General features: G+C 41.3%; 1 protein-coding gene across 1 annotated transcript; it reads right to left on the reverse strand.

Annotated features, from left to right (window-relative positions):
* Positions 1-34173: 34173 nt before the first annotated feature.
* On the reverse strand, positions 34174-59200 carry kiz (kizuna centrosomal protein). Its single transcript, XM_008284192.1, has 15 exons — positions 59066-59200; positions 58462-58524; positions 57769-57931; positions 56466-56540; positions 54487-55102; positions 54082-54340; positions 50886-51005; positions 50032-50196; positions 48697-48847; positions 46500-46656; positions 45985-46047; positions 44495-44593; positions 43965-44034; positions 36678-36724; positions 34174-35919 (listed from the first exon to the last, which is right to left on the reverse strand). The coding sequence occupies exons 1-15, from the start codon at positions 59137-59139 to the stop codon at positions 35816-35818; spliced, it is 2226 nt and encodes a 741-aa protein (XP_008282414.1). The 5' UTR covers positions 59140-59200; the 3' UTR covers positions 34174-35815.
* Between the last annotated feature and the right edge of the window lie 12889 nt (positions 59201-72089).

A 72089-nucleotide genomic window follows, 5' to 3' on the forward strand; every position in this document is an offset into this window, starting at 1 on the left:
TACATACGATCCAGACATGCAGCTGAATAGTAGTTAAATAGCAGCAANGCAATACAAATACCCCTCTTAATTTTACTTTGTTTTAAATTTTTTTTATTATGATTTTAAACTTTTAATTTAAATTCTTTTTAATTTAATTTAAATTGTCCTGAAACTGAATGTGAGTGTAAATGAAGCTCCACTGCACTCAGTTTAGTATTTAGGTGGGTTAACATGTGGGATTGGCACAAACAATGTTGATATTAAAATGAGAAAAAATGTTTTTTATATTTTAATTAATTGCCATAATAATGATAATTGAAAATAAATAAAAATTTAGGGTTAAATGTTTTTTGTTTTTAATATATTTACTGTCATGAGATGTGTTTAAATTTTCTGTTTAGCAAAAATATATACAAATAAGGCTTGAAGGTAATATGAATCTAAAGATAATGAAGGAGCACTTCTGAGTTTAATACAAATATTGCATGTTTTTACTGTGTTTTAATTTAAATGATATTGATATGCACATTTTTTTTCTGATGCACTGAAAGACATTGTTAGCAAATGTTCCAAAGTACCCAGCAGCACATTGTCCCACTTTCTTTTTTTATTCTCACACACACACACACACACACACGCACACACGCACACACGCTCACACACAGAGAGACACTCACACACTCACAGAGACGAGCCTCATTCTGTTCAATCTCTGTAAAAGATGAATGATTTGTGCAAACAAACTCCAAAGTGTTTAAGGTCATCACTTAGCATCAGTGTCGGTTCCCCTTTGCTTCTGTCCTCCAAAACCTTTTTTACACCAGCAGCGGCTGATAATAGAATCTAACATTTCATTTCCTGTGGTCATTTAAACACGTTCGGAAATTACTTCTCAATCCCCTTGCTGATGACACCCTGTGATGATGATGATGGCTATCAGTGTATCTCAATGGAGACCTTGGAGAGCCTCCATTTCCAACCCCTTCACATACCTGGCAGCTGTATGTATATGTGCTATCATCCCTACACTCGAAGGAAGCGCCAGAGCCAATATGCTCCTGACATTTGGAATTGAGCGCGACAACTCCATCAGAAGGGAGTTTGATAAGAGCATTAAAAAAGAGAAATGCATTCCACAATATACACTTTGATGCTGCAAGATGCTTCTGATAGATTTTGTCTCTAAATTGAGGGCATGAATGAGCTGTCAACAAAGCTTTTGATGGTGGACCACATGAAATGAAAGTGGAGGTGAAGCCATTCTTTTCTCTTTTCAATAGCCATAGTTATGGCGCACTAATAGGCTATGCTTGGTAATCACTGGCTATTGTGCCTGTTGCTTCTCTCAGTTTATTGGGGGGGTGGGGGGTACCTCTCTTTGTAAGGATATATGAGACAGACTGGGCACTGTAATTGGTGCTGGCATCATCATTTGTGTCTGGAAAGTTTTTGGGGGCTGCAGTGGCTACAGTGTGGTGCTACTTCCATGTTTGCAGAACCTGCACAAAGGTTGTGTGTGTTAACAACATCCACACCCACACACGTGTGCACTTGCTCATGTGCATGCAAACAAAGCTCACATCTACATACACAAACAAAATGAATAGTATATATAAAATTGGCTCTATTAGGAAAAAGCAGACGTTTCCATCGGGTGCTAGAAGGGGGTCTGGCCCCTACCTCGATGCCATATTTACTGTTAGCATACAGCGCCGAGCTCTGGATGTTCTGTCTTACTGATGTAAAGAATTTTTTAGACTATTCTTCTCAGGTAATTGCAGGTTGCACTGCATAATGTGAATGCAGAAGGAAGCCTTGCTGCAGTCTCTACAAACCCCCCCCAACCCCCTTGCTCCCCATTATTCTACTTAATATGTCAGAAGGTCTGATCGCAGAGAAACCTTTTCAAGTCCTATTGATGTGTTCCTCAATTGACCATGGCGACCTAGCAACCTAGAGAGCGCTAATTGGCAAGGGCTTAACATTATTGGCTGCATAGTTTACACAGAAACATATAACCATCATCATACACAATTTTGTGTGCGTGTGTGTGTGTGTTTTTTTTTAGTTTGCTGGTACAATAGGAGGAGAAATTGTTTCATGTTGTTAGTCTTAATGGAAAGGCATTTCAGAGGAGGAAACACTAAGCTAAAATTGTAGTCTGGCCTAGTTTTTGGATGCACTGCTGGATGAGTAAGATTTTCCTGAAATACTCACAAATAATGACAGAATAATGCGATTCACCTCATCTGATATTCCGTTTGGCAGCGTGAATGCATGCATACGATGGCACACGGACCACGTTAATCACGGCGATGATCAGGATATTGATTCAGGGGTATTTTTTCAAAGTTTTACTCCCGCAGGTTCAACCACCTCCTCCGTCCCTCTTTCCTAGAAATAGTCCCCCCCAAATCTTGCCCCATGTGAAATGATTAGGAGAGGCGAGGGCCGCTTTTTCATTTCGCTGAGAGAATGAATGCATTGAATTGGCAAGTTCTGAGAGACACAGGGCAAGATTTTAATTAGTGTATTGCCCTCGTATGCTGCCAAGCAGAGACAATCTTTTCCTCTTTTCTGTGACAAACCTGTGCCTGCTGGATTTGTTTGCTTTCCACAGAATGACTCACAGCAAGTCTGCAAGTCTTTGCCCCAGGAAGCGAAAAGTTCTCCAGTCATTTTTCAATGAGGGGGGGAGAGGAAAAAAAAAAAAAAAAAAAAAGCATGCAAATAATCATCTTCCTACAGAGTGGGAAAAAAAAAAAAACACATTTCAAGGAGGTCATAGGACTCTGAAAGCTTTTCTCACGCTAATAGATTTTCATGAAATTAAATACATGAAGCCACACTTTTATTAGTGCCTTCGGTTTGATGATGAACTCACACAGATGTACACATGATGCTTATTTCTATTTCTGGACTGGATACATCCAGGGCTGACTAGGAATACAGTTTTGGCAAGATTATGCATTGCAGGGCCAAAGCAACCTTCTGATCACTATTCACAACTGTCTATAGGAGAGGAGGGGGGGGGCAGAGGTTGAAGGACCAGGTTAGGAGTGTGTGTGTGTGTGTTAGTGGTGGGTGGTGGGGGGGCATCCCTTATTAGAAAACCATGTCACATTCTATCCTGCGCCGTCCGGACTCTCTGCGCTGCCAGTAATCCCCCCTCCAAGTCCCCCTATGCATGTTATTCAATTCTCTCATAAGTAGTTAGAGAAACTGTTTTCAGTTGCCACTAATAACTACTGACCTCCAGTGACACAGGCCAACAATGGGTTTGTCAGGCCTGAAACGCACAACTAAAGAAGCTGATTAGGAACTCAAGAGGTTTGAAGCAAGAATCAATGGCTGCTCTGTCCTGCCACAGTGCTTCCAGCATGGCACTGATGATTGTGGGACCTCCATTAGTTATGCCTCATTAAGTCCCACAAACTCTTCTTTAAGAAAATTAGTTTAGCCCGTTCTGAAATCTATTACGGCTGTGAATCCCCTACTGAGGAGCCACTGTGTTGAGGCGGCACGACTGGAGAAAGACCTGCTTTACTGTGTAATGACATTTTGAGACGTGTGTGAGAGCCGATGACGTGAAGTCCATTCGCTCTGTTTCCATTAATAACACAACATTTAAAGCCCTAAATGACACTTTTTCCCACATATTTCAGCCTTTTTTGTTTTGTTTAAAAACTTCATTGAATTCTGTCTTTCAAGTTTTATTCACATCCTGTTGAAAATGCATCAGCAGGCCTCTGTGTGGCTTCAGTGTGTTTTATATTATGCTGGTGTGATTTAGATGCTACACAACTCCAGTGTGCCACAACTACACCACTAGCTGTGAGGTCAGGCTAATCTGTAACAATCATATCAACATAAACATTACTGCAAGGAATTTAATGCATCTTTATTACAGTCATGGTTTTCAAAAGGCTGTGCACAATTTATCCGGCATATTTTTATCAACGCAAAAATGAACGGAGTTTTGCCAAAATGTTTGAAATTCCACAAAATATTAAATCTGTCCTTAGTTATCTAGGTAAATGGGGCAGAGACTTAACTCACACACTGAAATGGCTGCAGACTAAATCATCAGTAACCAATAATTTTTCATGACATGAAGGACGAGCTACTCTACAGAAGATTTGTAAGCCATTCAAAATGCACCTGTCTGTCTGCACGTCTGTTAGAACTGCAGGGGTATACATGATATAATTATACTCCATCCTTGGAATTGATTTCAATCTGCCTGAAACAACAAAACAGAAATTAAACGAGCATGGAAAAAAAAAAAAAAAGCATTTAATCATCACCTCCGAATGTGTAAAGAGGGGAGGTGAAAATTAGTAAGAAATTGAGTTTTTTGTATTCAGAAATATGAAAAAGACGCATTTACAGGACAAAAGAGTTCATCTCTGTCCTTCACAACACTCCTCTTTACTTTTGAACCAGCAAGCAGTTTTCTCCCAGCTCACCGTTGCCACGGTAATGGCCAGCTGCCAGTCTGCGGATTACTGGTTAATGGGGCCAGGGCTGGAGAGCAGTTCAATGAAGGTAAGCAATGGATAACATCAGTGTGTGTTGGCTACGGCAAAGTTATTTGTGCATGTGTGGCCGTAGGAGTGTGTTACTTTTCCTTTTATTCCTTTTTATTGTTTCATTTCTTTTTATAGACACAACTGGATGTGACGATGTGATCAGTATATTCTAATTTAAAGCCCATCCTTCTAGTTGAAGGTAAACTGGTCTACATGCTGGGAATTAACAACACACAAATACACAAGAGAATTAGAAGTTGTCAGGTAAAAAAAAAACCCAACAAAACAAAATCTACAAAATTCAAGGACAGCGCCTTAAAAATGCTCGTTAAAAAAAAAAAAAAAAAACGTTCTTGGAACTAGTTAATCAGGGGCAATGATCCAATAGCAAACAGACAAACACACACACACAAACACACAATTTGACATGAATAGCAAAAGACAACAGCAGCAGCCATCACTCAATAGCTGTGTCTGTCAAATTAAGCCCAGAAGGACATAATCGTTTCTTCAAATATAACATTCGGTAATCTGCCCCCTTCAAAACACGCAGGAGTCTCAATATAACTGTCCCAGAGGGCCACGGGGGCCAAACAGGACCACCCACTTTCTTTTCAATTATCATCTTGCAGCAACCTGTCTCCTCTCCAGCATTCAGCAGGAGACACTGACTGCTCTCCAGAGGGAATTACAATTAGACTGCTGTTTGTCCCTCGAATAAACTTCCAGACTGTAGCCGACAATCTCGACTGTGTAGAGCATGTGACCCCAAGTACAAACAGGATTACGTCCCAAATCCCATGTTCCTTCACTCTCTCCCTCACTCTCTCTCCCCTCGGCCTCTTCAGTTGCTGTGGTCAGGGGGTCTCCGGGTGGAGGAGAATGTGGGGACACAGCTGAATTCCCTTTGAATCCTGCAAAAAGACTAATTACCTTAGGTATAAGGGACATCAGCGCAGGTTTTGTAGCCACTAGCAGGAGGCTCTGTATGATACAACATTTTATGCAATAGGCTAAAAGAGGAATGGATTTTTTTTTCTGGATTTCAAGTTTAGAATATGTTCTCCCTTTAAATCTAAAGCAACGTCTGGCAGGAGGCCAACCAAACGGATTGTAGGATAAGAGGTCATGAGGGGTCATGATGGAGAACATAATGACAAACATAAATAGTATAAAAGATGTCAACCCACAAAGCTCAGTTTCTTTTACGTTGCAAGCCAAAATGTGGTGTTTCTTGTCACAGAAATAATTCAATCTATGGTGAAGCTGTACACTAGAATATCTAACTAGTTTGCGTACAAGTACAGGCTCAATAATTTTGGACAAAATATAATTTAAACAAAAAAAAGTGCCACATTTCAGCAGAATAAATGTTCTATATTTTCGTTTTGAATGATAAACTGAGCATTTTTGTGATTCTAAACTATCTGCTTTGGTTTTAATGTTAAAAAACACAAGGTGGCCTCCTCCTTTTCTCCCAGCAGGCTAACATTAGTGCACTATTTACTTGTTACTTGTATCTTCTGTGTATTATCTGTCCGTTAAAACCTCATCAGTGCAAATAACAATCACACTGAGAATTTGTCTCGGGGAACACCAATTAGGGCACAATCCGCACGGGACAAAGGCTCTGTTTGGGATGGGAGTCATACTGGCCGGTGGCTCTGGAGTGTTTATTTGCCCCGCTGCAGCCAGCTGGTCATACGAAGGCGCAGAAAGGCTACATTGACTCCACCCTGCAGGGGGTAGTGGCACAGCAAAAGGGGAAATGGGACTCTTTTTCAACTCCCCTCTCCACAATGCAGCACACCCAATCAAAGAGCCCCCCCCCCAGACCCCCTTTTGTGGGGGTGGTGAGTGGACAAGCGGAGGAGGGAGGGACAGTGGAGAGGGAGGGAAGGGGGGAGAGAAAATGGGCTGCCAACCCCTCCTCCTCCCACTGCTGTCCTGTCTGTGCGGCCAGCCACACTTCACATCTAATTAGCGGTCAGATCCACTGGCCCCTAATCAGCAGGACATGTTAAAACTGCCCTAATCAGGCCTAATCCTGGCTTTGTGTCACACACACACACACACACCCTTCCTCTGTCTACTTACTCCGTCTGCTGTATTGATTAAGGCATGATTTGGGGATTTGGTGGTCAATACGCTGCAATCTGCGGCGGACTCTGGGTTTGGACCACGTATGATGTCATCTACGGGAACTTATAAAACTCTGACATGTGAAGCCGTGATGTTAGTTTGCAGCGAGTGATTGAAGGTAGCCATCGCAAATCGACACTGTTTATGTAGCTCGTCCTCATCATTAGTTTTTATCAGACTAGCTTGAGAAAAACAAGTTGGTATTTAATTACCACATATTGATAAAATGCTAAAATAACCAAGCACAGGTCATGTAAAATATGCACAAAATGGCTATAGCTTCTGAATAACTGCTGCAAAGTAAGACGAACTGAACCTAAACAGCAACTTCCCCTGCTGCTGCTGCTGCTGCTTTACATGTATTAGCAATAACAGAAATGTCTACATTTATTTATTTCTAACGTCTGGATGTTTCTGTTATTAAATCCGTCGCCTGTCTGAGCTCCTCTCTTTTTTTTATCCTTGACCGGGTCCTGGATATCTACTATTTTCCGAAGCTATATTGGTCGAGTTCAGATCACATTGTGTTGCATTAATGCATTCTATATTCTAATGAAATGGATGTTAATTTTTTTTTTCTTTACAGGTGAAGTCGCTTTAGCATAAAGTGTTCATTTTTCCTTTTACGTAGATTAAAGTTCTGAGGAAGAGCGCAGACTTTAACCTTCGTGCTGTCCTCTATAAATAGGAAATTTGTTGTAAGAAGAGGTTCTCTCTTCACCTCTCGTGCCTTTTTAAGCTTTTAAGTGCGCTGCAGCGTGCTCTACTACCTTTCTTACTATATAAAAACTATAAGGAATCACATCTGGTTTACTATTACATCACTAAAAATTGATTCAAAATGCTATTATTTAAATTACAGACCTGGTAATTCAGCTGCACGACAATGTTGTAATTTAACACTTATTGCAATCTTTTCCGAATTAACCAGCCTATAGTGTTAATTAGGGTCTAATGCATAGACACAGAATGATGTGTGTGAATGCTGATGCTCTGAAGTGAAGAGGTTTCGTCTTGTGCATATTATTCTGAGTATTATACATTTGCTAACAGGAAGCAGATAACCATAGCTCGGAGAAATAAACATGTTAGAAATGACGCTATGCTGGTAAATTTCTATTTTTATAGCCGCTTTGTTCGGTCTTTTCTCTTCATCACCACCAGCATCCACCTGCATCTAAACAGCGGCTCCCCTATTTGCTTGATTCAGTCGATTCACGGACTACTTAAGAAACTTTAGGAGGGAAAAATGAGGTCGTCAACATTAACAGTATGGATGAATTTTAATCCAAGTGCTGAACTGTGGAGAATGGATTAGGTAATTACCATACTTTCCAGTGATATAAGGCCATAAATTAAAATCTCCAACAACTTCTCAAGTGACAACTCATCTAATCAGGGGGACAATCATAAAGAGGCCTTGCTGTTTACTGATTGCTCTAATCAAAAATGGCTTCTTCAAACACAGCTAATTGGTCAGTTTACTCACGGAACGGGGAGGCAAATGTGGAGGGGCTACTGTCGTGATTTAAAGGACCCAAATATCTCCCATTTGCATTGAGTGCCACCAGAACACACTTGACTCCCACAAGTTATCAGCAAACCAGACAATTATTCATCAAGGCACAAATTGGTACATCAAAGTCAAATCAGAGAATTACCGTCAGGAAGACCCCAAAGCAAGAGCTGAGAGAGGGAAGGTGGTCTTTGATTGACCGCGTTGCCCTTCACTCCATCTGCCAGCCCTGCACTGTCAGTCCCTCCCAGGAAGCTTCACAAGTTAAACAACAAAACATTTAATGTCAAAAACAGGAGGAGGAGGAAACAGAGGTACACTTGCTGCAATAAGACATCAGTGTGTTTGTGTCTTCTTTCTAGTATAAAAATGGAAAAAACTGCATGTATGAAAAAACAATAAGGAAAAAAGATTGAACTGGTTGATATCCAGTGATGCTGAGAGATGCTGTATGTGCATCCCTGAATTATGACTGTTAATTATAAAAAATAAAATACAAATGTGGATGCTAGAATGTAGAGAAGCAGTCTTTTAAATGCTTTGAAGACAAATTAAATGAAAGTAAAATGTAATCTGAAGGTCGTTCTCTACTTTTTAAGAGCTCGCTCTGGAATTCTAATCTCTGGATCTGGATAAACTTCTTCTTTGGTTCCATTTCTAAACACATATATAACATATCTGATATATCTAATGATTCCTGTGTAACAGTCGGACAATCAAGGCTTATTTTTTCTACTTTGAGCGACAGAGTGTTTCAGCTGTAGGGTTAGGCAATAAGGGCATTGGAGAGCATCACTCTTACTAGCCTGCAGTTTCCCAGGCAGGGCTTTCAACCAGCAGGCTCACACTTCCTCATCTTTAGGCTATCACCGGCCCACAAACAAGTGCCCGACATCTCTCAGCAGCACAGGACGATTGAACAAGTAGCTCATCTCAGATCTGAGCAGCTCTTACCTCAAAAATCAATTATACTTTGTTACCTGATTTTAAAAGGTCCTGGAGCCTACATTACCCACAATGCAAGTCAGCAGCCAACAATTCAATCCGAGATATGTGCATATGCAATAAGCCAGGCGCAGCTAATGTATCCTGCAGCCTTTAGCCTCAAACAGAGATGAAGAGCAGCCATAAAGGTCTGGTGAGCTCACTTCTAGTCTCCAAATGCTTAAGATTTTGTCATTTTGACTTCTTGCATTCATCACCAATGAAGGCTGAATCAAGACTTCGATCTGTCACATGCATAATGCAACACAGTAGAGGTGCAGTGGAATAGTAATATTAATATTTATCGACATATACACAAAAAAACAATAGTTACAAAAAACCTGCAAACAAACTGCAACCAAAAATGTGCAAATAAATAACTAAAAACCCGCAACAAGTACGTAAACATGCAAACAAGGGGCAAGCAATACACACTCCATCCTTCAGCAGTGTGTGTTTGACAGTCTGAGTGCAGGTGGAACCTCCAACATCAGTCCGAGCTCTCCTGCTGCAGAGACGTCTGTCAGGTTTCAGCGGCTTAAACGGTTTATTACTGAGGTGAGTGGCGTCCCTGGAGATCCTGAGAGCTCTGGCCAGACGCCGGCTGGAGTAGATGTCTTGTAGGGTGGGAAGTGTGGTTCCAATACTGCAGTCAGGTAATCGCAAAAAAAAAAAAAACCTTTCCGATCTGCACAGCTCCCTCTGGCTTTTTCTCATCAAGACTTGTGAAGTGAGTTTTGCAAAACTGGTGCATGTATATTTAAATATTCACACATCAGCATCATGTTTAGTGTCTTATCCCAGACGTGCATTCTGCAAAACTTACTAATTAAATGATCCTGAAGAAACGCTCTCTCATCTTGCCTGTACTACTGTGTATGTACAGCAACATGACAATAAACTTGATTGGATATCTAAAAAATATTAACATTTAAGATAATTGCACTAGAATAGCATGTAAGCAGAAGCAGACTACTACACTGTGCAAGTAACCAGCTGAAGGTGACAAGGGAACAGTGCTGCGCTGCTGTACGGCTGTGCACTATGAAAGAGCAGCAACAATGACTACCAGCATCTGGTCCACAGTATATCAGTGACGTTAGTAACAAAACAAGCTGTGATGATGCATTTAGTACATATGATATGTATCGTGCCGAGGAGGGGTTGCCTGGGAGACAGTTCCAGAAGGGGGGACCGGGCAGTGGGTGGCAGAGAAACGAAGGTGACAGCTCTGGAGGGGAGGGGGAGATGTTTCTCCATCTCAACACTGGATTGTAGTCTGGCCTGAAGCCTGGCTGGCAGCTAAATAGGAGAGCGAAGGAGGATGGAAATGCTATTACAGTATAGGGGAGGTTTTTTTTAACCTGTGTGTGAAGAGATTGTTCTGACTTAAAGGTCATGATGTGCAGTACTATTTAGAGTGAATGTCGCAAGTAAAATGAATGCTAATGTGGAGGTAATTTACAAAAAAAAGACTATTTAAAAATGTTATTTAACAGGTAAGTTAATTGAGAACTGGTTCTCATTTTCAATAACGAGCTGGTCAAGAGGCAGCATGCAGACAAGATGAACAGGGAAAAAAAGAGAAATTTGTCCCTTATAAGCAGTTTTCAATCTATGATCAGTAAAACATTCTGGAAGTTGTAATTTTTTTTCTTTCCACCTGCCTGCGATGGCTGTTCCCACTCGCCTTTACATTAAATTTTACACTCATTTAGGATTACATTCAGCTACAGGCAATTTTTGCAATTACAGAACCGGTTCCGTCAAGTTCAGGTTCATTTTTTTGCAGCTCTGTCAAACAAACATCACATACAGCGAATTCTAAATTTTGAAGAGCACTTATTTTCTCAAGGAATACGTCTGATACATATAACAAACGCAAACGTCATTAACATCTTATTACATCACTACTTTTCAGCCAACTAATTGTACATTATATATGGTGGGACTTGTCATCCTGGTAACCCAGAAAATGGAGGAGAGGCTTCAAACATGTTGTAAAGGGGTCGTATTTTCACTCATATTATCCTAAACCGAACCAGGCTTCTGACATGTAGCTGTGAAAGGACGACAGTTTCTCTAAAGCATGTTTACTTGAACCTAGTAAGTTATGGGACTCGCCATGTATGTGAATGAGAGATGGTGTAATGCTGGCACATTAGCGTAAACAGCAGCGCTGCACAAAGGATGTTGAACTCCTGATGGTTGGTTTGCAGACTTTTACCTGCCAAGGGAGTTTTTACACGTCCTGTCGATTGCAGTTTACATCCCACCCCGTCGGCTGATGCTGCTGTGAACCCATCCATAGTTCAGTGTCCCAGCTGCAAACATCACACCCTCAGTCTCTGATCGTCATCTCAGGAGACTTTAATCATACATCGCTCTCTACCACTCCCACCAGGATGCATACTACTTAATTATTGTTATTTTCTTGTACTTTCTTTCTATATTTTTGGATGCGGCTGTGGCGTGTAAATTTCCCAGGTCTGGGATAAATAAAGTCGATTCTATTCTAATAAAACTATTTCCTCCCCCCCTTAAAAACATAATTAAAAATGCAGTTAAGTTATATGGGACCATCACTTTTGCCAGACATGGTTGGTTTTTGGCATCTATAATTTTGTAGTTCGAGTAAATAACATTTTATTAACATTTATTACTGCTGCCCCAAAGGACATGTAGCTACAAAAACACTGTTTAAATCCTGAAACCTGCTTGTGGTGTCTTGCTGCTCGGTCCCCACCACTGACTAATCTGCAGTGACTAACGTTTCCTGTATTGTTGCAGAGCGATTACTGCAGCCACAACCAAACTGAGCAGGGACAGAATGGAAAGAAGTTGTGACCAATCGCTCAAATTACTGTACTGCGGCAACAATACTCTCATACAACTGCAAGGTTTATCACTAGACATATTTTTATCTGCTAGAATGTTTTAAGGTGGAATCTTGTGGCTATTTACAACCAAGGACTGTGATTCACTCACATACCTGTAAAGCTTTGGGTCTTGAATGCACACTGACATAAGCACCATCAGGAGCGACATCGCTGCATAAACTCAAAGAAGTGATTAAAACATTTTCAAGGATTTCTCTGTTCACTCTGTAAATTTAATTTTGCTTTTAACATATTTGACTTTTGGTTTAATTCCACACGCCAAAGAAAGCATTATTTTATTATTTTATTATTTTTCAGCTGACAGTCCAATTTCAAGAGGATAACTTAATGTTTGGAATTTTGGTTTTTTTTAAAATCTGTATTTGCTAAGTTGCTAAATATTTTTTTCTTTACTGTCAAAGCAGGTTGTTCAGAAAAACTGAGACAATGAAGTCTAAGAGGTCCGTCTTTAAAATGTGACATTTTCTAGAGTACAACTGGTCAAAGGTCAAAGTTATTTTTTAAAAATGTTAATGAATAAATAAAAGGTATGTAGCAGTTCAGAGTGATTTCTTACATTTTGAATTCATTCTAATTAGGATTGTGCCTTTAGCAATGCAGCACAGGGCTTCCACTGGGGAAACACAGTAAAGAGGATATAATGCACACAGAGACATTAAAGGAACACACTGACAGAAAAAGCTTTTTTTTTTTTTTTACCGTGATGTAACAGTGGCGTCAGCTTGTATCTGGTGTCCCCACAAATATGAGTGTTTGCATGTCTTTAGTTGTTGTGCAAACTGCAGTTTATCCAGAACGCTGCTGCTCGAGTCCTGACTAGAACCAGGACGTACGACCAGATTAGCCCAGTGCTCAAGTCTCTGCACTGGTTTCCTGCAACAGCTTTGCTTGTGTACAAGTGTCTTCGTGGTCCAGCACCAAAGTACATCTCTGACATGTTAGCGCCATGTGAACCATGTCGGGCTCTGAGAACCTCAGGGAGGGGTCTCCTGCTGGTGCCCAGAGTCAGGACTAAACACGGGGAGGGTGTGTTCCAGCTTTATGCAGCTAAAATCTGGACCTGGATTTCAGACGATGTGAGACAGGCCACAACTCTGACAATGTTCAAATCCAGGCTGAAAACAGTTCTGCTTAGTTGTTCATATGACAGCTGAAAGTATTTTATCTGTACTCATCTAATTAATGATTATATTTATGCTTTTATGGATTGATTTTATCTGCTTCTTTGCTTTTAATGTAATTAATTAATAATTTTGTTTATGCTCTGTGGACTGATTTTATCTGTCTTCTTATACTTTTGTGTGAAGGACTTTGAATTATCTCAGGTATGAACTGTGCTATAAAAACAAACCTGCCTTGCCTTGCCTTGCATGCACGTACATTTGGGGACTTGTTCTTTTCCACTACAAGCCAAACTCAAAACAGACTTAGCTTAGTATTCAGAAAAGTCCAGAATCTTGTGTGTTTGTTGTGTCACATATAAGCAGTGCATGTAAGCAGCACAAGCAGCTTGTAGACTGCAGATGAACTGGAGTGTTCCTGCTGTAGAGTACATCACTGCTTCTCCTATTCTCAATCAGTGTCCCCAACAATGTGCATTTACTACTTTTCAATTGGAAATGGTGAAAAATCAGAATTTTTCAAATTACTGTGACCAACATAAAAATGTTTTCTTTTGAAAAGGTGTGCAGGTCCAGTCAAGTAAATGCTCATTTGTGTATGTGATATAAGGAGTCTGGACGAACAGAAATAAGTCTTGTCTTGCACAACCCAAAGTGCAGCTACAACACAAACTGGTATATTTGGAGCCTCAAATGATGACATTAACAGTGGCCCCACAAAATTAGATTGTTTTTCTACATCTTTGTACAGTGGGAAGCATCTGTGAAACATGAAAAACATTTCATCTGAAGAACAATGGATGTCCCTGACTTGTTCTGATCTCATGTTGATCTACTTCTCATCTTCACCAGCAATCGCCACAAATACAATGCAATAAAATATATCCAGTTTGACTAAAAGTAAAAACAAGAAAACTTTGTGTGCTTGTTTAGTATTTTTTAAAATACACTTGCATATATTTTCAAGGATGTATTTAAAAGGTCAGAAGTTATTAATAACATGAATATTCAATACATTTAATAACAGACTCAGAAAGGTGGATACCTCATTTTGGAGTGAGACAACATTCGTCCCTCCGTTTGCCTTGAAATTGCTTGTCAGCTTTTCAAACATTTTTCACTTAAACCATTGTGTACAGCTGGCAAGGTTAACAAGGTGGCTTTCATCGAAAACAAAGGACAACTCCAACCTATTTTGAACAAACTGATGAGGGAAATTAAACGTTACATTTCCTTTAAAATTTGGACTTCTCAATGCGTAGATGGAATCATTTCTAATTTTAATAGTACATTTTAATCCCTAGCCTTTATGCAACAAATGACATGGTGATTGGTATCAGAGGGGTCAAATCTGGAACAGAGGACTCATTAACAATCTGCCGACAGCTGCTCAGATATCCTTTGACAGAATCACAAGTTTGCCACAAGACTTTTGCACGTTCAAGGCAAACATTTTTACTCCTAAAAAATATATAATTGAACAATAACTGCTTTTTTGACCTTATTCTAGCTTATTTCACTCCTTAAATTTTAGCCATGACAGCAGTGAGGATCCGTGTCAGCCATTATGATGGATTGCCATAAAATGTTGGTGACGCGCTTGCTTTTCATTTAGAACCACCAGTTAGTTCAATATATAGATTTTTAAAAGACATCTAGTGTAACATCTGAATGTCTGTTCCTAGACTATATATATAGAGAGACCTAAGTTTTATATACACACACACTTACACAATAATATGCTCTAATCTATGTGTCTGTCTATATTTTGAGAGATGTGACAAATTAAAAGAAAAACCTGAATAGATGAGTGCAGAAACATAGTAAATGCAGGAGCTCCAGGTGAACTGCACAGAACAATTAAACAGTTAATATGAACTAATTCTCTGTGGCATGTATAAAAAAGATAGGAAAAAAAAATCATGAATGCATGACCAGTTGATTCTGCAACAAGACACAGGAAAATATATATGCAACTTAAAAAAAAAAGAAAACAAAAGGGTTAATTGCTGGTGCATAAGTTACAAAGAAAATTCTCCAACAGCACATGCAACCTGCTGCAGTTGATTTTCCGATTTTCTTTTTTTTCACATTTTCGTATTTACACAAACTTGTTTTGGCTTTTTTTTGTCAGACTTGTTCAGATCATAGATATTTATCACAGCAGTCATTCTAACATGAGGTTGTAGGTAAACACAGTACTCCCATTATTTAGGGCTCTGTACCTAAATACAACAGAGACCTTCATTGGAGTCATTAGTAATGCCTGTGTTTATCTACTTTTGTCAAAATGGCTGGTGGGAAAAAAAAAAAAAAGTTCTATTGCAGGTGACCTATTTGAGCTGTAACGTCTCTGGACAAGCTGTTATTTTCAAAGTGTCGTTACCACTTTCATTGATGTATAGCCACCAAACAGCTGTAACTCCTTCCTATCATCATGGACAGTGTGCAAATGTTTCATCAAAACAATTCCCCCTGCTGCAGGGGCACCATCTCTTCATCCTGGGCTTTGCCCCGCCCAAGACAATTGTGATTGGTTTAAAGAAATACAAACAGGTAGAGCTTTTTTCCCCCACCATATAGCAAAAGGATAATGAGGTGCAGTTAGACCATTGCTTCAGCTCTGACCCAGTGTTGTGGAGATAAATCTGGCTATGTGAGACCACCAAGGCTGACAGGAATGACTCAGAGTTTTCTGGGACTACTTCTAGTCTATGTAAAAGCTTTCACATGATATTTTTGTTGTTGTTTACATCCCTCTCTGCACTGCTGGCTGGGTGACGTCATCCATGCAATCACGTGACTTCAGTAAATACTTTAAAGCACATTTGATGACTGCGATGCTTGTACACAAGTGCCATATGCGAAGGACGTGATCTGACTGTCAGCAAGAGCAGTCTGCCAACAATTACATAAAGAGGAGTAATATAGTACGGTGGCAGCGCGCAAACCCCTCATTACAAAGTTGAAAGCACATCTGAGAGTTCAGTGGTGCCAAAACCATAGGCACTGAGCTACAGATGTGTAAACAAGTCATATGGTCTGATGAATCATCCTTCATTATATTCTCCACAAGTGGGTGAGTGCATGTGTGATGTACACCAAGAGAATGGTACTGGCCTGAATGCTTGAGCTCTACAGTGAGGAGATCTGATGACGCCAGGGGTTAGGGTCACGGCAAATCAATACAAAGCTGTTCCGAGTCAACGCCTTTTATCTTATGAGGAAACGTTTCTATTCTGATGGGGGCGGTCTCTTCCTGAATGACAATGCTCCCCTCCATAGGGCATGAGGAGTCACTGAATGGTTGGACTAGTATGAATCATATATGATGGCCTTCAGAGGCACCAGACCTGAACTCAGTTGAACACCTATGGGTGATGTTGCACTGACAGACGGCGCTCTCCACCACCGTCAAAACACCAAATGAGGGAATATCTCTTGGAAGAATGGTGTTCATCCTTCCAGTAGCGTCTCAGACAGTTGGAGAGGCAATGCTGAGGACGTGCTGGCTGACTGCGTTACTAAGACACTACGTTGGTTTTACCTTTAATTTTTCAGGAGATTTTCTCTAGTATCACCATGAGGTTGACAATAAATGAACAGACTGTATCTAAAGAGGCAAAAAAAAAAAAACTCATGAAACTTTACCATGCACTAAACTGTCCCACCTCTTGCAAATATGAAATTTTACCTTCACTTTCGTATTGTGTAAAGTAGCAGCGACACATCCTCCATCTTTAAGTACCTGCAAAACTAATGGTATTCCCATCGGCCTCAGCTGTATTTTTTAAATTTGGTTTCCTCAATTAATGTGTTTGGTGTTAATTAGAAATTAGTGACATGCTAACACGGCGTACTAAGACAGTGAACATCAAAAATGAGAAATATTTATCGATTCACAAAACATTTTCTTTAGTAGGATGGTGCCAAAACGACTTAGAATAGAAACAAACAATGACATGGGCCAAATATCTCACACCACAAACCACAAACCAGTTATTCAAGCTTTGGTCTTGTCACATATGAATTACAGTATAATTGTTTGGTCCAGTACCTCACGAGGTAACATCAGAAAACTGCATCTGGTACAGAATAAAGCAGCATGTGTTGCTTTGTCCTGTGGATTTGGGGCAAATGTTTCTAAAATGGTCTCAAGTGACTAAATGTGAAAAACAGATTGTTGCACTAGCTGATGGTGGTCATTAGGAATATAACAAAAACACCAAATGTTTTCTACAGTAAATTGTCCTTTAGTACACAAATACATAATTTCTCAACAAGACATGCTGCTGGAAATTGCTTCACCATACACCGTCATTTACTCAACATACGGTAATATACAGAGCAATGAAAGAATGGAATACGCTTCCCAATTGTGTAACTCAACAGAGGAACATGGTAAGGCTTAAAATACAACTAAGATTACTTAACTCAGTTATTAATATCCATGGGCTGCTCTGGGGAGCAGAAGGAGGTGGGCTGTATGGCCTTGTTGGCTATGAAGGTTCTATGTTTCATTGTTCAGGAGACTGGAATTGTGGTTAGTTTCAATGGCAGACCATTTCTGATCATTATTATTGTTGGGTCATGGCATCCTTGCAGTAGGATAAAATCTGTTTTTATGATGATTCAATGTGGGACCTTGTGTTGTACGTTTCATTGGTTAAATATGCGTTGTGGACATGTTGGTCATATGTAATGTGTATTTTTTGTATGCATTTGGTATGTATTGTGTTTGTGTATTCTGTACTTTTATATGTATTGTGTGTACATACTGTGTTTTGATGTAGAGGAAGAATAGCTGCTGCCTTGCAAAAGCTAGTTGGGATGTTAATAAAAGAAAATAAAAACTTGGGAAGCCAGGAGCTACAAGAAAAATTAAAACAAAACAAATAAAAACCAAGATAAGAAAACAAAGGAAAACATTAACTTTTTTCTTTTTCTTAAAACATTAGCTACGTCATTAATACTATCTGAATTTGCATAATGTGTGAAAGTAAAATAATTATTACTTTTAATAAAAATTGAAGCTTTTATCCCAAAGACCATCCACATTATTTAAATGCTCATTTACCATCATTTGATTCTAGTATTATTGTCACGGAGCAGGTTTAGAGGCTCAAGTGCGAGGCGAAAAAATAATTACTATTAATATTTACAGTTGCCGGAAGTCTGAAGCAGGCCGACCGGAAGTGATGAGATTATGGAGGTTAACCGGAAATACTACTCTGCGGGAACAACCACTGGCTGGCGGGAAAATTACTGCGATACAGAATTACTGAAATGTCAAAGGCCAAACACTATTTTAATACCACTTCAAACAGATTTAATCTCACGAGCAAGATCAGACATGCGTAACAACCGGCTAACCAGGACTTAGCAACCTCAAGCTAACAAAGCTAATGTCCGCGAAACGACACACAGCACAATAAACTACAGAAGGACAAGAAACACAGACCAGGAATATCACCAACAACAAACTACTAAACCACGAGGAGCGGATAAAAGAGTGCGGGTAACTTAGCTGGCAACCAGGGAGGAGAGAGAGGCGGAGGGGAGCGTGGCGGCGCAGCAGGAGGGGCGTCATGGGCAGGTGGAGGCCCGACGTGCACACGGTGATCCAGGTGAACGGCAGGTACCGACAGTCATGCAGAGAAAGCAAAGCAGGCAGGAGTGGTCACGGATGAGTGTTATTCAAGGGTCCAGGGTAGTACAGTGGTCACAGCCAGGCTTGCACGGTGCAGGAGTGGACAGGTAGACCACTCCCCTATGCTCGCACAGGTGATTAACCAATGACCTGCAACTGCAACAGTCCACTCACGCCCACCTGAGGAGAGAGGAGAAGGAGAGAGAAGGGAACTAAGCAGAGCTGGAGGTGGAGGGGATGACAATTACTTAGTTGTAAGTAGTTTCAAGTAAATATTGTTTGTGTTGCATTTAGGAGCACTACAAAGCCTGAAATCACTGTCCACAAGAATGTATTATGTTCGTCGTCATTTCATTGCAGGTGACACCTTTTGGACATCAGTGGGTTTAGAGGAAAATCAAAAAGCACAGCACAGGTGGCAGAAGCAGCCAAACGTGGTTTTGGACTGTTGCCGCATGTACATTAGTCACCTGACCTGGCACTGTCTGGTTTCTGTCTGTTTTCCAAACTGGATTGTTAGTTGCGTGGTCGCCATTTTCACAGAATGGATCAAGTCAAGTCAGCTTTATTGTCAGTTTTGCCGTATTGCCATACTCTGAGGCCCCACGGTGCAAAATGAACATAGAAGAGAAATATAAAAATAGCAAAAACAGAATATAGCTATAAACAGAATATAGACAATAAAGTCTATCCATCCATGCTGTGGAGGAGAATCTGAAGATGTGACCGTCTTCTGTGAAGTGATAGCCAAGCTTCAGTGGACCAAGAGCACTGAAGTTAAAGGAGATTATGTTAAAGAATTTTGCAAAAACAATATTTCCCCTCTGATGTTTTTTTAAATTATTATTTTGAGAACTTTTTGAAGTACCTTGAATGTTTAAATATTTTAGCAGCACCAGTCTTCATCTGCTTGATAGTGCTGCCTGAATAAAAGAACTCTAATGTCATCCAAAACTATAACATAGTGGTATGTTCCAAATGTTTCACAGCCAAACACATGTTGGATCTCTGAGAAACAGATTTTTCTCTTTGCATACCCGTCCTTCTGCAGCCTCAAACATGGTTGTGCTTTTCCCACGTTCACACCTGCTGACTGCATGTCCGTCATTCTCACAACAGATTATTTTTATCTTGTAAAATGGAACACACAAAATTTCCTTTGCTAGTCATGAAACGCTTTCTTTTCTGACTTTGACCATCATCTTATTTTAGAACAAGCAGTATTTCAGGTCGTGACGTGAGGAATTCTGTGTCCGTGTCCTTCAGTATGACTGACAGAGTCTGATAATGTGTGATACTTTAAATTAGGACCCATGGCAAACATGAACTCAATAAATAGTTCCAATGTAAAATTGCACAGGTGGAATTGGGTGCTTTTGACTGGGGTCCCACAGGACCCAAATACATTGGTGTTTTTAAAAGCACCAATTAAAGCAGAAACAAAAAACAATGATGTGAAGTGATCAGGAAAAAAAAAATTATTGACAAACTCATGAAAAATTGGAATGACAGAATAAAACACATGTTAGATCTAACAAAAGGTGTAGCTGTGGGGTCCCAGCCAAAGCCTCACAGAGCCTCTAGCGTGACTCTTTGTTGTGTCAAGGGCTGACTTGAAACTATCATTTTTTGGCTTTTTGGTGCCGCTTTTACTGGATTTAAAGTGCATTTGTTGCCTTTAGTTGATCCCTCACACAATACGCATTGATCACAGCACATATTCATCTTGTTTATACCTGGTTTTTGCTGTTGATTTAATGGCCCGTCAGTGTCAGCCCTCGAATGCAGCAATCAGAGGATTAATGACGTGAAATTAACTGGAGGAAAGTTTGCAGTTTTAAATGCACAGAGTGTGTCCATCCCAGCTGTTGGGACTTCATGATTTCCTTCTTTGCACTCAGGTACCGAAGACAGAATTTGTTTAAATCCAGCAGATTCACGAGCTGCCTTGGCTTATTCTGGCTTCCCTCCATAGTAATTCCATAGTGATGAAACGGACTCTGTAACATCATACTTTCAAAGACGGAAAATCCACACTGCCCTTCTTAACATAATGTACATGGCTACTGTGGACTAATGAGCGAATCCACTGAAGGATTGAAGGATGAATATTCTATTTATGTACCACATTACTAGAGGTCATCTGATGTAAGGGTCTTTGGTATAGATCTCCGCGAATACCATAATGCCGCAAATTGGCAACCGACTGGTGGAAGTGCGTTGCTGCGCTGCACGGATGAGCTGCGGGGCGTTTTGAAAGGAAAATAGCTAAAGGGAAGTAGCTGTAAAGGGTACAGAGGATTATTTAAACCTCACGTTTTACAGTTCATCAGTAGGCAACAGCAAGGTTATCAACAATTTCCCTTTAAAACTTTAAGCTTTGTTTTCCTGTCATTTAATCCAATGTTCCCTGTTTTTCCGATCATGTTTTCTTCCACTGTACCTACAGATAAGGGATTCAACTGTACATCACAGTCTGTATTTGCTCATCTCTGTATATTTAAATTACTTTTTTTTTTTTTTTTTACCCGCATTTGGTCTTAAAAATATGTTAAAATTAAGGTCACATACAAGTACATTAATGTGGATGAATAAAGTGGTAATGAGTTGGTCCACACTTGACTCACACACGTGGAAACATAAAGACAGCGCGTCGGTCTGTGAATAGACAAAACTGTTCGTCTAACAGCTCTGCAAACTGGCAATACGTGTGGGAACATTATTGCTTCAACGTTGTAAAGTTTGCAACTGCAGTCTTTTTACTCAAAGAACTCTGAATAGTTTGTTCATCAGCGGATTCTGGCTACTTTTATTCTTACTTGAATGATCAACTAAATAGAGGGAGGGAAAAAAAAGAAGAAGGAAAAAAAAAAAAAAAGAAACCACGTTTGCCCATGGAAAATTATTTCTTGAAAAGCATTATCCCCCCATGCAGTACTGAGCAAACACATATCAAAGCAGGGGGACTAATGAATAGGCCTACTGCTTGGCCTTCCTTCGCAGAATATGGAGCTTTTGAAAAGAGAACTAACTGAATGTCATACATTGCTGTGTTCATGTCAATGTTTGCATACAAAGAGCGAGGCTTATTTTTCCCGCCGCCTGACTGATGTGTGATACACCAAACAAATTTGGCTTGAGGCTACATTTAGAAAAAAAAAAAAGATGTTTCAGAATCAATCCTGCAACCTGGAGAGCGAAGCGATCGGCTGAATAGATGTTTGAACCTGATATTACCCATCCGAGCTTGAATGTGAGACGTCGATACGGTAAACATTTAAAGTTTAGGCGGGCTTGTATTTGATATATAAAAAAAAAAAAAATGAAGATGGCCGATGCGGTAGCTGTCGTTTGTGTTGATATACTGTGAAAGCCGGGGGAGATGTTTATCCGACGAGTTCCTTTTATTTATTCATGCTTTCCTTCAGCTTTTCATTCATACAATCTGTGAGTTCCCTGCATGTATACTACATGTTAAAACAGCCGCTTGCATATCTGTGTTGCCACTATATTATTCCTATTCATATATTTTTTGCGCCATTGGCTGCTGTGCGACCCCGGCTGGGATCTTTTTCGCCACCGGGTCAAGGCTCCTGTTTTTGCCGCCATTCTGCTCATTGTTCGCCTCGACTAAACTCGGTCTTTGTGCGATATCTGTACGTTTGAATGACAGGAAGACAAAAGGGACGCCGTGTTTATACATTTGGCAGAAAACTCCAAACATTACCGCATGGCATTGGATAGCTTCCCTGTCTGCACCTGAATCCATGATGCGGCGTATTATTCCCCCCCCGACAAAGGGCTCGTCGAATAAGTGCGCACGTTCTGTGGATGTCAAATTATTTACACACCTTGCAGTTAGCGGTGATGCGCTTATGTCGGAGGTTGTTCATCTTTTTTTTCTTTTCCACGACATAGAAATACACAAGTGCTCCGTTGTGTCGTTGCCAAGGCGAGGCTTTGATTAGAGTATTTCTTGTTTTGAATGATTGATTTAACTAATCATCGCCTTAATGCTTCGCAATGCTCTCTTCAAATATTCTGTATTTATAATGTTCTGATTGTAAATATTAGATACTGCGCAAACCTCCCCTCCAGATATAGAGCTCTTATATGTTGATTGCCTGCTACGTAGGTAATAAATACTAATAAATCGGCTATCTTCTGAATGATCCTATAACGCGCCTCGTAGCGAAAGCTGCTAGGTTTCTGCTGTGATGCTGAAATATTGTCACTTGTCTGGGAAGACCATGTGCGCGCATTGTGTTGATGGCACTCGTGTTTTGATGCCGAGGGAACCAAATTCATAGGGCTAATTGTCAAAATACCTCTTCCCACTCAAGCACTGCAAGACTTGAGGGTACTTGTTTGCCTCTTCTGCTCTGATGATACAATAACTCCAAACAAGTTTGCAGCCTCAGGAGTGATGGCTCTCATATGTGTGTTCCTGGGCTTTGCTACTTCCCTTTTATCGCCGTGAGAGCCGAGGGCATGTATAAAGCTCTCAGCAAAACCACCATGATCTAATAGTGCGTTTTCACCTTCGTGTCACGCTCGCGCCTCGTAATATTTGTTGTGCTTTAGGTTAAAATGTGTCACATGAAAGGCCAAGTGGTGCGCGCGATGTTGCGCTTCAGCCACGCGTCTATTTTATAGAGTATACCCCTACCGTGTCAAAAGGCCGTTCCTTGGTTGTGTTGCCAGCGACCTCGAGTCCCACCCTCCTAAAGCAACAACTCGCAAAGCGTAGCAGAGCCGCGGTTCACCTGTTTGTGTCACCGGCTAATAACGCCTTTGAAACCCCCAGCAGTAAATAAACAGTGGGAGGCAGTCAGGGGTCTGTTGATTCAAGTTGAGCATTAGCATTTCTCCTCCATGCTAATGGCTGACCCCGTATTCCCCCCGGCGAGGGCTAGCGAGCGTGCCGGCTCCCAGATAACAGCCGGTGTTAATGACAGGGAGTCCAACCAATCCCCCCGCTGTGTCTTGGGCTAATCTGCTTTGATCACCTTTGCTAACATCTCTATTATCAACAGATTTCAGTCATCAACAAGGAATTACATTAACGCCACTTCCTGTGACCCGGCTGCACCCAGCGCGGACACGTGCGCGCCCGTAAGTTTGCCGACACGCGCGCTCCCCTGGGAGGAAATTGGGGGGGGGGAGAGCGGGAGAGGTTGCGAGGGTGAAGATTTGTAAATGCAATAACACTCACTCGCCTGACATTATGCATTGTCTTCATTTCAGGGAATCGCACGCGGAGCAGAGGGAACTCACTCACCCAGAGATCACCGAGGTCCCCAAATGCACAGGAATATAAGACAGTGCAACAACTCCCTCAGATCATTTAGTGTTATTTGTGCATTCGGGGGAAAAGATGCAGAGCAGGAAATCTGTGGATGTGTGGCAGGCGGGCACAGACACGTCTCTAGTGGCTATGGGAGAGCGCACCATGAATAAATTTAGCGCTGTCCCCAGGAGATTGCCTTCAATCACGAAGCATAAGGTGTCAACGCGGCGCCCTGTGTGCATGCACCAAATTACCTTCCACCAGATTGCTGAGCTGGGTCTAATAGGAATGGGAGAACGGACTGAAGAGGACGGACTGCTAATTAATCCGGCCAAAGTCTGAGCTCATGTCCTGGGCCTGCCGACGACTGGTCAAGTTGAGAACCGGGTGTGTGTGTGCGGTCAAATGGGTTTATCTTCCAGAGAATGGATAGATGAGAAATATACTCCTGTATGCAAATATTTGGGACAATTAATTACAGTTGGTTCAGATGATGAGATCTGTGTTAATAAATGGATGCATGTGAGCATGAGCTGGAGTTTTTTTTTTCTTTCTTTCTCGCCATAAACAGCTACAAAATGGAGCAGTTTTCAAACAAATATGAAGTCGACTTAATCACATATTTATGCCGTTGAAAAACTGAGTAGCTGTAATGATATGGATCCATAATCACCGGAGCATTGTGTCTGTAGCATAACAGCTTCAAATGTTTTCACTGAATCCTATGGTGTATGAACCATAACATTAAAGGCCATATCCAGTATTCTGCACAAGCTGAAATATTAACATCTCAATTTACATACAAATTTCCATGCATCTAAAAGCGAAAAACTCTTTACCAAGCCATTTTCCCATTTTGAATAATAGGTGGTTTTCTGAGATCCAGTTGATTGACTAAACAAAGACATGACTAGTGCATTAAAGCAATTGTTTATTGCCACTGAATCGTGGCGTATGTATAATTTTGCTGTAAATGGTTATTAACTGATACAGAAACCCTGGATTTGTATAATAGCTGGTAATCATTCTACCTCAGGATGTGTTTTCTCCCTCATACACAGGGTTAAAGAATTAGAGTGTAGTCAATTACATTTAGCGGGTCACAGAAATTGATTTACTGCCGAAGGAATTTTCTTTTTTTTTTTTTTTTTTTTTTTTTCCTGCTGTGCTTTGGCTCTGTGGTGGCATTCTGCTCACATAATCAAGGATGAGCGTTGCCTGTCTACCCAATCTACTACTTGGTCCCACAGGGAAAAATGACTTGCAACAGGAAAACCTGCATGAATACTAATTTGCCTACTTGGCTTTAACAGCTTTTGCAAGCCAATCTCATAGGAATTTTGTAGAATATGATGTCTTTCCATCTTTCCATATTAATTACCCCAACTGAAAATAGGGACAGCAAGAGATGGGGGAGAGTGACAGAAGAAGAGTGTTTGAGGGAGAGAAAGAGAGGATGGAATCATGGGAATAGCTCTAAGCAGGGACTCTCTGCTCTCCATCCTAAATGCGGTTAATTATAATGTGATTTGAAGCATCTCGAGCAGGAATCTGGCAATCTAGATTTGGGGCTCTCTGACCAGAGCTGCAGTTTGGGTCTCTTCATTATAGCTTCAACATGGCCGGTCCTTGTCGTCGTCCCCCCCCCCCTCAGCCTGAGGATCACAGAAATGGACTACATGCAGGAATGAAACTAGGACACGTTAGTTGTGTTCAATCCAGTGTGTGATTCCTGAACGCCTTACAGGCAGGTGAGGCGGTAAACTTGACTTATTAGCAACATCAATACCGCTAATTAAATCATATCTTCTAAATAAACACCCATTCCTTCTGATTTTTTATTTTTTCATAATTTGATCGCCGTTTTCCACCACTGAAGGCTCGGTGTCTTCATACCGTTCTCTCAAAGCACAAACAGCATCATAGACAAACCTTGTTTACAACAACTGAAAGCCTCTTTTATACTCGTGGCAGCGATTTGAATGTCGATCGAACATGTCTGAGCTAAACAAACGAGCGGAGATGGCTGAGCGGCTGGTGACTACCAAACTGACTTGGTTAGAAACTGCAGCTTCAGGAGGACTATTGTGTAATTGGTAACATCTTCTTTGTAAAAAAAAAAAAACTGACTGCAATTTGCACTTTAAAATATGCCATCATGCATGTTTTACAAAGAGATGCTCACCGTTCATGTGGACTGAATGGATGAATGGTTGACTTTTGTTGGGATTCTATAAAAGTGCTGGAAGTACATTTGCTGTATTTAACAATAGAGATGTGTGTAGCATTATTATTAGCCTTACATGTTTGATCCAATAATATAATATTCTAAAATACTCCATTCTGTACAATGAGCACTTTTACAATACCTGTACTTTTTTTTCTATGAGATAAACACTTCATGCCTTAACACTACGTAGACGTAAACTCTCTTCTCCCTCTTGAATGTGCAGATCTATGAGGTCACCCAGGATTCTGCTCAAACACTGCTCAGTGGTAATATTGTAGTATGTCAGTCACATGTGTTGGAACCGGATTCTGAAGAAGAACATTGATAGAAAAAGCCTCACCATGCAAATTGATGGAATTGGTTCCTCAGGTTCTTTATGCATGAAGCTCTGGGTGTCTAAATCTGAAGCTTCAAGGTGGAAACAGGTGAAAATAACACGTAGTCATGTCACTGACGGCTTGTTTCGCTCGTTGTGTGTTTTCCAACATATAAAACACACCATGTAAACATGCTAACTAGGTGATGCACGATATTAAAATTTCTGGCCGATACCGATATCCGATATTGCGATTTCTGATATCGCCGATAACCGATATTACCGATATTCAATTTTTGTTCATACCAAAAGTGAGTACAAGTAAACACTGTGAGAAACTGTTCAGAAGAAGCCCAAATTAGACCACATAGTCTTCTTTATTACGCAACAAAAGTGACATATGTTAACATATTTAGGACCATTTCAGTAAAAACATCTGTGAAATAGCAGCAATATCAAATGTAGAGACGAACACACTGATGTAAGACAATCATCGGCTAAATTTGTTCATTGGACCGATACCGATATATGAGAAAACTCACTGATATCGGCCAATACCGATGTGGTCGCCGATATATTGTGCATCCCAAATTCAGTATGTACAACGTTGTGCAATGCCTTTAGGAAGATGTTGAAACTCATGTCTCGCATAACGGCGTTCATTTTGCAGCAAACCCAACAACAACCACAGACACGCAGCCAAAGAGCCGTCTTCTGAGCCCAGAAGAACAAGGACTCCTGCAGCAGATGGTGTTGCCCCCACAGAGCCCCGATCTCAAAACCATGGCGTCAGTCTGGGACGACATGAAGAGACGGAAGAATCAGAGAAAATTCACAGAACTGTGGCAAGTTCTTCAAGATGCTGGAACAATATTTCTGCCAAGGAAAAAAAAAAAAAATTGTGTGGAAGCGTACCAAGGAGAACTGGTGCTGGTTTAAAGACAAAATGTTGCACCAAACGTTCTTTAGATGTTTTACTTTGTTTGTATGGATTGAACTCATACAAACAATTCATGACATTATTTTTCATGGAGTTCTCGCTTTATTGTTATATTTGTTTAACCTTTATTTAGCCAGGTGAGTCCCGTTGAGGAGGCAAGAAGCCAAGAGGTCAGCAACAAGGGTTACAACAATACAACACAAAAAATTAAATTAATATATAATGACTACAAGGCATAAATACATGAAATACATACAGTACATGACAACTCATTGAAAGCAGCTACAGACTTCTGTTTTTACAGACTGTAACAAACATTTAAAATCTCCCAAGGAAACAATGTCAGACACTTTGAGCGTTTTCTGGAGCAGATTCCAGGACCGTTGTGACAAAACGCAGTCTTCCCAAATGCAGCGAAGACACGAGGGGCCGAGAACAATAAAAAGTCCTGGGAGTGGAGGCTGTACCCACTAGTGAAGTGAATGAGGAGGTAGTTTAAATAGCCAGGGAGAAGCCCTAAGATGGATTTGTAGATTAAAAAAATATGCCAGTGGAGCCATCTGCGGTAATAAAGTGATGTCAGACCAGACCCTTCATATAGAAGACAGTGATGGGGGAGAGATTTCAGAATGAAACACAAGGCACCATGATAGACAGTGTTTTAAGGGGTGCAGCAGAGGCATGCATATAAAGAACATCACCATGATCGATCACAGGGAGAAAGGTGGTCATGACAAGTCTGCTTTTGGTAATGAGGTTTAAACATTGCTTATTTCTGAAATCAAATCCTGGCTTAATCCTGAGTTTGTTGTTTGTTTCTTTAATGCCGAGCACATGGGGGCATTTATAGTTACATACATACGATCCAGACATGCAGCTGAATAGTAGTTAAATAGCAGCAAAGTTTACGGTGCTGACAGTGTGGTTTCATATGTAGAATTAGATTTAGTTTTAGCTGTTAGCATCAAATCAGATCAAGTTTATTGTCATTTTGCTGGACATACACAGTCGTACAGACAAGATGAGCGTTTCTTCAGGATCCAGTAACTTAAAGCAATTTAAATAAAGAAGTGTTTCCATATCTGGATTCAGCTTTCTGACAGCTTATGAAATGAAACTGTTGATCATTCTGGAGCTTCTTCCTTTAGTGCTCCTGACATGTTTGTTAGTCTATAGCCGATGCCTATCTTGTCATTGTATCACCAGTAATAAACAAAGTTGGATTTAGGAGGAGCACAAACCAAATGAGCTGCTGATTATTGGATCAGAATGTAGGAAATATGACCTACTGTCAACAAGCTTAGTACACAGGGACTCTGAGCTTAGTTACACACAGAAATAGACTGAGCTACATGTTGTGTAATACCGTATAGAAAAGATACAGTCGTGTAATCAAAAGATGAAAGCCCCGCGGACATGTAATATCAGCCCATAAAGACCACGGCATCCAGCTGTAGATGGGAGCGACTCGGCGCTTTTATATACGTCCGCTGAAATCCTCCCTAAAGCATCATCATAATAAGGGTTTTAGGCGTCCATGCCGAGCAGATTTTCACTTGGCCCTTTGTGTCAGAGAATCTCACCTGGCCTTTGGAGTGGGGGCAGAGGGGAGCAAACCTTCCTGCCCCAGCTATGGAGAGACAGCCTTCCTCTGTAACCCACTCTCATTCACAGACATCATTCATGTGCAAATCATCCTTGGACCTATTGTTCACCCGCTGCGCTCTCAGATACTTGCTGAATCAAGTGATAAATGTAATGGCAGTGCTGGAGATATGTTCCATATTGTGAAAAGGAATAGAGAGACTTATCAGAGCACTTACATTGGTTCAAAGGGGTAAAACTAACTTTATACAACTAGCTGGAGCATCAGACAACTTCAGCTTCTGAATGACAATACTTTTCTTTTTCTGGTGTTGATGCGACACGATACTCTTTCCGTATTTAATTTTTTTTAGCAGGCGTGTTAAAATCAAATGCGATTGTAGTTTTGTTGCTGAAAGGTTAAAAAAAAAAAAGCTGTTTTTGTACATAGTTAGCCTTCTGCACAAAAGTTGGTTCAACACTTTTATTCAATTACGGGTATAGAGCAACGACAAAACCCAACAAATTACAGAAAACACAAAGGAGTTCCAGAGGTTTTAAAGCCCAATAACTTGCCGTACAAAGGTGATGAAATACCTTTTTAAGTATGATACACTAAAGTAATATGAAGCTGAAGACCAGCCGACCTGCTGAGGACATAAGACAAAACACTTGTTGTTAATACGTGACCATTTAAATGTCCCATACATAGTAAGAAAGGTGCAGTAAAAATATATTTTTAGCTGTAGTATTCTTTTAAAAACAGTCTTAAGCCTCGCCAGTGATGCTAATTACAACAGAATAGACTTATTCATAGAAGATATTTTGACATGTCAAAGGAGGAAAAGCACAAGTGTAAATAATGTCTTTAAAGATGGCTGAATTCCATTTAGCGGCTTCAATTTCAAGGTCCGAGACCTTGTGAAATCATTCCTTCATTTATTACTCTATATTTTTGAGACGTTGAGTTCACTATGTTGTTAGCAGAAAGCAGTTTATATTTTACTTTTTTTTTGTTGCTTCATTCTGGAAATATGTGAGTATTAGAAATCAGATTTTTAAATAAAGTGGGATTTATTAATTTTTTTATTATTGTGGGACTGCGGTATAGATCTTCTTTTTCACAGCAGACATTTTGGAAAAGTCATAGCGGGAAAAAGGTGAAGCTTGACAACTTTCAACAACTGCATTTTATTTAGTTGAGGCAGTTCCAGGGTGCTTGTCCCAGGTTACTGCGATGACAATGAGTAAACACTGTTTGTTTCATCTGTGGTTTTCCTACTATAACAAATCAAACTGTCCAAGATGAAAGAAATTAATTAATTCACACTGTCAGACATAATGAGATGTTGAACTGACTTATCGTTACCGTTGAGTAACACCTGAGCTCCTCCTACTGCGGATGTGTCACCATCTCATTGTCAAGCCAATCTGAAGCAAACTTTGAACTGTTGCAAAAATTTAAAAGAAAAAAAAGAAAAAGGAAATCATGAATTAGGCTTATTTCCATGAACTGGCTTGGAGTAAGAAACTAGAAAGTGTAGTTTTGTCTTATTAACAGAAGCCAGACACAAAAAGAGACCCAAAGAAAAACAAGAAACAAACAAAACTTTGGCTATTTATGAGAGAAATTGGATAAAAGCTTTCAGGAATTATCTTTAATTGAGAGGCACCTGGTATTGGACATTTTTTATGCTGTCTGCAGGCAGAGACAACTAAAGAAGCAGAAATAGTAGTTCAGTTACATAAGTTACATGTTTGGTACGTCAGAACTTATTTAGAGAAGGTGTCTCCACCTCTTCACATTAAGTCTGTATGGAAAAAAGTCTTCTCAGGAGAGCATAACAACTGTTTTCAAATAAAAAGTGACCATTTCCAATAACTTTTTCTGATTCAACATTTTAAAATGCATGTATAAATACATTAGGGAAGCATGGACATTAATTCTTGGTACAGTGGCCACTGTAGGGAATCACAGACATACAGCCGGTCAGGTTACTTAATACAGAGTATGGGATTGACCCTATTTGGGACTTCTGGTTTAAGTGACAGGTATTGTTTTTTTACTTTGAAGATTTTGTTTTAAATATAGAAAGAGGGACATTTGTCATAAATTTGGAACCAAAAATACGTCAACTTATCAGAAAATTTATTTAACATAGTGTAAAAGTCTATACTGAGTGAGGATTAAGCGTTGGGCATCCAATGGACCCCCAAAGACCTTCTACGTATGGCAACATGGAAATCCTGAATAGGGTTAAGTGGAAACTTCATTTAAAAGTCAAAGGTTTTTCCTCTGCAGACAATGAATGTGTGCATCCAATGCCAGTCCACCCAAGAGTTAGTGATCAAAGCTCTGGATGAGTAGAACCCCCAACCAGATTGTCGTCCCTACACCAATAACACTACTACAGCCCAAAATCAGTGGTGGTTCATTATATAGTGCCCATGCAGGTTCTACTACTATATTTAAATTATAGCAGCACTATAGCTGTGGATTCATATCATTTGATTTCCAGACTGATTTCCTGACCATGCAACCAAACAAACGGGGTGTTGCCGCAGATAAACTGTTGAATTCAAGATGCAGCAGCGGAGCATGAAACATAAAACAAAGGCCTTGGAGACATTGCTCGATTAGGCTTCGCAAACAGAATAAACAGTTTTTGTTTTAACATTCAAGGACAAAATCACTAATCCTGGCCAAAGTAAACATTTTACCAAAACGGTTGATCAGTAGAAAAAGATTGTTTAACTCTATATAATAGTGCCTGATCTCTTTGAAAAAGCCCAAGCTTGTGTAATCAAAAGCAAAGCCTTTTGTCTCTTTAACACACATACCAAAGAAGCTGCCGAAGAGGCCACATCAGAATGAATGAATATTTAATTGAGGCCTATTGAGGCAGAAGATCAAAATGACCTTGCTTTAAATGATTATTCACTGATAAAAATAAAAGTAGGGTAGGGTAGAATGGAAGCCGCACACTTGAGAGCCTCGGTTTGTCCAGCGAGCAGAAAATATATTACACAAACATATGAGAAGCAAAACCACAGCATTGTTGATGCACAATAATAAATAATAAAAAAAAAACATAATAGTCATTTTACAAGCACATAAAGGCAGAGAAGATTGACACAGTGTTCCAGCATTGTTACCAATGTACTCTCATTCTTTCTATATGGTGCTGTTATGGTGGGAGAAATCCGCTCTTCCTCCCGGTCTTGGATCGACAATTTAAACATGACACCTAAATCCGACACACCAATGGGAACGGGTGACCCCTTGTTATTGGAAGCTGTCTGGACAAAAAAGCAGGTCAGTCTGGCTTGTGTGGGTGCAAGACCTTCCTCTCAGTTTTCCAGACACTCAATCTGGTGAGGATGTTTATTCACGTGAATGGCTTTAAACTTAAAGAGGAACAGGCGTCCATACTCGAAAACCAGCTGTTGTGGCGCCTTCACATTCTCAAGCACAGCGTTATTTTGTATATTATGTGACCTTGTTTAAATCTTTGTTCCGGGATTCGCTGCCCTGTTTTGTACAACACAAAAACGACAACAACAAAAAAAAGGAAGTGGCCTCACTCAGACGGCACATCTACAACATATCGCATCTGCTGCATCTGATCCGACGTCCTCACGGGTTTTGCCGCGAAATTTAAGAAGCTGCTTTTAAAAAAAGACTCACCAAACTTGTTTTCCGCCACAAATCGTTTCAGCTCTCAGCACACTTGCCGTTTTGCAACAATCGCGCACGAGAATCCAGAGCACAAGAGACGGTTGCTCCGCCAATGGCGCGCCATAATGCAGCCACAAGAAAATGTTGTGCTGCGAATAATGGACTCGAGTACAATCACAAGACTGAGCATGACTGTATACCTCAATGTTTTCTCTCTTTGTGCGCTATTTTGTGTGAGAAGGCTGAACACGTCGGAGGTGAAATGCTATTACTCAGTTTTCTAATTGCTCTCTGGCAGTTGGCTTGAGATCTGTTGTGTTGTTACAAAAAAAAAACGCCGCTGTGTTGTCGAACACAACCAGCAGGTTTGTTTCTGTAGACATTTTGTTTGTGCATATAACAAATCTGCATCATGTCAGACCTTGACCTCTGTTACATGGTGGGCACGGAGCGTAAGGACTGAGTCGTGGCATTCAGTGAAAACATAGTGTATTCACTCAGTAGATGGTGGTTGTGTAGGTTATTGTTGTACACACTCATTTTGCTCAACTGTGTTTTCAATTGAAGGCTGAATGATTTACAGAACATTATGCTAGGCATAACATTAAAAGTTAAGAAATATTTCTTTGGCAGCGAGCTACAACTGATCTATAGCATCATTCTAAGTTGGTACCAAATCGATTTTCTCGCCACAACAATTTAAAAAAGAAAAAAAAGCTCAAGGAAAAGGTGAATTTAAACATTCTGTACGTCCAGCATTGATTGTCACGGATGTTCCGCTTAGGTTTCCTCGCAATGACAATTGTGCTTTTTTTATTTTCGACTGAAAAGGAAATGTGCTGGCGGTGAAGCATTCTCTCTGCCCTGTTTTACATCGAGCTGGAGGGAGTAATTTGATTGTTATACTTCGGCTGACTTGCTATTATTGTGATCAAGGACGACCGAGTCTACATTTGACACCTTTATGTTTGATATAGAGACAAAACCTTGAGTTTCTCGTTTTGTAGAAGCCACGAAGAAACTGTACAGAGCCCACACCCGCCTATATGTTTTTAATCAATTCCAATGTCAGGGCGTGTTTGTTATGCAGCATGAGAGGTGATGAATACTTTACGCATTAGTTTTAATGGGAATACTCCAAGACGATCGCAAAAACAAGGGCAGGACTGAGTTTGCTTAGACTCACTGTGTAATCTATCTATCTATCTATCTGTCTATCTATCTATCTATCCATCCATCCATCTATCTATCCATCCATCTATCCATCTATCTATCTATCTATCTATCAAATTACAAGTCTTGTAGCCTTTTTCATTAAAAAAATATTTATTTTTTTTATTGCTTCTACATCCTTGAGACAATCCGTAGCAAGAGAAATGTCAATATATTCAATTCAAATACCCCCCAGGGGCAATTTAAAAGCTCACTAAGTATTTAATATGAAGACAAAATAAAACAAAACACAAAACCACATCATAAATATCACATTATATTACATGGGATACATTTTGGAGAGTCAGAGGACACGAGTTCCAACCTGTTAAGCACAGTCCTGATGTGGTCTGAAGCACATAAACATGGATCACCTTCACAAAACCACTACTGCATCAGGGGGAACACTGTCCAACGTCAGCCTGACTATGACAAGATCAAGAGACGCACACACACAACAGTCGAGTAAATCAAGACGTGAATAACGTCTCGCAATTGCAAGATTAAACCCTTCGTGTCCTCGCTTAACAGTGCGACTACACACAATCTAAAAAGAATGAGCTGAATATCATCACCATTGTCTCTCTGGCACAGACTCAGAGAAGTTCTTTAAAAAAAAAAAAAAAAAATGTTATTGTGTTAGTACACATTAGTACAATATAACTCCACTTCCACCGTGAGCTATCTGTCGCACACAAGTATCTGTTGACATGCTCCTTAACATGGATATTATGTTAGGGAGCCTTTTAGCAAACTCCAAATTATTCTGCCACAGTCCCTTTTCTGTGGTGGGTCAGGGCTGTCTGAAGCCATTATTGGTAATGAATGTGGAGTCCTACTTTAAAAGGTTCAGGCATGTAAAGTCACCTAAAGCTGACTAATGGAATCCTGCTGACACTAAATGCCAGGGGCTTTTACCACATCCCAGAATGGCAGTTTTGGAAATTTACACTACAGACATAATGAACTATAAATGTAAACCTTGGAATGTAGCCTCCCACACAGTAGCTGCGAGTTATTAATAGACAGAAGAACAGCCAATATGCTGGGAAAAAAAAATCACAAATTGCAGAGAGGACTCCATTGTGTGGTTTCTGTATCAATTCTACTTGTGACTCATTTGCACAATGGCACAGAGGAACGTAAACACAAGTCTTTGTATTTCTGAGGCGCGATTATTAAGGAAGCAGCTGTAAAAATATGCGCGGAGCATTTGTTGGGAGGCTCTAAATATTCTGAGTTTGTTAGCGCTGCAACACTTTGTGCCCTGGGAGATGGGCCTCTTCAGCAGGTTCACAGGTCGCGCAGAAGCGTGCAGAGTGGCCATTGTGCTTTGTCATTTCACAGGTGACTCACATCACTACACTCGAGCATGCTGGAGGTAGAGCACTTGGAGATGCTTGCGGCATTCAAAATGCATGATTTTCAGCCTAGTGCAAACAAATCGCTTTAAAAGATCAGTTTAATCTATTTCGAGCTGTTATTATGAGCTGGGAGAGTTGTTCAGATAAAGAGACTGAAGCAGGGTTAACATCAGTGTGTTGGACAACTCTTCACATACTTTACCCAGCGTGAGAGCTGTCAACTTTATTATTTGTTTTTACGATACAGTGTGCATATGATTTACAATGCAGACCACTAAAATAATGGTCAGGGGTGAATTACCGCGAGTCAAACTGCCTCCGATTTTGCAGTGATATAATGTAGTGCGTTTCAAAAAATATCTCAGTGGAAATATCAGTCATAGAAGTCATCGGTGTCTTCGCCGTTTGTATGGAAAGGTTGAGGACGTAAGGCTGCTTCAATGTCTGAGTTGCTGTCATCCGATTCCTCCCAGAAAGCTATACAAAAAGGTGGAGAGAACAAAACCGAATATTTCATTATTACAGCAGAATGTTCACTCCATGCTTCAAATGGAGTGTTGCCTCGTACATCTTCAGCATAATTTCTTTATTCAGCCACATCTACCCTCTCCTTATACGCATTCCAGGAAGTGAATACACAGAGGCTAAAGCGTACACAATGAAATGAAAGACGACAATGACAATCTTAACATTCTAACTTTTACATAGTTGAATATGTGTTAAATGCGGGTCTTCTGCACTCAAAGCAACAGAATACATCTTTAGGGATCCCATCACAGCTCTAAAAACTCTCACAAAAGTCATAACCTTCGTGTGGCTTGCTTTGCAAATTACAATCAACAATCTTCTTTTACATCAATTAATAAAACATCTTACATCTCCTTAGGTTTTGTTTACAGTTTGATAAGACATGTAAAGACAGCGTGTTTCATTTAGATAGGACAGGTTTAGTTGTTTATTTGTGGAGTGGTTGGTGCTTGCTTCAAACGAAGCTTTCAGTAACCTGGACTTGGCTTCAAGGTCATTTTTTCCATTTACACATCCTCAAAAGGCACAGCTGCATTTACAGAGAAATTTAATCAAACTGTTGGTATTTTTATGCAGCTTAAATTTTTTTTACCAAAACTTCATGCGTGTTAACACACAGAGGGCTTTATAGTGATCTGTTTGGTGTAATTAACCTATTTTGACACTGTGTCTTTGCACCCAATTGAAATTACTTTGTCGATACTCACCTTTTGACTGCAGAGCAGAATGGAGCTTTGATTTAGTCGTCTCTCTCCTGGAAACACAAAGACAGTTAATAGCCTTGTAAAGTTATTACCTTAGGCCTTTCGTTGAGAAAGGACTACTAGTTTTTTCTTTTCTTTTTTTTTTTGCACTAGAAACAGCTAAAAAGGGAAATGGCAGATTATGATTTCACGAAAATATAAATCCACGTACTGAAAAAAAAATATGTAGAATTCATTCACTGTAACCTGCTTATGCACTAATAACCAAAATACTACAACTGAGAATCTTAGACAATAAAAACAACAACAAAAAACATCTATCCATTATGCACGATGGACTGATGTGAAGACACCAGTTTCAATCCGGAGACTTACTGCGTACACTCCGACAGTGCAGCACAGGGAACTTCCTTGACTCCCGTTCTAATTGTGCCAAAGGACTTCCACAAGTCCCTCTTTATTCAAAAATAGTCCAAAGACAGGGTTGCCAGGTTCCCATAGCTCTGGTGATATCGCTATGTAAATGTGTGACCTCCGAAAAGGCTTTGATCTACCTCAATGCATATGCAATAAGGCCCCCCGTTCCACTTTTAAAGGCCTCCTCTTTAATTTACATCATCACAGAGCCTATTCAAAACCCCACAATATATCCTCATCATCTCCCAGGTTAGCATACATATCCATATGGCTTATTTGTTTTTGGACCGTCTATGTCGGAGCTGTTTTTGACGCTTTTCTTGAAAACAGTGAGAAATGAGTTTTAAGCAGATACGTGCCAGCGAAAAGCAGTCATGTGGCGTGTTCTTCCATCTGCATCAATTCAAACCCATGACCTCTTTGATTGTCACCCTCTCAATCACCCTCATCTCCTCATCTCTCCCTCAGCTAAATCTTGGCACATGTGACTGTACATTGAGCGTAAGGAGCAAATTACTCTGGCTGCGTTCCAGTTGCTATCTTCTAAACTATATATTGCTGCTTTTGCACCACTTAAGACAGAATGAGCGAGAGAGAGAGAGAAAAAAAAAAGACGCCCCTCCCATTCCAAACTGTGAGCAGATTGCTTTGCGCTATAAGCAATATTGCATAGAGCCGGTGTAATCATTAGAACATAACCTTTACATTCATATGCTGATAGGACATCCTGCAGGACATTTGGATGAATCTGTTCAGACGGCATACTGAACCCCGGGCACTTAAAATGCAAGAAAATCAAAGCAGGGGGGATAAGTAAGAAAAGCAGCAGCAAAAAAAAAGAAAAGAAAAGACAGCAAAGACACAAGAGCACATAGTCAGCCGGCTTACAAACTGAAGGTGCTCTACATAGGAGGGTGTTTAGTTGAAATAGAGGGTGTATTTATGTAAACATTTTGGTGAATGGCGGGCAGTGCAGATGGTAAATATCTTCCTGTGTAGCCTATTTTAAGTCTGATTAAAGAGTAGGTGCTGTTTTTAGTTTGTGCCCAAGCTTGTCATGTTTGGCAGCAGCAAATGGGAGCTTGTTTTACTAGGAGACTGTCAAATGGTTATACACAAATCATTTAGATTAAAGGATATAATATCATAACTATATGCTAGTTTTTGTTATTGTACCACTGGTAAGGGTGTTTTAATACACACACAGCATGTAAACATTTATTCTTACATAGTGAATGAACATAAAAACCTTGGGTTTGTTCATTTCCTGTCTGAGTTACAACACTAAAGTCAAGATACGTTGACCAGCTCTGGTACAGGCTAATGGTGGGCACAAGGGGGAATAAATACATATCTACATTAATTTAAAGAATGCAAATCCACCTGCTTTCCACATCTTTTTTTTTTTTTTTTAAACCGAATAAAAGATAAAGCACAAACATTAAAGCACAACTAAACCACAGGGACTAGTGCATCCATTTACCAACTGATCTCAACCACACCCTGCAGCAGCAAAAATACAGCAATAATCTATACGATTACTTCCTCTCCTTTGCCACAATAATAGCTGTTACGGAGAGTAAATTGGGCTTTTCTTTTCTCGAACTTCCCCCCGGGATGGGAATGGTCTATCAGCTGTTCCACTTCAGCGAGGGACAGGACTGATTTCAAGACAAGGCTATTACCATAGAGAGCCCAGCCTGGATCTGACCCCACCAATCTAATATTCCGTTTCCATAAACATTTATGCCAGTTCATCTTCTGCTGAGTTTCCCTTAATTGAGGCAATGATCTGAATATGTAAGACTGGGCTGGCCAGTGTTTTACAAGCTCTGGTAGACAGAGGTGAATGTAATGTGTAAAATGATGCAAATTACAGCTATTGTAATGTCCTTTTTTCAGTGCCTCGCTCATTCGCTTTCACTGGCCTTTGCAATTGTTTCATATTGTTGTTTATCTAATGTTTTTTAACAGTTTCTGCGTCTGCGTAGCCGAGTTCACAATTACCTTTAAAATTGTATGGGGCTTTATACGCATTACGCGGAGGTTGACAGAAAATATTGGCATTTCTAGAGCCGTCTGTATCTGTTTATTTCTTTGATGAAACCTTTCTCTTGTTTTGTCAACAACGGTTTTCTATGGACTCCAGCTCAAGGTCCTAAATTGTTGCATGATTTCAGTCGGATTGTAAAAACACACATTGTAAAGGTCGGTAATGCGGCGATATGCAATGTCGAAATGGCAATGAAATGAATAAAAACAAGGTATATCATGGTATTTTATATGCAGAAACTGGTACCATTTCTGTGCAGTGGTGAAAAATGGACATGCTTCTGGAAGATTAATGACCCACTCATGGGAGTTCAAGGCACCGTGTGGAAGTTAAAAGTCGTTTTGAAACTACTCTCGACATTTTTTGCTTTGTTGGGCTCTGCTTTGCTCAGTGCTCTGCTGCATCACTGGGTATTTCCTTGCGAAACAAACAAACTACTACCGCGAATCTCTGACAACTTACGACACAGGTGCGCTAAATTGCTGTATTCGCTCTGTTCAGCTGAAATGTGCTCTGTAAAACATTTTCACGTACTGCAGTTAAAGGAGCTCGCGAATGAATACGTACACAAAGGTTGCAGTCTCACATCTGACCCGAGTTTATTTCAGCGTGCACTTAATAAGAATATAACCAGTGTTCTAATTATGCACCAACAAAACATTTCCACTAGCACAAGGACAAAAGCATCTTCATACCGAACGTACTGTCCTCTCAAACTGCAGTTTAAGGTGATTGCAATGTAAGACTAGGTCAAGCTCCTTGGAATTACTGAAGATGTATTTCATTTATAAACCTGTAGTCGCATTAGAGAATACGACGACTGTCAGAGGAAATAATGCTTACCAAGCATTTAATACTGCCTTGCCGATAGCTAGAAAACTGCTTTTATTTACCCTGGCTTTTTTTTTTTTTTTAAGCTCCCGCCACCCACACACAAATGCTAATAGCACAATAGCACTTTTGCGCGGCTGTGCTTGTCTAAAGGTAAAGGGAGACCCATCACCTCATCATTCCCATCAACTCCTACTCCCATCCCAGCTATGACCCCGCAGAAACATTGTTTAGGCTCCGTTTAGATGTACTCTAACAGGCCTGAATGGTAGCAGGATATAGCCCTCAGTGGGGGCAAACAGTGAGAGGCAACTGTGAGTGCACTGTGAGTGGGCGCTCTCTAACATGTGAGTGCTCTCTGCTGGCAATGAGTAAGTACTGCAACTCAGAGGAAGAGGTACTGGGCCAATGAATTCAACGCAGCACGCTCTCCTCCTGACTGGTGGCAGTCTAGTGGAGACAGCCAGCATGAGGGAAGGTTGAAGGACAGAAATTCATCTCATGTTGCATTTATTTGTTGAAGTGTATTTAAAGAATGTGGGGGGGAGAAAAAAAAACACTATGAATGTGAAGTTAAAATATAAACCAGCAAGAAACTGGAGCCCAATAAACTAACCCAGATTTTAAAACACAATAGTTAACCCATATTTAGGCTTGTTTTCGCCCCTCAATCAGCCTCTAAACACATTTATATGCGAGACGTTAGCACAGTTTGGCTTAATTGACGATGCACTGATTTGTAAGACAACATTAAAATTAACAACAATAAATCATAGAAAGTGTCTGAAAGCCAAATTAATTTTTCACAGGCCAATCAGGCAGGTCATTATTTGTTTCAAACAACCAGTGTAGGACAGTGACCTCCTCTGGTTGGAGTCTCTCAATGCTACCGTCATCGATAGTCAATTGTTTGTTATCGCAACATTTGAATCTCTTACTTGAGCTGAAGATGAAGTCGGAACTCAAATAACACAAAGTTAGACGTTTGTTAAATGTTTAAAAAAATGGAAAACAGCATAACACAAAAGTGCTGGCTGCTTTTAAGAGGATATACAGACTCAAACAAATAATCAGGTACATATTCAAGTACGTGTTAAATGCTCCTGATGTGCATCTCCTGCCGTAGAGCATCACATGGCACTGCAGCTAATATATCATCAGTAACTGTTTACATGTGTTCCTTAACTCGCGGTGGGATTTTAAAACAGCAATTTTTAACCTTTCAATACTGCTTTGTCTGTTACTGCCTCTCTGTCTCCCTCTATCTCCTGCTCTCTCTTTTTGTCCCCTCCCCTCCACTCCTCTCTCTCAGCTCATGTCCCTCTCACCCCTCCATCTCTCCTCCCAGTGAGTCGTCAGACTCGCACACATAGCCTCCCCACGAGGGGGAGGGAGGGAGAAAGAGAGAGAAGAGAGAGAGAGAGAGAGAGAGAGGGAAGGAGAGGGAGAGAGCGCTTCTGATTTTGACACTCTGAGTGATTTGAGGTCGAATGCTTGAGCACATCCTGTTGTCCAAAGCAAAGCTGTAAACCACTAATTGTTGAGTCAAGGTTTTTGTCAAGCAGGCACTAGGCACAACAATCATCACACCGTCTGACGGCTCCAGGATTTCGCTTTGTGTGTCTGTGCACATGTGTTCAAGCATTTTTTTTTTTTAGGATGAAAAACAGGGGAGGGAGAATAAAATGGTATTAAAAAATCCAAAATAAAAATAAGAAAGGAGTGGCATCTGAAATGCCTACAGTAGAAAGGAGCACAATGATTCTTTGCACGAGAGGAAGCAGTGGCATGCACTCGCGTACAAAGGGGAACAAGTGGTCTTTACATGGAGTGCAGCTGCTTATTAAGACTCACTCCTTCGTGCATTATTCCTTTCATCCCCACTCAACCACAAAGTGATTTTACTTTGCCACTCACAAAGACAGCAAAAGATTTCTAATGAACAAATCCTTAATAAATGTTGCAGATCAGTCGCTTCCCCGCGAGTTATAATACAATAAACAGAACATTCCATAAAAGTATCTCGCTGAAAAACACTGTGTGGGAGAGAGCAAGGAAGAGAGAGAGGGAGAGAAAAAAGAATATGAAAGACCCCAATTCTCTCAAACTCCATAATAGTGAAATGAGCACATATAAATGTGTTAAGAGTATCTCTTTGCATCTTGTATAGACTGCATGTATTTAATCTGTAAAGCTTATTAAGGCCCTAGTCATTGCTATGCAAAGCAGCACCCAGTGCTTTTCTCTCGCTTTTCAGCCGAGTGCAGTGTTTGGCCAATAGGACTGGCCCCCCGCCTCTCATTCTGCATTCATAACATGCAACATTTGCACAATGTATCTCTCAAAGGCCCTGAATAGAAGGCCTTAATACTCATGTAAACAACTGCAAACCAATTACTTAATGAATCGGGCCCACACATAATGAGGAGCCTCACAAAGGGCTATAAATGCATTTTTTGCACCAAAGCCTCTGCTTTAAACTACAATCCCTCTGCTGTAGTCTAGGCTTAACTGGCAAATCATAATTATTGTCTAAGACAACAGAGAGGAAGCCATTTTTGTATTTTGAGTCCAGCTCCATCCTCCTTTTGAAGTCACTCATCAGCTCGCTGACAAAATAAAGCAAATAATTAACAAGTAGGATGGAGAGGGGGGAGAAGAAAATACAGGAAGACAGAGAGGAAGAGGGGCAAAGAGATGGAGAAAGGGCAAGAGAGCGAGAGAGAGTGAGACGCAGAGAGAAGAGAAAGGAGAGAAACAGGGCAAGAGCATGCTGCAGTGTTATGCTTCTGCTTAAGTGCAGGGCTTCCAGACCACTTGTGGAAGCAATAAAGCGCAAGAAGTGACTGTGGTAAGTGGAATGCTTAAATCTAAGCGTCGAGGAGAAACGGAGAAAAGACAGGGGAAATTGTTGTATGACCAAAGAGAAGATGATGATGGTGACTAGCAGCTCTTTGTGCTGCTTCCTTCCTAACTCTAGTAAGATTACAGTGTCAGGAATGCATTTCTGCACACTTTACCAATCGTATTTACGTATTCAACTTGTGTCTCATCACCGCTCGCAGCATTCTCTGTTTCTGTCTAATTTTTTTGTGCAAATTTTGTTTAATCACATATATTCCAGGCTTCCCATGCACATCAATGACAGGGAGACAGGCACCATCTGAGAGGGTCTGGGCCCAAAATTGGCTCATGTATATTAAAGAGGTTGGTCACTGGGGCTGGCAGTAGCAGACATCAGCAGCTATGAGGACCACAATAGAGCCAGGCCATTAGGCCCTTCCCTGGGCTAATAGGCAGACTGGGAGCGCCTGCTTGCCAGGCCAGGGAGATATAGACTTCAGCCCTTGTGTCAGCGTGGTGCCCGGTAATCACATGAAATCAGAGAAGATTATTCCTCATAACGTTTACCCAGCCATTACTACAGCCCAAATGGGTTCGCAGTGAAGAGGTGCTCTGAGGACCTGACATGCAATTGCAGATTTGATGAAGTCGTGTTGATATTCAAATGTAACAGTGATGGTGTTAGCTTCCACCAAGCTATTTATCATTAGATGTTCTTTTCCCACCCACTTAGAGCTCTGATTTGAGCAGCCTAAATATGTTTCAAGGGTGAAAAATGAAAGGACATTTGTCCTTGTCAACACTTGAGTCCCCTTCTTCCAAAACAGTTGTCCCTGATTCTCTTCTTGACATGATCTGTTTGCATTCTGGCAACAAGCCTGAAGACAGTGAGATTATGGCTCCAATTTATTTTTGTGGTAGTTGATTTGCTTTTGAATTCTAAAACCTGGTTGAACCCAGCAAACAGTGAGTGAGAGGGGCTTTAGGGGCCTTTTGTCTTTGTAAGCGAGTTAATGGGTGGCGCCCCCTTGATCTTATGGAAATGAACAGGGAATTATGAGAGCAGCCATGCAAATGTACATCAACCACTTTGGTGTCTGGTGGCCCATTTCCTGTGGCCCGTTGAATAATAACAATGTTCTTACCGAGGGTAAGGGTCTTGATGTGAGGAGCGTTTGGCCCTCCCCAGGTCCTCTTCATGGCCATGATTTATTCCTTAAAAGAGCAAACAGAACCAGATAAAACCATTTGATTTCTTGATTGATCTCATCACAAGCAAACTTGCCATGTATATTTATTTAGAAACTTATGATGAAGCTCATGAGAAATTTTGGGAGAGCTTCTCCACTGTGGCATTGGGGCCTCTTGACACACAGTCATGGGAATGGAGTAATATTTATATTAGACATAATATTTTTTATACAATCCACTTTCAAATCTATTCATGTATCGAGAATATGCCACACCCAAAACCATATGATTGCAGAGATTTTTTTTGCCGTTAACAATGAGGTTGCTTTTGTTTTGTGCTTTTACTTTCATTTTGCGTATACAACAAATATGGTTTGTCTATGATGTCCTTGTGTTGTGTTGTGAAGACACATGGCCACAGGTAACTAATGATTAAGCTCCAGTTGCTCACTATGTGGCTGGTGGAGTGGACCACATCTCTTACCTGAGAGGCCATCCTCCTCCTCCTCCTCCTCCTCCTCTTCAGAACTCTGTAGCCTTTGCTGCATGGCTGATTGTTTAAGTAACTGATATGCTTTTGTCTCTATTCAGGGATACACACACACAAACATACACACAGACACACACAAAGTCACTGTCAAATATTTGCTTAGAACCCAGGTTTCCAACTTTCAGAGGTTTCTGTGTTTGATGAGACAACACGCTTCAGTAGCTGAGTTTTTTGGTGTAGGTGACGAACAGAGTGAGTGAAAACACCGCACTCAATCAGCTAAGCTGTTGATTCAAGCCTACAGTATGTAGCAACAGTTTCCATGAGAAAGCAATCAGCATCTCACATTATCTCAGCATTCCCTACCAGGTAGACAATGATTGATTTTCTGTTTTTTTTTTTCCTCCCCTAAATATATATCTATAAAAAACAACAACAACAAAAACCCACTTGTAATTACTTTCCGGCACACTAAAATAGGTATCATATTTGAATGGAGCACTGAGACTGCGCTGGCAAAAATCAATGGAGCAGAAGTACATAATAAATGGGGTGTTGTTTCAATGATGCAGTAAAAAGCACACGTAACGGATCAAGGGACAGAGCAAAATTGTGACCAAGTCCTACCATTTTTAACTTGATTTCTGAATAAAAAAATGCTGCTTTTAATTATTAAAAAAAAAAAAAAAAACATAAATTGTTTATGGTGCACAGCAATCCCTACGGATATTCCACCCACAGCACTTTATACAGCTACAGCTTTTACATGTAGTCTAAAAAAAAAAAAAAAACACACAAAGTCTACAGACGTGCATGTCTTGGCAATTACTATCAGTTCCAAGGTCATGGTATTTGATTGTAACATTGATGTCGCTCAGCACAGCAAAACCCTTTCCTTGCAAAATCTTTAGTCATGTTTTTTTTAGCTGGTTATGGCTCTTTTGATTAAGTGTAGCGATTGGAAACTGGACTCATTTTGCTGGCTGTGCACCTTAGGGATGCGGACACATGAAACACCCAGTAGGAAATCTGATAGCCAAGGGTAATATAGGATTGCTTTACATTTCAGAGGTGAAGCTGAGGGATGGGCATACCAACTGCTTCCAGGATGCCGTCACATCTAGTATTTTTCAAGTCCAGCCTTGCCGGAGCATTGTTTAGAAGATAATGAGAACCGATGACAGATCTTTTGCGCTTCCCACCCTGGCGCCCTGACAATTAAAGTAGCCGCATTATGCTGGGGCAGCGAATTATCAATTTTGCTAGAATGCCTCAGACCAGGCTGAAAACACAGCTAGTGTTTTCTCGGAGATAATTAGAGAGAACTAGCACAGCTCTTCAGGTGGGACTTTGACCCTGGATTCACCTTGATCATCCTGCCTCAGCCATTGTGTAAAAGAGCCCATTATTCACTGCAGTGGGAAGAAAACAAACCACAACATAAGGACAGTGTGAATGCTGGGGCACCGGCAATGCCTTTTTACCTCTAATAGGACCACTTTCCACAGGGCTTTCGTCCTGGCTGTCCTCTTCAGTACTTTGTAGTTCTGTAAGAAAGGGAAGCGCATAGTGAGAAGCAATGGCAGGGAGGAAGGGAGTCCAGGGATAGAAATGGGAATGGGGGGTCTTTCTTTAGCTCTGAATAGAAGGCTGTATGAAAACTGGGCTGTGAGGGATTCATAAAAAAGCTCTATGGTGAAATTGATTTCTTTCATAAAAGGGAAGTTTTAGTTCTCTGCAAAGGTGGTTTGCAAAAAAAAAAAAAAAAAAAGGCAGTAGTCTACATTTCTTCCCATTAATGGTCTTGCTGCATATTATATAAATACTATAGAAAGACTGAGGAATGTGTTAGCCGTTTGTGGGAATCTAGGGGCAACCATATTGAACACTTGCTTTTTGATTGTTAGAAAATGCAGCCGTTCCTCCAGCCAAGCTAATAATCAAATATTATTACAATTGTGAGAATTATTGTACAATCATAGTGATAATCTCTGGTGACCTTGGATCTGTTGCGTTTGTACCGGCCTGGCAGGCTTCACATCTCCGTCAGCCAGGAGAGAAGAAGGACCGCACAAAGAAGATAAGTCACTCTCGTCCTCTGCTGAGGGGCACTCCTCACTGGACCGGGACAGAAGTGTCCTCAGCAACACTTTGGCCTGCGAGCAGCACAAATTAAAACCACACTCTTAATTGTTCTCATTTTGTGAAGGAAGTGTCAAATTGAACTCTCGCCGATTAGGCAAGTCATTTACTTTGGCCACGGCTGCTCGCACAGAGGTGCAGCTGTAATGCGTGTTCAAACGCCAAGCGAAAATAACTTCAAATTCTCTCACTCGTTTAACTAAAAAAAGATTATTTCGCACACTTTCGCTCCCGCTCTCCCTCTCAATCACACTTTTTTTTTTTCTCCCCCTCTCCCTCTCTTCTCATCCATGAGATTAGAGAACTGCCTAAAGAATGCAATCACCCTGGCGTTAATGTGCAACACGTTTCAGATATCTTCCCTCTTGGCTGAGAGGATTGAGACAAACTACTCTCTTCCTCCCTCTCCAGCTCATTTTTATCTCTGTGGAGATGAGGATACACAATTAAGAGGAGCTGTTCCGGGAGATGAGGAGCAGGGAGATGCCACACACCGATTTCCTTTCTCTCCTTTTTCCCTCCCCCATATCAAATCCTGCCATCATCATCTCTCTTTTGTGATCAAAGACTGCCTCTCAGCCTCAGATGGCCATTTGCAACTTTTAATGAGCGCTAATATGGAGGGGATGATCAGGAGGATTTTGACAGTGACAAACTTTAAGTACACTGTAAGTTGTTATCAGTAGGTCACAGGGAAGATTGACAATGTACATGCTTTCATTTTCTGAGAGGGGAAGAGACGAAAACACATGCCAATCTGAGTTTGCCACTTGGTATTTGATGCTGCTGCACAATAAAAACTGTCTTGATCCTTGTCCCCGATATCCCCCTTTGTTCCTTTTTTTAGATTTAGTCAAATGTACCGTGGGTTGAGGGCTCTCGCAGACCCACTGCATTTTAAATATCAATGAATGCAACTGTTAGCACTTGAATATTCAAAGGGCCTCTTTGAGTGTGTGCATGCGAGCTGCATGCTCCCATTTGTCGGAGTAGCCAGGCTGTGTGGCAAGACGTGAATGGAAATTTCTGTTTGCTCTTGTGTGTGGAGAGTAAGCTGTTGTATGAGAGGACAGAGAGGAGAGAGAGAGAGACACACATAAAGGGAGAGATAGAGAAATAGAGGAAGGGAGAGAGAAATAGATGGAGTGAGAGTGAGAGAGATAAAGAGAGAGAAAGATTTTCACTCAGGCTTTTCCTGATGCACTTGGATACAATGATGTAGATGGCAGTACCCCTCTTCCCTTTGTCAGTTCATATTTTCAAGAGGCTCTACAGTCTCCCTCTTTGCCTCTCTCATTGCGTCGGGGACACTGCAGCAAGATCTCCAAGCCACAAGAACCCCCATAAGATGAGTCCGCAAAAATTAATAACACAAAAACCTGCATGTGTGGATGATCATTCCTGCAGATAAAATGGCCCATAGTGGGACTGCTGACATATCTCTTGACATCATCTGTGGACTCTGAGTGGGAATATTCTTTGTAATTTCTTTCTATGTTTAATTGAGCATGAGCTGCACAATGTCAATGAGTGGGAAATTTAAAATAATCCCATTGAGGAGAAGGTCCAAATGGCTCCCTCATTCAATCGGTCCCAGCTGATGGCGATACTTTTGGCTAATACTAAATTAAAAGCAAGTGTTTCTCTGATGAATACGCCACATGAGATGAAAGAAGCCAAGCTGAGGCTGTAATTTGCGATTACTGCATGGGTCAGGGTTTCCCTTCTGTCTAGGTCAACGTGTGGAGCAATCTGATGAGCAGGAAGCCAGGGCTTGGTTTCAAGCACAAGACACAAAGAGGGCATTCAGTACCAACTCCACCTCTCTTTAAAAAAAAAACATGCAAAGAAACAAGTAAAGAAACAAGAGCAATAGCCTATTTGGAGAGAAGACAAAACGAAGCCGTATCTCTCTTTCCGCTGTCGGGGTGTGTTAATATCTGCTTGCGTTTGGGGCTGGGTGATGCAAGTGTGTGACCTTCTGTTTGTGTTTGTGTGTGTGTGTGTGTGTGTGTGTGTGTGTGTCGTGGCAGTGCATGTGCCTTCGACGCTACCTGGTGGCTGTAGGTGGCATGACGCTTCAGTAGCAGCGGCGTGAACAGTTGGACCAAGCGCTCAGTGCTGAGGACACGTCGCTCCTTGAGCACAAGGGCGTGCTTGAACCAGCGATCCCACAGCCGAGCGGCATTAGGAGGGAGGCTGGTGCTGCAGTGAGGGAGGGTGACGGAGGAAAAAAAGAGAGGCTTTCTTATTCAATACACAGTAGGAAATATGAAAATAAGTCATAATTATATCTCCATACAGTGACAGATTATCAAGAAAATGGATGAAGCTGAGGAGTTTGGCTCAAGCAGCCACAAATAATACAGTTATGACACTAGTTTTTTTTTTTTCAAGAAGCATTCTATAAAGTGTGCTCTCTGCGCCATCTTAAACAACTGAGGAGATATGAATGACTAATGAATTTTAGTTAACACTGAATAGACGCAGACAGCAATATAGCTTCAGGCTGAATAATGTAACAAAAATAAAAAGGTCAAGGTCAGCCAATAGGCATCTCTAGAGGGAAGAGAGGGACACTGCTAGATGTGTTTCTTTGAATTGAGTATATAGCAGGAAAGGTCTCAGTGAAATCAATAGAGTAGTGAAGCAGAGCATGGATTTGGCTCAGAGTATAACTACTCATTATCCAAAGGACTGGAAGTCGCAGATAGGGCATTTTAATTTACTCATGACATTCACCCATGCAGTGCTGCCGTACAAGGTGACACCAAAGATGACCTTTTACATTTGTGGACAAGGGAGACTGTATCAAACGGTAGAGTGCAATATCTCAGTGACTGCTGGAAGTGCGTGACCCTTCCCCACGGTCTGGTAAAAAATAAAATAAAATAAAATGCACATGCAGCTGTCCAGACTCTTTCTAAAAAGTGGAATTCACCTTTACTGCAAGTCTGTTCACGCTGATATTTGTGCTCTGAATTACTGAATTGTAAAACCACTAAAGGTTGAAAATGTCACTGTCGACACAAAACACCGGCTATATTACACAACACACCAAAATATATCACCACCAATATTTTATTATATGACTGCATATAATAATTTATATACAGCATTTTTGCAGCATCTCAGGCATTGCAGTGTTACAACAGTAGCACAATGCAAAGGAGGAGTGAGGAGGAAAAACAACGACTCCAAACAATTTCACACACACACACACACAACTAAATCTGATTATGTCATTGTGATGCTTTTTTTTTTTACAATCCCACAATTACATCAAGCTGGGAAAAAAAAAAAAACACCAACACACGACACAGAGAAAAAATGAAAACACTGACACCAGTTTTTCGGCATTGGATTCCCCGAGAAACCAGGAGCCTTACCTTATTTCATTAGGCTCAGTGCTGGACTGATGAGCACTCACTAGATCCTGTGGTAGCAGACAGCCCTTTTCTGTGCTCCATGACAACCTCTGAAGCTCATGAAGGACGACTGCTCCACATGCTTCAAGGTCCTCGTCATTCAAGCCCGCTCCATCGTCACAAAGGCTGCACAATATATAGAGAGCAGTCAGCTATTGCCATGGAGCCCTGGGCTCAGCCTGCAGGTCAGGAGTACAGCCAACAGCTGCTAACACTTCACATATAAACACACATAGTACACCTAGTAAAACCATAGATATCAATGCACACAAGCTCACGCAATATGACAGCAGGACTAAACATTATACTGAGGGTCACGACAAAAAATGGCCACCGTCTTCATTTGTGGAGACGTTATTAGCATTTACAACAGTTGTGTTTGCATGGACGGGGATAAGTAAATATTGGATTTGTAAAAACGGAGAAAGCTTCCCTTTGCTAGACATTTATCCATATTTTACAACAGGAAGTCCAATTATGATAAATTAATCATGCTATGCAACATAAAAAGCTTATGAAAAATAAGCCCAGTTTAATGAAACACATTCTCATCCTCTATCTCCCTGACTCCCAATAACAATTCAACAGGGCGGTTACTATAACAATCCCATGTGTTTGAAAACCCCTCAGAAATAAAGACGCATGCATGGTGGTGATGACACTTCATCTAATGTGAGAGCCCTTGGCAGAAGGATAATATGTTTTCCTCATCTGCACAAACTGCTCCGCGGCCATTAAATAAATATACATGGCATTTGATTTAGACAGGGGTGGGATAAGGTTGTAAAGTTTGAAGAAGGACACAAAGGATATACCTGATAATTCTATTGAGTTCTCTGGCCGCGAATGAAGAACTGCCATACACACTGGTCTGTTGACTGTGGAGTCGTCCTTCGATGTTGTCTAGCAGATTAAAGAGTCCTTCCTGGGAGAGACTGAAAACAACATTACCTTTATTTTTTTTCTAACCTTTTTTGTGGTGAAGGATATAAAAATGAAGGAGGTTACGAGATCGATAGGCCTGTATTTTGTTAAAAAAAAAAAAAAAAAAAAAAAGAATAATAATAATTTTTCAAAAAGGATGCCAAACATCTGTGATACATTTTTCCTGGCAATTTCTTTGAGGTACTCAAGGACTGCTGGAGAATCTGATCATTAAGATGCTACCGTCACAATGCAGGATTTCAACAGTTCTGTGTGTGTCTGTTGATGGTGCCACATGTAATTACAGGTTACAGGAAAGGCTTTTGAAACCTGGTATTCACAACAAGAACTTGTAGAATTAGCTATTTGCTGCTAAAGTGAAACATGACTTCATATATATGCAATTACACCGCCAAGTAATGTTCAATAAAGTCAGTAATATGATATTAAAACTGAGCAGGAATGAAAATACTGACGACTCAGATTGCCAACACATTTAAAAGTGTCAGAAAAAAGGTTTCCAAAAAAAAAAAAAAAAAAGAGAGGGGCTTCTGGATGATTTCTTTTGGTGAGAGATTTACACTTTAATCTGGTCCTGTGTGAGGCTGCAAAATGAGAAATGGATGCCTAATGCATGTGGATATTGAGAATCCATCTCTTTCTTGAGCATTAAGCTCTGGGTGGCCCTCATTGAATTCTCCCAGAAACCCCAAGCCGAGAGATTCTGAGCCCCCTTACATAAAAAGAGGCCAAAAAGAATTTATGACAATCTGTAATGGGCTCTTGGGTTAGGGGTCAGCAAACAATTGCTCCCTCTTTTTTGCAGGTTGTTTCCTGGTAACATCCTGATTAAGCTGGCAGCTTGAATTATATCCATGACATTCTGTAGTGTGCAATCCATCTGTGCCAAGTCCTCTTCAGTGTGGCTGAAGTAGAATAGGCAAAAGCTCTGTCTTTTTTTTTTTTTCCTTTCCCTTATCGCCAGCGTGGGCCTTGAAATAGTTATCTTTCTCTTTCCACTTTATTTATCACTGCTCTTCAAAAAGAGACCTTTAGAGGGGGAGAAAGTGAATTAGTTGTGTTTTCCTGCAAACCTCTCTCTCTATTTGTATTGTTGCCAGCTTTCATGTCAAGGTCTCTAACCTCACTTTGGATGCTGCTGTTGTCCGCATGTCGACATCATCAGGAGCGTATTGTTAACCAGGAGGAAGAGGTCAGCCTCTCTGCAGCAATATTGCTCTACAGCGTACAGTAGTGCCTCCGGGGTGATTTACCACATGGAATGGCCTCACTATTGAGTGATTGGTGTCAGAAGAATCTCACCGTGCTGCCACACACAGCAAATGCAACACACAAAGGAAGTGGAAAATACAACCACAAGTAGTAACAAACTAAGTGCAGCGGTGCCGGACTAAATTTGGGATGTGTCCCACCACACTGTCAGCAGCATTCAGTTCAGAAAGTACTGCTGGACAATGTGCAAGACTTTTACTTGAATTTAAAGCAGAAAAAAAATCGAACTGAGGAATGTTTTCAAAAAAAATGTGATGCCCTATTGACACTGCAACAACATTATTTTTAATGCTACACTGCTCGTGTTCTACCTCTAGACTTTACCTGTGTGCCATGCTGTCACCAATTAAGCAGAACCTTCATTCGGTTAAGAGACAACATATTTGAGAGCAGGACACGGTGGAACCATTATAATACATCTCGAAGAAGAAACCTAGACAATTTTTCAGTCTCACTCACCCAAGCCATGCTGGAGGAGAAATATAATGGGATAATCTAATGAATTGCCCGGGCTTGTTTTTCCTGACTGTGAGCTGAATGGAAGGAGCGATATAAACTCTAACCTTAAGAGAGAGAAAGAGAGAGGGAGAGAGAGGGAGAGAGGGAGAGAGAAAGAGAGGGAGAGGATAGAGACTGGATGCTCTCTGAGCTTTACATCAAAGCCTCTGGTTTTCTCCTCATACACAGAAGCTCTCCGTGTTAACAATGAAAGCTTCAGCCCCCACCATCGTCTCCCCTGCACAGGCTAACTGCAGTTCCTCTTGGGGGTCACAGTATAAACATGATAGTAGACCACACATAAACACAGTCAGACACAAACACACACGCTGCCCTCTCCGGGGGGGAAAATATAATCCTTTACCGAACTTTACCGACAGCTGAACACATTTTTAAATATAATCTTTCATACTAGATGATGCTCATATTTGTAATTACAACGTATTCTGTATTATTTTCAAATAATGTTTTTGTCAATAGCAATTAAAAAATGAAGCATTTAACAGCAAACAAGCACAATGTAACCCATAATGTGACCCAAGGACAGAAAAAAAACTGAATTAGTTTATCATTGAGAAAATTATAAAGAAAAAAAAATGCACACAAAATATATCTTTTTAAAGAGCACAAGAGGTCACGTTCATAAAATACCATACATTGTGGGGAAAATGCAGAGGCTCAGGGCGCAAACATTCACATGGGATTTTCTGTGGCTCTAACCCCATCCAAAATGATCCTTCAACTCAGAGGCCATCATCACGCTAAGGATTTGTGGCTGTAAGTGCTGTCCACATGCCCACCCTCCAGAACACTCTATGGTGCCACAAATTTCCTCCTCCACTGGGGACTTCCTGAGGTCTCTCAAGCAGAAAATTGCTCTGTTACAGCATTATCTTGGATTATGGCAATATTGTTGGTGACAGGTCCTGAGCTCTCCCTATAAGATGCATCACTGCCACCACCGCAGCTGCTGCTGAGCTACAGAGAGCAAGGTGGCATGGACCGTGACTCCCACAATCCTCTCTGTCAGCCTCAGATGTGATGGTGGCAAGTAAGACTGCACGGTGTCTTCACCCACTATCATTAACAGCCCTCTGTGGTTCAGCATGGCCGTGCAGAACATTCTCCTTTCTTTGCTGGCTTAGCTTTAAATCTTTGGGGGGGAAAAATATAGACTGCATTGTGGACATTTTAAGAAGAGTATGCGCCATAAAACAATAAAAATGTTGTGTTTTTCTCCAGTAACCCAATTTGAAAATTCCAAACAACGAAGTACATAAGTCATACGTACTGTACCTTTTCAAGGTCACATTTGGAGCTGAGGATTCGCTGTTTAACTGGGGTGTGTTCTTGGACCCATCGGAGTGGACGGATGATTGAGGACTGTGCTGATTGTGATCATCACTCCCTCCATAAAAGCTGTTCCTCTCAGGTGCCACACCCTCTGGTGGATCCTCCTCCAGCTCAGATTGTGTCAGAGAAATTGTCAGGTCACTCACACTGCTCTCCGACAACTGCACATCAGAACTCGGCGTGCTGATGCTCTCACATTTCCCTGAATGTAAACACACCACGTAACATCGAATAGGCTTGTTTAAAATCTCCAAAAGGGCAAAATAAAGTGCTTTAAAATGTCAATTTCAGTAAAGACGATAAAAAAAAGAAATTACAAGGTAGTAAGCAAGAAATATCACTGCAAACCTGGAGTCTCTTGAGCTTCTTTTCCAAAAGTAGTTTCAGGCATCAAATGGCCAAGACCTCTCTCTTCATCTTCCATTATGTGTGGCTCATGAGCCACCTCTTGGGAGTCAGTGTGTTCTGCGGGGGAATTCTTAGCCCTCATGGGACTACCGCTGCTGGGAGATGGATTCTTCTCAGGGCCCGTCAAGGTCACCAGAGGTGAAGCTTCTTGTTCATCATCACTTCCAAAAGCCACATTGCCAGCTGCGCCTGTTAAGGCACGAACAGATGGGAGCAGCCCCATCGTTCTTTCATGTTTGTCACTCAAATTACAGCCGTCAGGGGAATCGTTTGAGCCTGAAATGTCATCTGATAAATGTGCTCGGTTGCTGGCGGCATGCTCTCCGCCAACTCTGAAGTCCTTCAAAAGGCCACTTGGTAGGCGTTCGCGGGAGTGCATGCTGCGATTGGGTGAACGATGCAATGCTTGGTGTGAGTGTACACTTGTGGTGCCAGCTTCAGCGTCAGACCCTCTGGAGGTCTGGTGGACCATAAAAATTTCCACCGGTGGTTGTGTACAATCTTTAGCGGGATGAGAGAGGTAGCTGTTCTGGTGCCGTCGATGCACAGCTTCAACCTGCACACATGAAAAAAAACACGAGATATATTCATTTTGGCAACTTAACTTCCTATTACTTCATGAAATGAAAATGCCTTTTTCTAGACATGAATATGATTTCTCTACAATTTCAGATTTCTTGGTTAAGTTAAATAAGTGTTATTTTGAAGAAGAAGAAAAAAAACATTGAACTCAAGCATGCTAACTATCCACTTTACAATTTTGAATAAGTGCAGCTTATTTAGGCCAAGGTCAGAATTCTTTTTACAACATTTCTCAGAGGAATGTCTCAGGATCAATGTTTTAACTTTTAATCTTATTAGAAATCCTTTAGACAAGTTTTGATTCATGTCTGCAATGTCACCAAGGGGGGGAGAGAGAGAAGCAAAAAAGCCTCCCTCCAAACATAATAACAAAAAGCATAGCTTCTGTTTCTTTTCTGATAAGCGTCTTAAATACCAAACAGTTAGCTGCTTAATAACATTCACTGTAAACCATGCAGTCTGCCCAGCAGATCCACAAAGTAGGTAAAAAAAGAGGAAAAGTTAATTTCTTGGCTGAGTGATTCCATCGGTAGCTGCAGGGCAAAGTAGAAAGTGTTTCACTAAAGTAGCAATTGATTCTTCTATCAATCTGCGGCACGCGTGTGCTCTTCCAAGGAATGTATTAAATATGAAAATCATATCCCGTTATCATCTGTCTCCAGCTTTCAGCCCGGTAAGCTTCCCTTAATGAATGCTGCAGCCTGAGGGACATGCACACTGCCAGCCAATGGCTTGTATGCATAATGGAGTGACGGTACCATTTTGCTCATTACAATATCGACAGGCTGAGGGGGGTTTTGCACACAGTTACAAGTGACTGCTCTAGACAGCATGCTCCAAGTTATTATGAGATGTCTTAGACATTTCATCTAAAAGAGCTTTAACTGCTTTAAGTGAAGGGAGAAAGCAGCTATGGGCTTGAACTACATCGCTTGTACAGATTCACCAGCTAGGATTAGACACCTGTGCTATTACAGATACACAGTTTAAATGTAGACTCCTCTACAGATTTACCAGGCATAATGTCTACTTCCCTTTGTTATTGTAAACCTGAAAACACAGCTTGATAGAAGTGAAATTTGCATAAACCTTGTAAACATTTCAAAAAAGAAGGATCTAGCATAAAAAAGGAACAAGTGCCATTTTTAACCACACAAACAAATAGTGATAAATAAAATAAAATCAGTGCAGGTCACACAATACGTAGCAGAAGATGTGATGTGTTTAAAATACATGATATTGTTATGGTATCAATTCCCATTATTTCAATTCCAAACAGGAATACTATTTTCATTACCATAGGAGTACGCATTTTATTTTGGACATATTTGCATTACCTCTGCTGCTTCGTGCACCTGCTCCACTTTCTTGCTTGCCTCCATAAATCTGGAAATCTTTTTCAAAAAGTCAGCCTGTTGGAAATGCAAAAGCTGAGTTAATAATTTGAAAAAATGCAACATTCACAATATTTAACTGCCATGTGTCAGGTGAACGTATACTCTGTGCTAACACTAGAAACTGTCTGCTATGCTGCTGTGATAGTGCTGTTGAATTTTATCTGTATGTGATGTAAAAGCAGAAGGTAAGAAACCAATAAGTGGTGATGTCAATCATCCCACAGGATTTTCCCTAGTGACCGTCCTTTGACTAGTCTGACCAGGCAGGCTGACTGCCTTAATCCCAACTCCAACAAATAAAAACCTAATGATCTTTAGGTGTTAAAGCACTTGGATTAGCACAAACATGCCGCCCCTTTTTGTCAAGCAAACTCTGTTTATCCACTTTGAACATAGTGCACAATCAGAGCCAACAACGATTACAACAAACGCTGTATAGAAATGTACGCAACTCAAGGTATAAATACACTTTCCATGTGAAAACTGATGTTTTTCATTGCACCAGTCAAACACAGAAAAACTGGGGTGATTTCACACAATGGAAGCAGAGTGCAACAGGGCAACCAAAATAACAGCAAACATGTAGGACTCATAAAGCATCAAGAGGAAATAAACCAACTGCTTGAGGGGAGAGAATGACTAAACCTCTGGAGCACTTCAGAGTCTCTATATTGGGCAATTAACTCAGTGAGTCATAATTAGCCAATTTTGTTAATTTGATATTAAGCTGTCAAGCACTGTCGTTGAGTTTTAAGTGATAATCTGACTGGCTCATTGTTTTCTCCCTCGTTCATTTGCCTGTCGTGACAAATTGCACAGTTTGAGTGTTTACTATTGTCACATCGAGCCATTGCAAGCAAATGTTTTTACTCAGTGTTGAAATGACAGCATGGCATTAAGGCAAACGTGTATTAACATGCTTCATTAATAAATGCCCAGTCTTTATAAAAAAAATATGTATCTGTATAATACCACTGATTCTTCCTATTCTAAAGTCACAGTACATTTGGTTAACTGTTAAAACGTATCTAAATATACAAAACAATAATTAATGGTTTTTAAATCAGAATCGGAATTTTTTAGTAAAATGTACAACTGTCTAAACTTGGGTTAACCTCAGTAGGCGGCGTGTTTGTTAATATTAAAAGCCTCCATATTAAAAGAAACTACTCCACTGAACAAATAAAACCGTGTGAGTGAGTGTGCATGTGTGTGTGTGTGCGTGTGTGTGTGTGTGTTTTACCTTTTGTTGTTGCAAGGGGCCATGGTCAGGACTATATTCCTTCATGCTAATTTCTATGCACTCCACATCTCTCAGAAGCTCAAGGTTTCTCATTTTCGCTCGTGCTTCCCTGTCACAGATTTCCTTGAGATAGCTGTGCAGTTTGGAACACTTTATCTGTGAGCTGAAGGCAGTGGAGAACTATTATTCAAGAGAAATATTATCTAAGAGCATTGTCAAAAAATAAGAGCCAGACTTCTCACAAGAAAAGGTTAAGCACAATATATTTTAAATTTAAATCTCATTCTCAGCTCTGCTATCAACCTAAGCTTTGCTGTTTTGACCTGGCATGTTAATATCGATGAGAATCAGTTTACAGTGGAATTGAAAACAGCCTGTTCTGCTTGGATCCAAGGAGGCAGCTTACTGTACATGCAACACAACTGAGTTTTTTATTGAAGAAAATATTTTAGCTTTACACAAATGCTGGATTTTTTATTTTTTTTTTACCCTCCAAATGAAAACATGAGTTTGGATCTGCATGCTGATTGGATATATTTGCCAAACTAATTTCATATTAAATGCTGCTGTATATACTGTGATGGCACCTCATTTAAATATAATCATATATAATGATATATTTAACCCACAGCTTAATATACATTTCAGGAGGAACACTGCAAAATCTTACAGGTAATACAGTACAGCACTTACATTCTTCTGTCAGATCTGGAGTAAGCAAACAGTTCTCTCTCCAGCTCCAGCCTCCGTTTCTCCCTGCACACACACACACACACACACACACACACACACACACGCACACACAAATGCATAAATACCATATACACATAATTAAAACCGGTCACCCACACAGACCCCTGTAGCATCCCCAGGAGCTTCTAAGCTAATGATTAGCCAATTATTAGCCCTATTAGCAGTACTCGTCTATTTACTCAGTGCTAACGCAGAATACTATTAACGAATTAGCGACACACAAAAGGCACTAACTTCACCGGAACTTTGGCTAACATTAATATGCAAACGCTAACGACTGTGTCATTAGTTATTAGCTTCCCGTTCGTCTAAAAGCTAAAGTATAGCTGTTGTTAGCTTAAGGTAGCGGTAGATAGGCTAACCAACTAGCCTGCTAAAAGGCATCTCTGTCTATAAGGAATTAGCTAGCTAATTAGCCTGTTACTTCACTGCGGTAAGCGGAAGGAGGAAGCTCCCAGCCAGCATAGCGCACTACTCGAGCCCGGGGTCTCCTCCAGGCCTTCGTTTCTGTTTACAAAAACAAAAAAAGCGAGAGAAGCCTCACCTCTTATACATGCTTTGCTGAATCGCCGTTATCTTTTCGTAATATTGGTCCACGCTGCGAGCCAAGTCTGCCATTTTCGGCCGCTTTAGTGCCGCAGCAGAGCCGAGACGAAGAGGAGGAGGAGGCGGAGAAGGAGGAGAGGGAGGAGGGCGGCCGGTGTTTACGTTGGTTACCATGAGCACCGCTTCCCAGAAATCCCTGCTGATAAACACAGAGAACACGTGGTGCGACCACCGTCTACCATAGATGCTGCTCTGTTTAAGGTAACTACATGATATAATTGTGCAGTTTGCAACAACAAAGTCTGTGTCAGGTAAGAAAAACTGGAGTATTTCCTCCAACAAACTCTTGAATGTTTACTTAAACAGAGAGCCCCCTTCTGTGGAAAGATGCACATAAAGGTGCTTAAATGTCAGTCTTGTTTATCAGCCTTCTGTAACCTGACTGGGCTAAATACCAGCCATCAAACGTCTGACTTTGTCATTTGCTTGATAAGCCTCCACCTCTCCGTCAGATGCAGTTTGATGTCTCATGTGCTTGCTTGTATCATCCCCAGATCTTGTCTTTGCATTATCAAAGTTCATCACTGACAGTTCTCATAATGTCATGTTTTGACTGTAGCAGCATGTCATTTTCTCAAAGCGACAACACGACATGTCCTTGCTGGGATTCTGAAATTGACAGCCCCCCTCCAAAATGCACACCCTAATCAAGCAATTTCCCCCAATTCCAGGCCCATCAAATTGCTCTTTAGCTGTTGAACTGGGGAGTTTTGTTGTCCTTTTCTAATGCTAATCTACCCCATTCAGCATCTCTCTATGAGGCTATTTGTTGTGAAATAAATCCCCTTGTTTGCCTCCTGCATGTATAATTGATATTGTTGCCAGGCTTTTTGTTTGTGCCGTGGAGAGCTGAAAGGCGGTACTTTGGAGGTGATGAAGAAAATGAGACTTGCAGCGTTGCCGTTCCAGCTGAGCTCAGCCGAGGTCGATGCTTGTGATCAACCTTTGTTGGATATCATACCGTGCGTTCGCGATTGTTTCGAGCAGATTATGGTACACAATATAGACGGCGTTCCCCTCACACGTATGTTGCTCCACCCTGCTTCGTGTGTCATCCAGATGTAATGGCACCAAGGTGTCAAGCCACTACACAACTTTTAGCTTATTGCATGCTGGGGAGTATAGCCACTTTTAAATAGACAAATGCATAGAAAAACAACAGCGCTCACACATTTCCTTCCTCTGACACGCTGCATTGTCATCGACATATCTTTTAAACAGCATTAATTTCCAGTGAATTATCTCCCTCCTAGTTAGAAAAACTTATACAACCTAAATGTTCCAAAAAATAAAAGCAGTTCTGATGATATAGGAGGTATAGTCTTCACAAGTGCTTATCGGTAGAAACAAAAAAGTGCCATGCATACATTTTTCAAATCTGACTACATTAATGGCTGCACTGAAAATCATATTTATTTTTGGCTATTTGTAGTTTTATACATGCACTGTTTGTCAGCGCCGCTCCTCTGAAGACATACAATGTGTATGGCCATTGATATGCCCTAACAGAGGTCACAATTTGCATGAGAATTAACAGCTAGTAAATTAAATTGATATTCAGTGCACATCTCCGTTGAATCCTTCAGACCTTTGTTCCCCTGCCTGGCAGAGCCCATGTTCAGCCCCTAGCTAGTCAGAAACATCTGTGCAGTTAATAATTTGATAAACAGCTTACACAAATGCTAAATTATCTTCTCCATCCCCTCCCCTTTTCTTCCTCCCCTTGTGCGAGACTTGGAACAGTTGGCTCACCTCTCTGTGGTGTTGGGTTTTATCAGTCTTTTGTGGCTGTTCTTCCACAGCTCTGGTTTTCATGGTTCTCCCTTCCCTCCTTTCACTATCACTTAGATACTGAAGCAGTGTTTGGGGGGTTAATGCAAATCCTCAATTCTCATCTGTGAAGAAAAAAAAAAAAAAAAGGCGTGGGAGTTGCCTATTGTGGCAAGTTTTAAAATGAACTTCGTCTGAACGTTTGTTATTCATTCACTGTTCTGTCCGGGGTAGCATTTGGAAAAATGTTGAAGAAGAACTGTGACATTTATCAACACATTTTAACATTTGCAGTGCCATTGTGCTTCCATTCAGTTAAAGCCTATTGTTTGCCCAGAACTCAGGTGACTCCCTGTGAAATTGCAAATTAAGGTCTGACATATTTTTTTCCGGAGAGCATTCTACATTAGAGTGCAAAAGCTTTCAAGTTCCATGTGTTAATTCAATGGTCACTTGTTTCTATAATTGGCTGATACCACTAGCGAAAGAGATTTGACCGGGCTTTTATAATCGTTTCAAAAAGTAGGCACTTGTAGTTGGCACAGGTATAGTTTGATTTTCACAAAGTTATATTAAAAAGATTAAATGTGTTCAGACAATGATATTAGTAGTATCTGTTCAAAACCAGGTCTGATTCAATTTTAAAAAGGATTGAAAATATCAGTCAAGTCTTTATGTGTTTGTGTGTGTGTGTGTGCGCACGCGTGTGTGTGCCGACATACGGTTTATTTGTGTGTCCAAATTTTTGTGAGTGCGTTTTTGTCTATGAGAGGACAGCAATTAGTTAAGTGCTATCAAGGGGATGAAAAGCTGCAACAAATCCCCTTTATAATTTCATGGAAAAGAAAGCTGACAAAATAGAATGGGATGGAGGGGAACTAGTTTTTCCAATGCTTGCCTTTTCAGTTGCGACTTAAGAAGAAATTGGACACCAAGAGGTTGTGTTAAGCTGTGTTGTGTCATTTTTTATGTTTTTCTTTCCGATGCATAGTTTCTTTTCTTTTTTTTTTAAACTTCTCTTCTGCAGATATTGTCTCTTCTGTTGCTAACTTTGAATGAGGAGATCAGATTCACGGCGGTGCTGCACTTATTATTTGAATAAACATCAGGGCAGTCTCGAGTGCTGTCTGAGAGCACAATGCTTCAGTGTGGTTTTGAACAAAGACTCCCAGGTCTAATGACAGTGGCTTGTTGTTAGCACATGCTCGCCTTGTGATGTCGCAGTTTGCAGAGTGGATTCATTCTCCATGCTGTTTACATTTTTTTTATTCTTCTTTTTCCTTTTTGGACGTCTGCCACCGGTGTCATCCAGACTCTTGCCAATCATTTTCACCTGCTCGCGGTCCATGGGCAGATCCTGTCAGAGAGACAGGAAGGAGAGGATCATCTCTCAGCCTGACAAGAGTCTTTGAGCCTGGAGTTTGACTGACGGCTGATAGGAGGGGCGGCGTGGCGCGCGGCAGCAAATAAGGGCGGCGTGTGTGTGTGTGTGGTTGTCAGGTGGTGAGGGTTCACGTGGGCTGGGCTGGGTCGACGTTTGCTCCGGTGCTGGACCTGGTTGGTAACACTGATCGCTGGCCTTGTTAAGACAGTGGCCTCTTCACCTCCATGTTTAACAGCTCAGACTCAGTGGTGGAGAACCAGCTGTTGTGCAGCGGTTGACTCTTACTGAAATGAACCCATTACTGATGCTGAACTAGACAATGGATTGTGTTCTTTGTTCACAGCATCTCTGTGTCTTAACATTTACCCCGATCTGGAATCCATTGCAGTTAGCTTTTGTTTGTTTTTTACACCTAGAGCTGCATGATATTGTGAAAAAAGTAAGATTCAGTTAATTTGTTTTTCTGTGATTGATACTGTAATGTGATAATATAGGAGGATTTTTTTATTTTTTTACCAGATGACTTAAAAAAAAGACTATTTGGATAGAATTATCAATCTAGAATGACTGGGGTGATTTGTAGAGGAGTGCATCTGCATAGAAATAAATGAAAAAGATTGGGGAAAAAAAGCAGTTTGGAACCTTTCTCATATGATGTAACACTGGCAAAGGCATCCAAAATATTTTTTATTTTTTCGCTTTGGATGGCGTTCAGATTTGGCTTTGCGCTCATACAGAGCTTTGTGGTGCTGGTTTAAATGGCCAAACAAATTAGCTGTGTTGCAAGACACTGCGGACAGAGTGCCTGTGTTTGGTCGGCATCATCCGTTCTGTCGCAGAAATATTTCCATACAACTGAAGTTGTGATTGTTTTTGCAACCAAATCTTCCTTTTTCTCCTGTTTCTTGCTCATTTTGCTGTGGAAATGTGGAGCCTGCATGTCAACAAACTCTGTGTGTCTTATGAATAGAACCTTTAAATCTGACAGACTTTCTCTTGTGGATTAGTCCTGGAAAAGTTTCATTTTGTATTAAGCAACATGTAACATGACATGCTTGAGGTGGTTATTGTTCATGCAAATGTTGCTATCAGAATACTTAATATAAATTGTGTAGAATTAGTTACACAAATAAAATTCAACATTTAGTTTACAGTAAATCAAAAATAACCGTGGACGTAATGCAGTACCTTGGGTTTGATATGTCAACATCTGTAACTTTCCATCCAAAGACAGACCTTAGAATAGACACCTTATTTAATGAACACCTCTTCCTACACCTAAAGAGCCAATCCAGCCCTGGATGGCCCATTTGACCCAATCCTCCAGGAGAGGCCCGCGGGGCACATGTCACATCCACATTACGGAGTTAGGGAATGCTTTATTTGTTTGCGTGAGGGGCATCCTCGCCTGTCTGTTCCGTAGGTCACACTCAGTTGACACCGCTATTGGAAGTCATTGCCCTTATGTGGCTTTAGTCTTCCAGGTCAAATTATCCTTCAATTTAAACTGAAATTGGGAATGGCAGAGGCAAGGATCAGCCCGGGCCCAGGCCCTCTCCTCAGTATTAAGCCATCACAGTGTTGTAAGGTGAGCTCCTGTAATGAACCCTGTCACCGCTACCACTGCACCAATATCCCCACAACACAGCATGCATATTGATTGCAGATTGTGAGTGCGAGAACATGTGTGCGTGGCTGTGCGCATGTAATGTATGTGTGCATGCTCACGCAAGCTCACCTTTTTCTAGCAAGAAGCAAGGGAATCGTCTTACTCTCTGACTGATTAGAAAGCTCATGCATAGGAAATCACGACAGAGACGCTGCTCCCCATCTGCCCGCAGTGCAGGTGAAAACAATTTACACATCGCCAGGCTAATGGATACATTCATAGGGAGCAGAGACAGAGGGAAAGAGGGATTGAGGGGGAGAGGGAGAGAATAACAGAGAGCGAAAAAGAGAGGGGTTGTAATGGGCCCAGGCCAATGCAGGCCAGTGGCCCTGTTCATGCGGCCAAGCCAGATAGCAGCGTATCAGATAACACATAATCACCGGGGTCAGGGACTAATGAATGCGGTCATGGCCCACCAGAGCAGGCTTTTGCCCGCACTAAAGACACTTGTAAACAATTCGGCTGGGTGAAACATGGCAATAATATGTTGATTCAGCAGGTAATGAGGTTCTCCCTGAATCAATACCCCCAGCTAACCCCTCTCCCAGGTGGGCCAGTGAAGAGCAGCGAGCAAGGTTGGTGAGCGCACACCTCTGCCGATGACCTTTCCGTGGCAGTAAGGACACGAGGCAGTCTGAAGAGGACTATTCTCGTATTGCACAAGGCGCTGAGTGTCAGAACTTTCATTCGCAGCAAGCAAATGAACAGGCAGGCGCTGCATGCTAATGAGCGGCAGGCTATTTTCCACCTTTTTTATCTGCACATTATGCTCTTGACTTTGGAGAAGGTGGGAATTAGGTTGGACCTCAGTGTCAGGCTGCCTGATGGCTCCGCTCAGGAAAAACTGGTAATTGAAGCCGATGGCTGCCGCGGAGGAGGTCTGAATTTGGAAATAAACAGTTTCAAGCACTGCACGTCATTTCTAGAGAGATGACAGGGGGAATGGAAATGAGCTGTCTGGATCTAATGTGCTTTCGCAGCAGGGAAAAAGGGGGCCATCTTTCAGATAACAATTCCACTCATTAGGACTTCAGTGCCACCGTAATGACGAGAGACCAAGTTGCTAAATTCAGAGAGGACAATTAGGAAAAGCTGGCACCCAGACAAACCAAGTAAACAAGGACACATGGCTCTGAATTCCACATATACTCTGGCTTGACATTGTGAGATACATCTAATAGCTTTCAAGGGGAGTTAAAAAAGGGAAAGCAATAAATGGTCTCCTACTGGGTAATTCCTGTCGTCTTTATTTTTGCTTGTTCAGTGGTATAATAGGCAAATTAATTCCCCTCAATGGTGAATTAAAGTGTTCACGTCCGATCCTGTCCTTGTTAAAGGGGAGCGCTGATTTAAAGCATGTTGTTTTGTGCACGACAAAACTAGATCTGTTGCTGTTGATTGTAAAGTAGTTTAAATTTAGTATAATCTATGAATTTTCTTTTTAAAAAAATCGTATTTGATCACCTCACTGTGTATCCCAGGAGCACACAAACAGATTGTTACGCTCTGCTCATGCCACTATATTAGATTGGAGAAGTGATCCAAGTATTGTCATTATAACAGATGCGAAGCTGTGAAGAAGTTGTTACAGGAAACAGCAGTTACAAGTAAACAGACCGCATGAGGCACTGGTAACTTGAATGACTAATTTTTTTTTTCCAACTCTGCAGTTTTTTTTTTTGGCAGATGTGGCCTATTCACCTTCCTCTCACTTGGCCCCAATCCACTGTACCCCCTGTGGCTAACCACCAACTCCTCAGGCACCGCAACGCTCTACCATTTGTGTGTCCACTGCGTCGCTCTCCCTCAGGAGCCGCTGCCTCTCAGGAGCCGCTGCCTCTCCCCTATTTCAATTTCCAAAGGATTACCAACAACAATGCGTTTCCTCAACAGTTGTGCGAAGTTCCTCCACTCACCTCCTTCACCGAGTCCTCTCCTGTTTGCCCAAACAAAGCCGTGAACCCCAAAATGTAACTTGTGGACATTTGGAGCGGGATTCCATGAGCTGAATGAAAGTTTGCTCATTAAAATCTTTCAACGTGGCTGCTTGGTTGAGCTCTTTTACTGCATTGGAGTGATGTTTATATGCTTTCGACTGACAGCGGCAGTTAATCTCTGATGCTTTTTAATGTGGCATCAGTATGGCATGTTAAAAAAAAAATAAAAAATGCAACCTTCCTTGGACGCGGCATGCAACCTTGATGTAGCGGGCGAGACCACAGGGGTTTCTTAGACTCCGATAGCCTTCATGCTCATGAATAAAACAGGGGGTTTAGGGGGCTTCCTGTGCAGCTAATTCACAGTGCCGAGCTTCCAATCTGTTTTTATGGTACTTGGGTGGAACAATTTCTCTTCCCCTGCTTCAGGGCTGCATACAGCACGGAGAGCGGATTCTCGGGAGCTCGTACAGGGATAGTAATTTGCCATAATCAGTCATTGTGCACTGGTGAGTTTAGCACAAGCTGAGACACATGATACTTTGTGGTGTTTCTTCAATTTTATGCAAATAAACAAAGCAGCACTGTTTGCAAAATTGCCCTTGGTTTCTAACATGAAAATGTCTGTTGGCATGTAACTGCCAACACAAATTTCGTGTAGCTGTTGGGTACGAGTGATTTATGTGTTCTCTAAGCTCTCGTGTTCTTTTATATGAGCTGTGTATTTGGCATTTGTTATGAAATGCAGTGGATACATTCATTTAATTATTATTTTTTTAACCACCAATGACAGATTGCATCACCATATCCTTTGAAACGGAGCTCTTCCTAAAAATACCAACTAACACGTTGCTATCTCTCACCGCAATTAGCAATGAGGAACATGGTTCTCTTCCTCGTGAGTCCTGTTTGCAGACTCATTACCAGGCCCTGCTGGTTTCTCCAGCACTGAGAGGAAGTTAAACAAAGCGCCACTCACACACAGACTCTCTGCGGTGACAACAGGCTCCAGACCCATCGCCAAGCGCTGAGAAGTGAAGGGTCTGCGAAAACAAACCACTATGACACCCTTCACTCTTTCTTCTACTCGACCGCACCCTGTCAATGTCCAAGCCGATCGCTAGTACCGGGAGCCAACGTTAATAACTGAGAAAACAAACCACCAGGCAATAAAGCTCCGAACCTCTCCATCTTAAATCTGCCACGCAGTTCGTCGTATCAGGCTACGAAATAATGCACACCCCTGGTTTTTACTTTGTTTGATGTGAAATCATAATTGCACCTGTGTTCTGCGTTACGGCAAACAATAGATTGTCATTTCTAATGCTACGAAAACAAACAAGAGCCCGTGGATATGTAGAAAAAGGCTGGAAACATTTAGTCAGATGTACATATTGATATACTGTGTGCACACACACACACATATCCTACAGTACCGACACACAAGAGGCAGAGGGGACCTAATTAAATGCAGACAGTGACTGTGTGGACTGGCGTACAGTGGAGCTGGGCCTCAAGCTGCCACAGCAACAGTTCATCTCGGCCAATTAGATGTTGCATCAAAGCCAGGACGGCCATAAAGCAATGGGTTCACAGGCGATATTGTTGTGTGCGTGGTCAGCAATCAGCAATGTCCCCCGCTGGGATCTGCCGCCGCTGAAGCTGCAGAGAGAGTCACCTGACAACAGCCAGTATAGCAGAGGCCTGCCTGCCTGCTGTGTGATCTTCTCCTAATGTGTACGTGATGGAACCACAGGCCTCGGGGATGGAAGTAATGTGATGTTAGAAAAAAAAATATGTATCTGAACCCCCAGCAAGTTTTCTGTGTATTGGTCCTCTTTGACTCCGAATATGTGCGTTTGATCCTCACAGTACCTAAGTGTGATGTAACTGCTTCTGCGCGAATAATTAATGATACAAAGCAGCGTCGCTTTACCTTTTGTTTGCCCAGGTTACAAACAACACATATAATGATTGCTTTCTTGCCATGACGCTTGACATTCACATTTTCTGATTCCATACACACCAATTGCCTGTTAGTGTCTTTGAGAAGATTGATTTTCTGCTGTTGCATTGTTGCATATCCTGTCAATGAAGATGGATGTTTCATATAAGTAAGGAAGCGCAGATTTCTAGTATCATTTGTACTATAAAATGGAAATGCATTAACAAAGATCTCACTTATTCTCCGGTACTTATATCTCAGTAGTGTCTCCTATCTAATGTAGATACGGCTGATCCTATAAGAGCTGTAGAGACGATAGAATGACAGCAGATGGAGTGTAGTCAAGAGTAAGTCCAGTGTTTAACCTGTTGATGGGCTCAGGTACATTGATTCTCCTGGAAGCCGAGCAGCAACAGAGTCGCTCTGTTTCTCTCCTCAACCCTAAAGCTGCGAGTGAGGCGGGAGTCGGCCCAGGATGGGTTTCCCAGGATTAGGAGGGGGTCAGGGCTGGAGTGCTGCCACTCTCCCTCTCAGCAGCCGAGCCACAGCTCCCTCATTATACCTGAGGAGTCAAAACATTACCCATGGTGCACTGGGGCCTCTGGGACGGGCCCACCCCTTGCACCACACAGGGCAGGGTGGATCCACTTCCAATAGCGGTGAGAGGGAGCAAACAGATATTTCCAGTTTGATCTTTTTTATTGAGAGAGAGAGAGAGAGAGAGAGAAAGAGGTTCGAATGCAGCTGTTTAAATAAATCCAAGGAGAAGGAAACGTTATATTTGAATCAGTTTTTCAGCATTTAAACTTCCTCAGAGCACTTGAGAACACACATTGTCTCCCGTCTGACATTCTCCCGAACGTGTCTGCTGTGTCGCAGGTCACGACGTGTGTGTCGGCCGTATACATGGCAAATAGACCTCGCCTTCGCAACATGTAAAGGCATCCATTAACCAATCACATCAACAGGCTTTTGTTAATTTATGTGTCTTTATTTATATATTTCTCCCCTTCAGTGGAACATAATTACAGATTATGTAATGTTTAGGCCTGGCATGTTGATTATTGTCCAGCGTTTGAAAGGCTACAGTTCTTAGTGAATTAGAGAATGATTAGTGCATGGCAAATCTACTTCATTCTAAATATGTTAATTAACAGCCAGTGCAGTGGGTGCAGTAGTTAAAAGCACTAGTAACCTCACACAAGCTTCAAATGTAGCCACACTCTAAATTGCTTGGCGTGGATTTCTTTGAAAGGCTATATTTAATTAAATGCCATACAGTAGCCATTTTCGGACTAATGGAACTTATATTATATGTAAGAGATCTGGTGAGGAGTCACTTAACCATCCATTACGACCGCGGTTTCAGTTCTGCGGTACCGTTTTCTAGGCGCGTGTAAATGATGGGGATTAAATCAACATTGTGGCACGGGTTAGCCTCGCCATGATAGATGTGCAAACCGGCGAGGTGAGTTTCATTGATTAATGCAATTTCGTACAATCGTTTTTTATTCTTTTTTTTTCTGCACGAAGTGACGGGAAGTGATTTATATATGTGATTAAACACGAACGGGATGCATTTTTCTTTGCATTTCACATTCAAAGTTGGGAGCTTTTGTAAAAATCGACCGTATGTAAACACAAGACCAATCCAGTATAACTGAGAGGCTCTTCAGGACCACTAACAGAGCACAGAGCCACCTAGTGTTAGCACTCCACACACAATAGACTCCTCCAGCAGCCTCACATCCTGCGCCGCTGTCACTGGATGGCCAGAAAACACACAGACAAATGTGTTCCAGCACATATTGGCTCACCTGTGTAAAATAAAATGTTTTAAAAAAATCAAGAAATCCTAAATTTAAATTTCAGTTTAGGATAGGCAACATGGGGAGAAGTTTGCTCTTGATTTAAATAAGTGTATATAGGTGCATTTTTGGTGTCACATATGTTGTTTTGAATAGTTTTAGGCAAAGCCACAACCATTCCCAGTCCTCTACACATCCTTGTTTCCCTGAGGCAAGCTGCCCCCCTTGTGCTGCATGGGTTTTTCATATCTTGGTTAAGGGTGCCCCCATCTGGCCAACAGCTCACTAAAGTGTTCAGTGATTCTGTGAAGCAGTTTGGTTGTTCCTTTGGTTCCTCCTACCCCACTGGTTGCTCTTTGCACCAGTTCTTACTATCAAGGCTAATTGTTTCATGATATGGGTTGTGTATGTGAACCAGCGGTGTTAATTCTGAATTAACACGCAGTCATTTTTAATCACAGTGTTTTATAATGTGGAATGGAAGAGAAAAGAAAACACTCAGTAGTTTGCATTTCCCATCGCTGTGTCTGTTTTCTCTCTCTCTCTCTCTCCCCGACACCTTCGGGGGGTCCCTGCAGCAACAGTTGTTCTGGGGGGGGTAGTTCTCGGTGAAATAAGGGTGGCGGCGTGCAGCGGTGCAATTTGCAGCCTTTTGCCGGAGGAGCCCATTTTCTTGTGTGCGGTCACTGGGCGCTGGCTGCTGTTCATCAGTATGGAAGTCTATGAGGTGAGGAGAAATTGTAATGATGGACACTGAGCGGCGAGAATCAGCGGCTCAATAAGCCCCCCTAATTGCTTAGCAACAGTGTTCCAGGGTCTCTCATTTGAGATCAAGAGTTTAGTGGACTGAAGACTCCGCTTTGGAGAAATAGAGCTTGTGCCATTCGATAAGACGGCGGAGAAATGGGCTCTATCTTCTACTTCCTCTGTGCCTTCCCTCCCATTCCTCCACCCTCCCTCCCCCCCATCTTCTCTCTCCTTCTACTTCCACTCTTTCTCTCTCTGTCTCTCTCCCACCGACCACCCCCCCTCCCGTCCAACCCTTTCCTACCAGGATGATTATGTTACCTTTCAACTGCATGATGTATTCAGTTCACTAGATTATTTTCTGTCATCTCAGTTAATTGAATTCTGTCCATCACATATAGATGTTTTCACATTTGCATAAAGGTTAGAGTGGTGAAGAGTGTCAAACTTCAATTTAGACAATGTCACTCAAATAAATATACTGGCCTCTTTCTCTCTCTCTCTCTCTCCCTCTCCCTCCCTCTCTCTCTCTCTCTCGGCTCTCTGGAGGTGGATATTTCTGGATTCTGTCTAAATTTAAATAGATCTGTATTCCTGGGATGTGCCGGCTACTCATATACATGTAAATATGAATATGAAAATGACCGGATGGCTCTCTGATATGGGGTGCGTGACCATGCGTGGTTGGGCGTGTGTGAATCTTTTTCAACAATCTGGCACATGTTTGATTGCATGTGCATATGTGTGTGTGTGTGTGTGTGCATCTGTCCACATGGTCGCCCTCATGGCAGGTTTGTGACACAGACAGTATGTAGGCATCGCCATCCTCTACAGATGCTCTCGGTAAGCACTTCCTCCTACTCCCCTACTCATTGTCAAGTGCCTCTAACATCCAGCCTACAACTGTCATGTGAAAATGTAGGACCTTAGCGGGAGGGGTAAGAAAAAGGGAACCTACCCGGGGTATAATGTGGAAACGTATCTTTGCAAACAGATGCGGGCTTCGGTATACAAACGTTTTACGCGCGCTCTCCCCCCATTGAGATTTTAAAGCAGTTTCCCCATGGCAGGCAATCAGTTAAATGGCTACAACTGACAGAGGGAAACAGAGCATAATAACATGTCACACAAGGAAACATAGCAAAGAGGAGGGAGAGCAGCAGACTTCTCTGACAGACAAGAAGACCCAGACCAATTCACATTTAATAAGTGTCTCAGAATATCCAATTATGTTTGGTTTTGAAAATTGATTCACGTGTCTTTAGCAGCAATTTTCATATTAGCCTCTTTCAAATAAACATCTATTAGGTTTATGTATCACATTGGCGCGTGGCGACAGCGTGCACCCAGAGCTAAAATAAGTCTGTGTCAGTTAGTCGATAAATGGGAGCACGAAGACGACGGACCGATTAGAGTGCTTATCTCTTTTCATCAACTCTGAATGCCGGCTGAATTGAAGGTCAATATCTGAGGATTCTCCGAGCCGAGCAGGTGTCTGGAGAGTATGGATTGGCTAGTGCTTGCAGCGCCTCTTTCCGTCTTTGTGGGCAGGCCAGGGCCAATTTCAAATGTGTCACAGCTGCATTTGAGCCAACAGTTACCTGGACAAAACCACTATGCATTATACTGCATTCCTCTTTAACACTCCTTCCCCCCTCTGCTCTCCTTCTTCATTCTCCTTTCTTCCGTCACCGTCTCTGAG

The sequence above is a fragment of the Stegastes partitus genome, unplaced genomic scaffold (genome assembly GCF_000690725.1).
Source record: "Stegastes partitus isolate 25-593 unplaced genomic scaffold, Stegastes_partitus-1.0.2 Scaffold351, whole genome shotgun sequence".
Taxonomy (NCBI): domain Eukaryota; kingdom Metazoa; phylum Chordata; class Actinopteri; family Pomacentridae; genus Stegastes; species Stegastes partitus.

Excerpts from the sequence above, each read along its gene's own strand:
- kiz (XM_008284192.1), bottom strand. The coding sequence starts at position 59,139 with ATGGCAGACTTGGCTCGCAGCGTGGACCAATATTACGAAAAGATAACG. Across the intron at positions 56,541-57,768 it reads GCCCCTTGCAACAACAAAAG|GCTGACTTTTTGAAAAAGAT; the intron begins GTAAAACACACA and ends CATTTCCAACAG. Across the intron at positions 36,725-43,964 it reads CATCAAGACCCTTACCCTCG|GAGAGAGACGACTAAATCAA; the intron begins GTAAGAACATTG and ends TTGTGTTTCCAG.